At 53.8% G+C, this 67230-nt stretch overlaps 4 protein-coding genes across 15 annotated transcripts; 2 read left to right on the forward strand and 2 right to left on the reverse strand.

Moving 5' to 3' along the window:
• Window positions 1-5063: 5063 nt before the first annotated feature.
• KCNN4 (potassium calcium-activated channel subfamily N member 4) lies at window positions 5064-24186 on the forward strand. 6 transcript variants are annotated; one of them, XR_006605839.1, is made up of 10 exons: window positions 5088-7572; window positions 10622-10717; window positions 11944-12377; window positions 14233-14368; window positions 16612-16722; window positions 16846-16964; window positions 17312-17381; window positions 18435-18602; window positions 20013-20376; window positions 23988-24186. XR_006605839.1 is itself a non-coding variant. In XM_045077202.1 (9 exons), exons 1-8 carry the CDS (start codon window positions 7123-7125, stop codon window positions 18597-18599), a joined length of 1581 nt encoding a protein of 526 aa, XP_044933137.1. In that variant the 5' UTR covers window positions 5088-7122; the 3' UTR covers window positions 18600-18602; window positions 20013-20465. The 6 variants fall into 6 exon arrangements, 5 of the variants coding, with proteins under 5 accessions (XP_004767749.1, XP_044933138.1, XP_044933137.1 ...); XM_045077202.1 differs by lacking the exon at window positions 23988-24186 and having other exon boundaries at window positions 20013-20465; XM_004767691.3 differs by lacking the exons at window positions 20013-20376; window positions 23988-24186 and adding an exon at window positions 19020-19576 and having other exon boundaries at window positions 5090-7572.
• Window positions 24187-29478: 5292 nt separating this feature from the next.
• On the forward strand, window positions 29479-49053 carry SMG9 (SMG9 nonsense mediated mRNA decay factor). 4 transcript variants are annotated; one of them, XM_013063993.2, is made up of 14 exons: window positions 29479-29779; window positions 32292-32447; window positions 34757-34831; window positions 34921-35185; window positions 35276-35373; window positions 37107-37219; window positions 40527-40638; window positions 42400-42495; window positions 42917-43002; window positions 45744-45850; window positions 46569-46676; window positions 46845-46973; window positions 47284-47428; window positions 47887-48510. In XM_013063993.2, exons 2-14 carry the CDS (start codon window positions 32298-32300, stop codon window positions 48026-48028), a joined length of 1626 nt encoding a protein of 541 aa, XP_012919447.1. In that variant the 5' UTR covers window positions 29479-29779; window positions 32292-32297; the 3' UTR covers window positions 48029-48510. The 4 variants fall into 4 exon arrangements, with proteins under 4 accessions (XP_012919447.1, XP_044933139.1, XP_004767742.1 ...); XM_004767685.3 differs by lacking the exon at window positions 47887-48510 and adding an exon at window positions 48523-49053 and having other exon boundaries at window positions 29483-29779; XM_013063994.2 differs by lacking the exon at window positions 29479-29779 and adding an exon at window positions 29996-30629 and having other exon boundaries at window positions 47887-48511.
• An 11-nt stretch (window positions 49054-49064) lies between these two features.
• Window positions 49065-54999, reverse strand: LOC101688809 (interferon-inducible GTPase 5-like). Of its 3 annotated transcripts, none has more exons than XM_004767683.3 (4): window positions 54944-54999; window positions 53394-53523; window positions 51708-52353; window positions 49065-51117 (listed from the first exon to the last, which is right to left on the reverse strand). In XM_004767683.3, the coding sequence occupies exons 3-4, from the start codon at window positions 52309-52311 to the stop codon at window positions 50474-50476; spliced, it is 1248 nt and encodes a 415-aa protein (XP_004767740.1). In that variant the 5' UTR covers window positions 52312-52353; window positions 53394-53523; window positions 54944-54999; the 3' UTR covers window positions 49065-50473. The 3 variants fall into 3 exon arrangements, with proteins under 3 accessions (XP_004767740.1, XP_012919450.1, XP_004767741.1); XM_013063996.2 differs by having other exon boundaries at window positions 54934-54987; XM_004767684.3 differs by lacking the exon at window positions 54944-54999 and adding an exon at window positions 54766-54926.
• Window positions 55000-55402: 403 nt separating this feature from the next.
• LOC101691187 (interferon-inducible GTPase 5) lies at window positions 55403-58476 on the reverse strand. 2 transcript variants are annotated; one of them, XM_004767693.1, is made up of 2 exons: window positions 58400-58476; window positions 55403-56924 (listed from the first exon to the last, which is right to left on the reverse strand). In XM_004767693.1, exon 2 carries the CDS (start codon window positions 56857-56859, stop codon window positions 55465-55467), a length of 1395 nt encoding a protein of 464 aa, XP_004767750.1. In that variant the 5' UTR covers window positions 56860-56924; window positions 58400-58476; the 3' UTR covers window positions 55403-55464. The 2 variants fall into 2 exon arrangements, with proteins under 2 accessions (XP_004767750.1, XP_012919281.1); XM_013063827.2 differs by having other exon boundaries at window positions 55403-56962; window positions 58400-58474.
• Between the last annotated feature and the right edge of the window lie 8754 nt (window positions 58477-67230).

A 67230-nucleotide genomic window follows, 5' to 3' on the forward strand; every position in this document is an offset into this window, starting at 1 on the left:
ATGGAGAAATGACATCCTTCCCATCTCCAGGACAGTGTGGAACAGGGTAAGAAGGTAGAGTCAAAGGATGGCCAATTGGTACCATTGAATAAGAGCATTCCTTCACAAATATCCACTGGGCATCTCTTGCTGCCAGCGCTGTTCTGAACACTGGGAACAACAAGATCCCTGTCCCAATTAGACAAATAAGAAAATAGGATTATTGGGGTGCCTGGGTGGCTCAGTGGGCTAAAGCCTCTGCCTTCGGCTTAGGTCATGATCCCAGGATCCTGGGATCGAGCCCCGCATCGGGCTCTCTGCTCCTTGGCAGGGAACATGCCTCCCCCACCTCTCTCTGCCTGCCTCTCTGCCTATTTGTGATCTCTCTATCTGTCAAATAAATAAATAAAATCTTAAAAAAAAAAAGAAAATAGGATTATTTAGAGAATCCTAAATTCCATGAGGACAAAGCAATTAAACAGAATACAGGATTCTTTATGGAGACGGAGGGGACCATTTTTAAAGAGGTGGCCATGAAAGAAACTATATTTGAGCAAAGAACTGATTGAGGTGAGAGAATGATTTATGAGGAAATTGGAGGGCCAAGTACTCAGGCAGAGGGACAAGCAAGCGCCAAGATCCTGAGGCAGGAAGGGGCTTGGCAGGTTTGAGGATCAGCAGGAAGCCCAATGTAGTAGAGCAAAGTAAATGGAGGGGAGATTCGCAGGAAAAGTTTTGGCAAGATAGGAATAGACATAGAGGAGAAAGAGAGGATAGTATGAAAGATAGAGATTGAAAGAGTCAAGAAAGGGGCACCTCAGTGGCTCAGTCAGTTAGGCGCCTGCCTTCAGCTCAGGTTGTTATCCTGGGGTTGCTAGATGGAGTCCCACATCAGGCTCCCTGATCAACGAAGAGCCTGTTTCTCCCTCTGCCCCTCACCCCGCTTGTTCTCTCTCTCTCAACCCGATAAATAAAATCTTAAAAAAAAAAAAGAAAGAGTCAAGAAAGATCCAGAAGTTAAAAAGAAAAGGCAAAATGATACTATCTGCAATTTATAAAGTACAATTTCCATTATATTTACACAGTTGATCCTTGAACAATATGGGTTTGGCTTGTGCAGATTCACTAATCACAGATTCCTTTTTTGATAAATACAGTACTATAGATGCATTTTCTCTTCCTTATGATTTTCTTTCCTCTACTGACTTTATTGTAAGAATACAGTATATAATACATATAACCTACAAAACATGCATTAATCAATGGTTTATGTTATCAATAAGGCTTCCAGTCAACTATTAGTTCCAGGCTACTAGTAGTTAAGTTTGAAGGGAGTCAAAAGTGGTATGTGGATTTTTCAACTGTGTGGGGGGATCTGTACCTCTAACCTCCCATTCCTCAAGGATCAACTATATAATATTCATATGTATACATATATTTTTATTATGAAAACTTCAAACACAAAAGTGAACAAAAAGCTATGATATTTATTATCATTGTGTAACAAATCACTACAAAATCTAGTGTCTTTTTTTTAAGATTTTATTTATTTATTTGACAGAGATCACAAACAGGCAGAGAGGCAGGCAGAGAGAGAGGAAGGGAAGCAGGCTCCCTGCCAAGCAGAGAGCCCGATGCAGGGCTCGATCCCAGGACCCTGGGATCATGACCTGAGCCGAAGGCAGAGAGAGGCCCTAACCCACTGAGCCACCCAGGCACCTCTAGTGTCCTTTTAAAAAAAGATTTAATTTATTCATTTGCGAGAAAGGGAGAGCATGAGGCAGGAAGGGGCAGAGGGAGAAGCTGACTCCCTGCTGAGTAGGGAGTCTGATGCAGGACCCAAGACCCTGAGATCACGACCTGAGCCAAAGGCAGACCCCTAACTGACTGAGTCACCCAGATGTCCCAAAATCTAGTGTCTTAAAACAAAAAGTATATTATTTCCCGAGATTCTGAGGGTTGACCGGACATTTCTTCTCACCTCTCCAGGGGTTACTCATGCCACGGCCTTCAGCTGGGACTTGACTCTCCTTTGCAAGGCCTCTCCATGGGCTTGCTCACAGCGTGGTCATCTTAGAGTTCTGAGAGAACAAAAGTGGAAGCTTCTAGTTCTCTGAACAACTGGATTTCGAGCTGGCCCAGCATCATTTCTGCAACAAAGATGTCACAAACCAGACAGACCAAAGCCACATATCAGCACAGACAGGAGACACTGGTAGCCAGTTTTAGAGACAATGTACCCCAAGTGCTTATCATATACCAGCTCCGGGGGGGGGGCCTGGGTGGCTTGGTCAGTTAAGCGTCCAAATCTTGATTTCAGCTCAGGTCATGATCTCATCGGGGTCCTGAGATGAAGCCCCCTCCACCCTAGGCATGGCATTTGCTTAAGATTCTCTCTCTCCCTCTGCCCCTCCTCCCTCTAAAAACAACAACAACAAAACATATACCAGGTCCTGTCTTGAGAACTGTGGATATTCATCTAATTCTAAAGCATCCCTGTGACATGGGTATCATCCCCATTTTGCAGGACACACAGCTAAGATTGCAGAGCTAGACGTGAACACAGGTCCATCCCTAACCCAGGGTGTATGTGTGCTATAGTCAGTGGCCATGGCAATATTTGAACCAAGGTCTTTGGAGTCCCAAATTGTGAGATGTAATTATTTAGTTACATACTATTTATAGTTTAACTTTATATATGTCTTAAAATAATATATAAAATTTTTAATGATGTAATAATGTTAACTAATTGAACTTAATATACCTCATTTTTAATTGGTGGTGAATAGAGATATGTAAAGGGTAAAGTAAACAGAAACAGAGAGAAACAAAAAGGAGAAAAGAAAAACGCATGCACTTGAAAGACAAAGACCAGGATATAGACCAGTGAGATACAGAGAGAGAAGCAAAGACTCAGACAGAGTGAAAGAGATTGACGGAACCACAAAACTTTATTTAGCATGGAAGTTCCATGAGGGCAGGGATTTTGTCTGTTTTGTTTTTATTACACCCTCAATACTTACAGCAGGACATGGCACTCAGTCGGCACTCAATATATGCAGACAGGAAACTAGCCTGGACAAGCAGGTGCCTGCAATTCCCAACGCCACCGTTAGGTGGCAGTATCCCGTGCCCTGAAACCTCCAAATGCCTAAATCAGAAAGACCAGCCGTGGTGGATTTGCCTCCACAAGTCCCTGACTTTCATGAAGGATGTCTTCCTCCTGGCGCAGCCCCGCCTTTCCCTGCACAAGCCCGGGGCGACGAGTGACCTTTCCGCCTGAGACACCCTCTTCTCTCCCCTCCACCACCCTGCCCAGTTAAACAACCCTTTGTCCTTAGCCCCTTCCGGCTGGGCCCCAAGGCACCTGGGTCCTTTCCAGGCCCGGAGATGGGGCTGGGATGAAGGTGGGGCAGCTGGGACGAGGCCAAGGAAAAGTCCCAGGGACTTTGGGATCGGTACTTCTAGCCTTCCTCGACCAGCACTAAGTGATCCAGCCCCTCCCCCTCAAATCCCCCCATCCCCTCCTCCCTCCGACCCAGAGTCCTGCCCCCTACTCCCTCCCTCTCAGACCCAGGAGTCCAGGCCCCCAGTCCCTCCTCCCTCAGACCCAGGAGTCCAGGCCCCCAGTCCCTCCTCCCTCAGACCCAGGAGTCCAGGCCCCCAGTCCCTCCTCCCTCAGACCCAGGAGTCCAGGCCCCCAGTCCCTCCTCCCTCAGACCCAGGGGTCCACACCCCCTCCCCCTCCTACCTCAGACCCAGGAGTCCACACCCCCTCCCCTTCCTACCTCAGACCCAGGAGTCCAGGCCCAGCCCCTCCTCCCTCAGACCCAGGAGTCCATACCCCCTCCCCCTCCTACCTCAGACCCCTAGATCCAGTTCTCCAGCCCCTCCTCCCTCGGACCCAGGAGTCCAGGCCCACAGCCTTCCTCCCTCAGACCCAGTAGTCCAGGCCTCCAGCCCCTCCTCCCTCAGACCCAGGGGTCCACACCCGCAGTCCCCTCCTCCCCTCAAAGTCTCCTGCAGCAGCCCACCCCCTCCTCTGAGAGGGGCAACCTAGGCAGAGAGGTCCTCTGGTGTTTCTCCTCCCTCTCTTTTACAGAGACCCCTCTCCCTCTCCACTCCCCCCTTCAGGGTTGGGACCAAGGGCTGAGTCACAGGAAGCTCTGGGGCCCTGAGTCACCCCCACCCCCTGGCTCAGCCCCTCCCTGGGCTGGAGGGAGCTGGTTCTGGAGCGGTGTGTCCTACCGACTGACCCCCACATCCCAGAACTTCCGTTTGGAGGCAAGTGCCTTTCCCACTGTGACCCCATTGCTGCCCACCCTGGCCTCTCCCATGGCCAGCCTTCGCTCCGTTTTTCTCTCTTAGTTGTGGTCTCTTTAGAGACGAAACTTCTGTCTGCTCTGACTTCCCTGTCCTCATCCCGGCGCCTGCTTTCCCTTCACCTCTTTTCTCCACCTCTTTGATTTTTCAAATTCTCTCCTCCTCTTCCTTCTCCCCGCCTGGCTGCACCCCTCAGGGTCTCTCTGATTGTCCCCCCCCCCCATCAGTTTTCACTAGGGTCCGCACTGAGGCATGGCGGCACAGGGGGTGTTACTGGAAGTCTCCGTTTCGAGGCCTCTGACTCCGGCGGCGGCAGCCTGTGTCTCTGGCCTAATGCCCCTGAGTGGGGCTGGTGGAACCAGAAAGGGCACGGCTGCCCCCGGCTGTGCTGGTGGATGGAAGAGAGCAGCTGAGGCGGAGACAAGCATGGAGAGGTCCAGAGAGAGAGGCAGAACCAGAGAGAGAGAGAGAGGTCCAAAGGGAGTCTGGGGGCAGGGATACAGAGACAGAGAAACTGAGTCACAGGCAGAGATAGAGAGACCTAGAGTCAGCAAAAGGCAGGGACACAGAGAGCACAGTCAGAGATGGAGACAGAGAGACAGTGACAAGGAGAGAGGATGAAATAGAAAATAGGGACACAAAGATGGAGACAGAGATAGAGATGCTAAGAGAGACACAGAGACACAAAGAGGCTGAGAGACACAGAGCGAGAGGAGATACTGAGTAAGTCAGAGATACGGAGAGACAGAGCCAGAAGAGACAGAGGTCAAGAAATGGGGGAGAGAACAAGAGACAGGGAAAGGCAGAGACAGAAATAAAGACAGCACAGACCCAGCGGCTTCTAGAGCAGGAGAGACTGAGGGAGGATTCCTAGGTAAGGCCCAAGGACCTGAGAGGTGCAGAGAGACCGGTGCCAGGCCACAGGGGTGGCGGGTAGCTGGGGGGCATCCCGGCTGCAGCCTCCAGGGTGCCCGGCAGCAGCGTTTTCTCCTGGCGGGCACGCGCATGGTGTCTGGGTGTGTCTGGGTGTGCCCGGGTGTGTCTCCATCACTCTCCCGCGTGTCTCTACGCAGATTGGGAATCACATGGGTGCCACGGACCGGGCGGGGCACCAGCACGGGTTGTGTTTCTGTCACCGGGCGTGTCTGTGTGTGTGCGGTTTGGTGTCTCCGGGTGTGTCTGCGTGGGCTGTGTTGGTGCATTGCCAGACATGTCTGTGTGTGAGTGTCTCGTTTCCCTGTGGCTGGCAGGTCCGTGTTCCTGCCTGACATCCGACACAGGAGGGAGAGGGGTCGTGTCTGTGAGCTCCCTCTGGTGCCTGCCTGGCCACCGGCTATGTCTCAGAGGTCAGTGTGTGCGAGGTGTTTAGTGTAACCCGGCCAGCATCTCCCCAGAGTTTGGGTCTGTGTCCCCACGTACGGTACACCGACCCATGTGCTTTTCTGGCACAGCTGCACGCGGTGACATTCCAGCACACCACATGTCCCTCCGGGAGTCACCCTGTACTGCATTTGCTGTTCTGTCCGTCACCGTGTGTTGTGTCTCTGTTACATGCCTTTTTTGTGCGAAGGTGAGCTATCAGTCAGAGATGTGACCCCATGGGACATGCCTGGGACTGTGTCCATGTGGGGCAGGCTCTCCTTTCCCTGCCGAGAACACAGTGTGGGTGCCCACACTCAGAGTGTGCTGTGTTTGTGTGGCTGTGTAGTGCGCCACAGCGGAGGGGAGCCCCTGGTGTGGTGTGTGGTGTTGTTACAGGCTTAGGTGTCAGCTGTGTCGGTGGGTCACACCTGATGTTTTACGTGATCCAGGGTGTTCACAAAAGGTAGTGTTGGGAAATACTGTGGCAGCATGTTTTGTGTCACTCGGTGTTTGTGTGGCCACGTGTGTTGGAGTATATGGTGTGCCATTTGTGGCTTGTCAGTCAGAGGCAATGCTGCATTTCCACGGTAGGGGCCCCACCCCCCACCCTCACCCCCAGGGCTACTATTCTAGGTCATGTCCCTGTGAGGCACCAAAACCTATCCTGGGCTGTTTGGGTTTCTGTGTGTGTCACTGTGCACTGTGGGTCTCTACACATGTCCGTTCCCACTGTTCTGACCACACGCTTGAATGGCTCTGGGCACAGGGCGTGTTGTGTGTCCTGGTGAGTCTGTGTGCGCTGTGGATCATTGTGCAAGTGTATATACTTGACGTGTCACGTGCCATCCGCGTGCGTTTCACTGTGTGCTGGGGGCCTGAGAACTGCTGAGGTGTGTCCCCAAATGTTTTGTGTCCGCACGTGTTGGGCGCCAGTGCACAGGTGGATCACGTCTGGGGTGCTGTTAGCGCACGGTTCACACAGGGATGTTGAGTGCGGCACGTGGGTGTGACTCAGTAACCTGATGTGTGTCCGTGGAACCGTTAGTGTGTGTCATGCTAATGGAGCAAGAGAGCCCGGGGGTGACTGTCTGGGCAAGAGGATGTTGTCCCAGTTTCGATTGCAGTTTTCTGTGCCTGTGTGTGAACGGTCTGGGTGGTCACGGGAGCCACAGGGCACTGCCTGCCGTGCTGAATGCTGGCGTGTGTCACACCATCTGTGTGGTGTCGGGTGTGGCTGTGGGCTGCAGAGCTCATCGGGGAGTTGTGAGTCACTCACTGTAGGTTGTGGTGTGTGCCCCATGTGTGTTCGGTCCTGTCTCCGGCCGCGGTGTGTGAGGGTTTGTCACCGGGTGACTTGTGGTGTCTGGGTGTGGCTGAATATAGGTGTGTGTTACAGAGGGCAGACCGTTGTGTGTGACACAATCTATTGTGTGCCAGTATGTGTCTTCATCCACGTGGATGCACGCCTCTTCCTTGCTCTGCCCCAAGACACACCCTAGTCACTCCTCAGGCTGCGAAGGGTGGTTGGGGAGCCTTCCCTCTGCCCAAGGGCCACGCCAGCCCCTCCCTGCCCTGCCCAGCCGTCACCACCCCCAGAGGGCACAGACTCCTCTGTGCCTCAAAGCAAGAGCCCCAGAGCGAGGAGCAGAGCAGGCCGAGGACCTGCAAGCCACAGTGGCTGCCCTTTGTGTGCTGCGAGGTGGGGGACCCTGGGCAGGAAGCTGGCTGAGCCCCAAGACCGCAGGGGCCATGGGCGGGGAGCTGGTGCCAGGCCTGGGGGCCCTACAGCGGCGAAAGCGGCTGCTGGAGCAGGAGAAGTGGCTGGCCGGCTGGGCGCTAGCGCTGGCGGGAATTGGCATTGGACTCATGGTGCTGCACGCGGAGATGCTGTGGTTCGGAGGGTGCCCGGTGAGTGGAGCTCTTATCCTGGGCCACGGGAGGCTGGGGGCTGAGACTCCTGGGTGTGAGGGAGGAGGGACTGGTGGTCGGGACCCAAGTGTGAGGGAGGAGGGGCTGGAGTCCTAAGTCTGAGAGGGGAGGACCTGGGGACCTGAACCCCTAACTCTGAGGGAGGAGGAGCTAGGGGTCGGGATTCCTGGGTCTGCAGGAGGAGGGGGCTGAGGGTCTGGACTCCTGCGGCCCAAGGGAGGTAAATGTTCAGGGCTCCCTCTGCAAAAAGAAGGGAACATGGGTCTCAGTGTCTCAGTCTTTGAAGGTTTGTCTGGGACAGCTGGAAGCCCGGGACCCCGTGAGGTCAGGGGGTGGCTGACCAGATCCTGTAGTCTCCCAAGAAGAGATCAGGGGAGGGGTAGCCTCAGGTTCAGTGAAGGAAGGGTGGGGAGAAAGGCTAACTTCTTCCAACTAGGCGGCGGCTTCTTGGTCCTTATCTAAACGCAGGTTTACCCAGTGCCTCAGCAGCGGAGGGCAGAGACCAAAAAAACTGGCTGGGGTGGGGATGGGAAATGGAAAACAGCCCCTGCCCCTCCCATGTGCATCAGGCCTAGCCTCCCCAGGGTCTGCACGCTATTCTGGGGCATAATGCAGAAGTAGGTGTACAGTGTCTTGGGCTCCTAGGTCCCAGGGGAGGGGGCAGGGAGCCCAGGCTCCTGGGTCTGAAGGAGGCTTAGAGTGTCTTTGGGGGAAGGGGGGCCTGACCGAGGATAGAGTCGGTGGGGAGGAAAAGGACAGGTGGGGCCAGGACAGGCCTGAGCAGGCTCTCGGCACATTCCAGCCCCAGTCTGGGCAGAGATGGGGCAGACAGAGGACAGGGGTCAGAATCAGTGGTTTAAGGACAGAACAGAGTTGCTTAACCGGAAAGGAGGGGTTGGAGAACTGTCTAGGGTAAGGGATGTGGAGTTGGGCTGGCTGGGGACGCTGACATGAGGACTGGGTTGGGGGCCACTCCTGGAGGAGGGAGGTTCAGGCTTGGATTTGGGGGTGGTGGCAGAGGAGCGCAGTTCCAAAGTGACCAGGAGCCACATGGAGGGTCAGGGCAGGCCAGCTTCCTCTGGCCGGGGAGCCGAGGCCAGGGCAGCGGGCACAGGGGGGTGGGGCTACCGGAGCCCATGCCAACAGGAAGCATGGCCAGGGCCTACCCGCCGCTCCCACGCTTCAGAACCCCACCCAGCAGGGGAGGTGGGGCCTGAGCTCCCTGCAGAGGGGAAGGGACAGGGGGTCTTTCCTTCCTTACTCCCTCTCTCCCCCTTCTCACCTCTCATTTCTTCCTGCCCTCTGCCATTTGCCAGTCTGCTGTCTCCAGCAGCTGGACTCTAGGAAAGCGGCTGCAGCTTTCTGGGCCTCAGTTTCCCCATCTGTAAACTGGGGGTAAGGGTTGAGATATGTGGCCCTAAGGGTCCTCCTCAGCCCCCTTTCTACTTGTGCCTTGACAACATCCATGCCTCCTCCCCACCGCCATCTCAGTCTTAGGAACCCATTTTGCAGGGACCCAGACACCTGCTCCCCAGGGGGAGGGGTTGAAGGAGAGGCAGGTGCCCAGCTGTGGAAGTGCAGGGGAACAAGCTGTTGAAATCAGCAGGAGGAGGGGCGAAGAGAGACTGAGACTGAGAGACAGAGACACTGAGAGACAAAGACGGTGTGAGAAAGAGACAATGATGCAGTAAGAGACAGTGAAAGACAGAGCTCCCCAAGTTGAGATACACACAGAAAGATGGAAAATCTGACAGAAACGGAGACCCTCAGACATAAACAGAGATCGAAACAGAAGCATCCCCGGAGACAGGGAAATTTCAGAGACTGAGTCAGGAGTTTGGGGGAAGAGGAACCAGCAAAGTAGAAGTGGGGTGCCATGTGGGCAGGGGGTGTGTCTAGCGGAGTGGAGTTTGTGACAAACTAAAGAAAGGGGCAGGGAACCAGGGAGCCTTAGGAGGATAAGGGGGTAGGGGAGGGCTAAGAACAACAGCACCATTGTTTGGGGAGGGTTGGGGGGGCAGGTCCCCTGGGGCAGGAAATTGGCCCTCTTCCCCTGCATAGAGGTGGGGCCCTGGCCCGCTGGGGGAGCTGGCAGACATCTTTGGAGAAACAGGTGCTGAGCTCAGCAGGGGAGCCCAGGTGGATCCTCCTCCCCAACAACATTTGTCAGGCAGGGACCCCTCCCCACTCCTCCTAGGGGATCCAGCAGTCCCAGTCCCCCCTAAACCTCTTCTTCCAGAATTCTAGATCTCTCCAAGGTATTGCCACACAAAGAGAGAGGGAAAAAAAAAAAGTCTCTCCGTGGTTTCTGGAGGCCATGTGCTTCCGGCTAGATCTGCCCTGGGCTTAGAGCCAGGAGAGAGGGCAGGGGGAAGGAGATGCAGGGGCCAGGACCCAGGGGCATTCCACAGAGCTGGGACTGGGGTCTCGGGGACCCAGTGTCCTGGATGGGGTGGGGGTGTGGGAGGGTGTCATTCACTTCTTGAGTATTGGGTGATCATTTCTAGGCTTCTTGGGTAATTGGGGAGGTGGTAGGGTCTTCTAGGGCAGGTTGCTTTCTAGGGTTGGACCAGCTGTGTGGTCAGGGAAGGTCGGGGGAACTTTCTCGAGGCCAGATGTCTGTTTCTAGACCTCCCCCACCCCCTAACTGAGGAACTATTTTTGGTGGTGGAGGGATGCGGGAATTAAAAAGGGCTGTGAGTTGTAAGGTCTCCCCTCAGGTGTGGATCCTATGAGAAAGGCTGAAGAGGAGGGTACACACCGGCCTCTGAGCCGGGGTTGTCAGGCTGGGAAGGAAGGGACCACTTTCCTTGGGGACCAGATGGTTTTGAGAATTCCCCAAAACTGAGACACTGGGTGGAACCAGGTTTTGTGGGGATGGGGGTGGGGGGAGGACAGGCAAGGAGGAATGGGTGGCGGAGGCCAGGAAATAGGGAATTGAGAAGAGATGGCATTATGGGAGGAAGGTGGAGGGGACTGACCAGTTGGGAACCTAGGATCTTACCCCTTTTTCTGTCCCTTCCAACAGTGGGCGCTCTACCTGTTCCTGGTTAAATGCACCATCAGCATTTCCACCTTCTTGCTCCTTTGTCTTATTGTGGCATTTCACGCCAAAGAGGTCCAGGTAGGGCAGGCCCCACCCCTGGGCCCCTTCCTTGCCCCCACCCCAGCCCCCACGGCTCCCTGTCAGTTCACACTTTCCACCCTCCTCCTCCTGGTCTGAGTAATGAGGTTTCTCCACCCTGAGATTTGTCCACACCCTCACCCACCGAGATGAGAAGAACCACAGATAGACAGACCGAGCCTCCTGGAGCAACCCAGTCCCATGCTCCCCTGCAGCCCTGTCTCCCCTCGCATGCTCATGGATGCTGAGGGCTCCCACCCCCAGGCAGCCTCACTCCAGGCCCAGCCCCCCAGATCTCTGTCACCCCTGCCTGGGGCGCCACCTACTCCAGTTCCAAGTAACCTGAAATCCAGGCTATGTGCCTGAGGGTCCTTCCCTACTCCTGAGCTCCCCACGTCTGTGCCAATTACCCCCTAGACTCCGGGGGTGGGGGGGGGGGCGTTCCACCCATCACCCCCCTCCCATGTCCTGTCTCATCCTGACACTCAACTCTCTACCAGCGCCCTCCCCTCATCCCATCCCCCACACCCCTAGATCCTGTTGCCTCTACCCCTTCCCCCAGAACCTCTGTATACAAAATGGGGGTTATCCATCATGTGTAGTCATTCCCCGCTGTGGCACCTGCTCAGTAGAAAGTACACATTATCATCACTAGTCAAACAGTTAAGTGGCCTGGATTTGTAGCTCAGCTGTGCCGCCACAGCTGAAAGACCAGGGCCCGAGTTTCTGCACCTGTAAAATGGGGTAAAATGCTTTCAATTTCACTGTGTTGGGAGCATTCCCTGAGTCATAACATGTAAAGCAGATAGAGCAGTGTCTGGCCCATTCAAAGTGCCCTGTAAATGTTGGCTATCTGCACTGCCAGTGGGGCGCGGTTTTCAGTTAGTTACTCCCCTGGCCCCAGAAACAGGAGGAGATGGCTTCGTGCGTCAGGACTGTAGGCTCCCAGGAGGCAGGGCTTTCTGCTCTGTGCACGGGTACCTTCAATATATAGAACAATGTGGGGGTACACAGGAAATTCTGAAAGCGGGCCGAAACCGAGGGGGAGGGCGTTAGGAAGAAAGTGGAGAGAGGTCCTCTTCAAGGTCCAGCCCCACTCCTTCCCCACTCTCCCCAACCCCACCCACCCTGACCCTGGTGGACGGCCCCCTTATCTCCTGGTTCTGGCAGGCGGCGGCCACCTGACCTTCTTGTGACCCCCTCCCCCGTCTGTCCCCTCCCCGCAGTTGTTCATGACCGACAACGGGCTCCGGGACTGGCGCGTGGCGCTGACCGGGCGGCAGGCAGCGCAGATCGTGCTGGAGCTGGCTGTGTGCGCGCTGCATCCCGCGCCGGTGCAGGGTCCGCCGTGCGCCCAGGGTTTGGGGTCCGGGCCCACGGCCGCGGCAACGCAGTCCTGGCCGGGCTTCCTGGATGAGGGCGAGGCGCTGCTGTCGCTGGCCATGCTGCTGCGCCTCTACCTGGTGCCCCGCGCCGTCCTCCTGCGCAGCGGCGTCTTGCTCAACGCGTCCTACCGCAGCATCGGTGCCCTCAACCAGGTCCGCTTCCGCCACTGGTTCGTGGCCAAGCTGTACATGAACACGCATCCCGGTCGCCTGCTGCTCTGCCTCACGCTTGGCCTCTGGCTCACCACCGCCTGGGTGCTGTCGGTGGCTGAGAGGTGAGGGTGCTGCGGTGAGGGGTGGGGGAGCATTTGGAGAAGCCGCTCACAGCCGCAGCTGCCCCCCGGGGTCCACACTCATCCACTGGGCAGGGAGGAACCAACGGGCCAGCTCCCGCCCTTCCTCCGCTTGCAGCCTCCAGTCTCCCCAGACACACACAGACCCTAGCAAGCCCTTCCTTCCCCCGCTTCCACACCTGTCCTGTCTTAGGTCTCGGGACACCTGTTCAGTCTCTAAACCCAGGTACTGGGGCCTGGCCAAAGGTTGCAACTGCCTCCTTGGAGGATATGGACACCTTTTCTGAATTAGCACAGATGAACTGGGGTGCCCCCCCCCCCATCCTGGGACGGTGGTGATTTGGGGCTGCCCTGGAAGGGAATTTCCTACACGGAATGGATGCAGGATTCTAGGCTGCCTACTGGACAGACTGCAAGCTGGGCCTCAGGTCCTCTCTCTTACAGATAAAGAAAGTGACATTAATCTTAGCCAGTTGGTCTTAAGGTGTGGTTCCAGAACCGGCAGCATCACCTGGGAACCTGCTGCAAATCCAAATTCTCAGGCCCTACTTACACCTAACAAATCCCAAACTCTGGCAGGTGGGGGCCAAGCAGTCTGTTTTAACAAGGCATTCTGACCCCAGCTCAAGTTTGGGACATCTGGTTTAGTACATCTAGCAAAGGATTCTTTTTTTTTTTCTAAGATTTTATTTATTTATTTGATAGACAGAGATCATAAGCAGGCAGAGAGACAGGCACAGAGAGAGGGGCAAGCAGGCTCCCCGCAGAGCAGAGCAGAGAGCCTGATGCGGGGGCTAGATCCCAGGACCCTGCGATCATGACCTGAGCCGAAGGCAGATGCTTTAACCCACTGGGCCACCCAGGTACCCCTCTTTCAGGATTTTTAACTGATACATCTTGTAGGCTCTGTTTTCCTGCCACCATGTTTCTCGTCTGAAAAATGGGAGGGTGGGAAAGGGGGGGTCACATTTCTCAACCCCAAGGCAGAAGTCCTCAAACTTGAATGTACTTCCAGATGAGGGGAGTAGGGCTTAACAGTGCAAATTCAGTCCCCACATCCAAACACAAGTGTAGTGGATCTGACATGTCTGGGGCCTCACAAATGAAGCGTTCCTTGCTGACTCTTATACAAGGGGTCTGTGGACTCAAGTTTAGACAAATCAGGATTTTCAGTCCCTTCCATGGCTCAAATTAAATGTCCCCTTCTCTGAAGTGGGGGGAAGGGAGGGCAGGATCCTGCCTTTTTAGTCTTGACAGGACCACTTGTAGGCCATAAAGCATCTTTATGAACATTAGAAAAAGGCACCTCTGGGGTGCCTGGCTGGCTCAGTCGGCGGAGTATATGAATCCCGATCTTGGGGTTGTGAGTTAGAACCCCATGTTGGGTGTAGAGGTTAATTTAAAAAAATAATAAAATCTGAAAAAAATAAAATAAAATCTGAAAGAGAGAGAGAAGAGAAGAGAAAAAAATCACCCCTTCCTCTGTGTGTACACAGATCCCTGCCAGGGTGTGACAAGAGGACTCTGGGCTGGGTTTTTGTCCCCTCTCAACCTCTCAACCTGCTCAGAAAGCAGCAGTCCTGGAAACCTAACGAAAACCAAACAAGCCTTGGAACTGGCTGAATCCAGGTTCAAATACCACAGCCCGGAGAGGCTGAGCACATTTTGCCCAGCTCGCACAGCAGAGAGGAAGCCAGGCAGGCTCTCCAAAGCCCAGAATTTACAGACTTTTTCTCTGAATGCTTCTGGGGACTGTGGGTGTGTGAGGAAGGAGAATATCAGACATCAAGGGAAGCCCTGGGGTAGGGTTTTAGAACTAACCCATCCTTCCCCACAGGCAGGCCGTTAATGCCACCGGACACCTTTCAGACACACTATGGCTGATCCCCATCACATTCCTGACCATTGGCTATGGAGATGTGGTGCCAGGCACCATGTGGGGCAAGATTGTTTGTCTCTGCACTGGAGTCATGGTGAGTACAGCCCCCTACAGGACCCTACCCCTTCCCCCAACTGCTTATTTCTTGGGCCCAAAGAAATCATGGAGCCAACAAAGGGGCTCAAGGACACCACCCCCCAAGGAACTTGGGTATCTGGACACCCACAGCCCCATTTCCTTTCAAAATCCAGGAACCCATCCCCTAAATCCTTGTTCTCCTTGGAACTTAGGACCCTAGACCTCACCATCCTGGAAAACACAGGCCCCTGACTTCCCAACCCCATTTCCTTCCAGAATCCAGGAATCCACCCTGATTCTCATGAAGACACCCTCCTCCTCACGCCCTTACCCTCTCAGTCTAGGACACAGGCCCTTGGTTTCATAGCTTCTCCAGGACACGGGAACCTAGTCTCCAGCCCCCATAGGGCTTCATCCAAAGCCTGCCTGCGGGGTCAGGCCGCCTGTCTTCAGATCCTGCTTCTGCCACTTCCAAGCTGGGATTAAGCCTATAATAAAATGGGGATGCTGGTACTAATGTATTCCTCCTGGGGTTCCTGAGATGAGTTAAACCACACACAGGGTCTCAGCACCCAGCACATAGGAAATTCTTGGTAAATGGGTCAAGGGGTGGGGGTGGGAAGGCTGTTATTTGTAACTAGCCGCAAGCATCCAGCTGCCCCCCCTAGCTCATGTCAAGGATGTGGCAGAGGCTCCCCAGAGTTGGTCTCCTCCTGAAACCAGACATCTACCACCTTCCCTTCATAGACCCAGGAATCCAGCTCCCCCTTCCTAGCCCCTATCCTCGTCCAGGACCCAGCACCCAAAACCTTGGCTTCACCTCCCCTTGCAGTTTGGCTCCCCCTACTCAGGGCTGCGGCCCCCAGTCCTGACGCTGTTCCAAAAAAGATATGCTACATTTCCACTGGTCATGGATGGGGTGATGGGCAAGTGTGATCCCCTCCCCACAGGAGTGAGTCTTTGGGACCAAGAAAGAGGAGCAGAGATTCAGCCAGGGAAACACTCCCAAAGGGTCAGGGATCCTCAGGGATGCCTGGGACCTCCTCCCGCATTTGACACAAGGAGAAACAGACCTAGAGAGATCAGGCGATTCGCACTTGGGCTCACAGCTCAGTTCCTGGCAGGGAGGTTCCCTGACACAATGGGATAATCATAAGTAACTTTATCAAGTACAGACTCTGTGCCAGCCTCTGCGCTGAACCCTTTCCAGGTGTTCACTTAAGGAACCCACAGAGTAATTCTGTGAGGGCATGCCCATTTAATAGGGAAGAAAGTGAGCCCCCGAGACATTAAGTAACATGCTCAGAGCTGGCCTTGGAACACAAGTGTTCCTAGAAATGGTGTTTATAACCAGTAAATTGTTCAGAGTGTTCTTGAGCTGAGACACATTCTGGGGAAGGGGAAGACTTCAGAAGAAAATTCATTGTAACTCAGGGAAGAACAGCAGGTACCACCTCCTTCTGTGCGCATCACCTCCCTTCCATATGGTGTGTGGCAACGAATGTGCGTGTGCGGCCAGGCTGGGACACTGGCGTGCAGGCCCGCTGAACAGATGTCCACCTAGACCTCACAGTGACTCTGTGATGGCTTGTCCTGTGCGTCTGTGTCTGTGGGTCCGCGCCAATCTGTTGATGGCGCCAAGCAGCTGATGGTTCAGAAGTCTTGGGAGAAGTGGGGAGTGTTCAGTCCAAGACGCTCGGGAAGCTATGGCAGACTGAGGTCAGGCTGAGTTGTCTGAAGGCTCTGAAAGTGAGGGTAAAAAGTTTGGGGCAGTAGGGTAAGGGGGCAGGGTCATAATGTTAGATCTCCTTCGGGTCTGGGTCAGGAGATGGTCCAGGAGGGAAAGGATGGGGCCAGAACTGGCCAGGAGCCACAGGGGCAGAAGGAGGGGGAGGGACACCTTTGGTGACCTGATGGCCAACAGGCTGTGAGCAGTGGGGAGGAAGGGCTCTCGCAGGAGCCCAAGCTCTACCTCTCACCCAAGATCAGCCCTTCTCCTCTTCTCCAATCATACCTTTAACAAGAGCTTTCTGGTGGTATAAACACTACATCCACAAGTGGGACTCAGACACATGACCTCTGATCCTGGCTCCACCCCCTCGGGGGTGTGTGGGACCCCCATTCCCCTCTCTGGGCCTGCTCATCTGTCCACCGGGGCGGTCTGGCCTGCCTTCTGTGGCTGTTGGGAGGGTTCTAGGAGGGAGTCTGGTGGCCCCAGAGCCCCACCGCCCTCCATCATAGTGTCTGCTGTGCCCACAGGGGGTCTGCTGCACAGCCCTGCTGGTGGCCGTGGTGGCCCGGAAGCTGGAGTTTAATAAGGCAGAGAAGCACGTGCACAACTTTATGATGGACATCCAGTACGCCAAAGAGGTGAGGATGGGCACATGGCACCCAAGGCACCTGCCTCCCTCAGACCCAGGAGTCCAGATGCCACCCCCTCCTCCTCCCAGAGCCCTAGGGGTCTGCCTCCACTGACACTGTGCCCACCCCCAGATGAAGGAATCAGCTGCTCGAGTGCTGCAAGAGGCCTGGATGTTTTACAAACACACACGCAGGAAGGAGCGCGGGGCTGCCCGCAGGCACCAGCGCAGGCTGCTGGCCGCCATCAACAGGTGAGGGCCTCCTTCTGTGCGCATCACCTCCCTTCCATATGGTGTGTGGCAACGAATGTGCGTGTGCGGCCAGGCTGGGACACTGGCGTGCAGGCCCGCTGAACAGATGTCCACCTAGACCTCACAGTGACTCTGTGATGGCTTGTCCTGTGCGTCTGTGTCTGTGGGTCCGCGCCAATCTGTATGGGGGTGCAGTCAGGATACCTGGGGCTCTACCTAAGAGATGGGCTTAGGGGGGTTTCAGCTCTGGCAACCCTTCCTCACCGGACCACATCTATGTGAGTCTCTCCTCCGCTTAGCCCATCCCCGAGCTGGGATCACTTCTGACCTCTGGCTTCTTCCCACAGGTTCCGCCAGGTACGACTGAAACACAGAAAGCTCCGGGAACAAGTGAACTCCATGGTGGACATCTCCAAGGTACCAGGACCCTGTGGGAGGAAGGGTCTGGAAGAAAAGGGAGGCCAGGGCAGCTGGCAGGGACATCCGGCCCCAGCATAATGAACACTGGCAGGGCTCTGGCAAACACACATGTGTTCAACAAAGGTTTGTGGTTGAATGAATGATAGGACAGTTTCTTAAACTCATGGAGGGGACCGATCCCTTTTAACCTTAGAAAAAGAAATCACACAAAGAACTTTAGTGTTTGGTTTTATATTATTTTTATTGTCGAGTTAATGTGGACGGATACAAAATTCCTTCCAACTATGACTCTTAGACAGCAATAAAACCAAAGCAAATATACAAACCAAGTTCAAACACAAATGGCAAGACCAATAAAACACAAATTAACAACTCTGACACAGACAGGGTACATTGTTTCAGTAAAAGGCAATCTCTGCTGCTATTGCGAAGAGGGGCCCAGGGCCACGGGGCTGACTCAGCTTGTCATTCTCCGGCTGGGACCACCGGACTCCCCGGCGCTTGGGGACGGTAACGTCACACCCCTTGGCTTGGCTCACAGCACCTTTTGCTTATTAAGCCGCCTTTGCTTTTTCTTATTAGCCCAAGACAATTCAAACAGTGGCCCTTGGCACCAAGGCCATGGCAAGCAGTCACAGATGCAGGGCCCCTAAACTGCATGGCAGGTCTCAGGGAGGAGGTGGGGGCCTAGATCTGCCAGAACTGGCAGATCATAATTTCTGAAGATTATCCAGCCAAAAACTGAGAGTTCGAGAATTCTCATAAAGCTGTGGCTCCTAGTCCGAGAAGCCGATGAAAGGGCTATGTGGATCCTGAAGTCGTTCATCAGTTCCACAAACGCTAGGCCTCACCGGAGGAGCCGCCTTGGGCATGTCATTTAACTGTTCCAGGCCCATTTCCGTAGTTGTGAAAAACGGGAATGGAATCCTCACTCCCCAGGCTTTTAAGAGGATTTACACCATGTGTGAAAAGCACTGAGCCAGGCAGCAGGGGTGAGGAGGAAGTCGAGCGCAGCCTGCTGCTACCTCCCACCCCCTCTTCTCTGCCCAGATGCACATGATCCTGTGTGACTTGCAGCTGGGTCTGAGCAGCTCACATCAGGCCCTGGAGAAGCGGATGGACGCCCTGGCAGGGAAGCTGGACACGCTGACTGAGCTGCTTAGCACTGCCCTGGGGTCGAGGCAGCTTCCAGAACCAAGCCAGGAGGCCACGTAGCTGGTGAGGCAGCTGGGACTCCGGCAGGAAAACATCCTGGAGAAACGGTGCCTGTAGATAGCTCCGCTCGTGGCCAAAGGACTAGGGGATGGCCTTGGAGATGATGCTACTCCTTCTCTTCTGCTCTGCCTATCTGGAGGAGAGGACTCAAGTTTGGGGCTGGACTGGCAGTCCTGGGAGGAAGGAGACATTCTTTCTCCCCTTGGCTGACCCTCAATACCCTCTCCCTTCCATGCCTGTTTCTGGGCATGTTCCTAGTTTCTGTCCAGATGCCTGGTCTCTTGGTGGCAGATACACCCAACCTCTTTCTTCCCCCTTAGTCCACTGGTGTCTGTCTGTCTCCACCTCAGTGTCCCTGCTCTTGCTCTCCCTCCCTCTGGTTTCCGGCCTATCTATCCATCTCTCTGCTTGTCTCCCCAGGACCCATGGAGGAAGAACCAAGCTACTTTCCCCAGGACTGAGGTGGAGGACACTGTCCCTGCTACTCCTGGCCCAGCCCTATGAATAAAGCACCTCAAGTGCAAGGACCAAAGGGGCCCCACCTTAGGGTGGTCTCACTCCCTGACTGACTGAGGAGACACTGGCTCAAGGAGAAAGGCTGTGGCCACATACACCCAAACCCCTGCCCCAAAAGGGAAAATGGTCTCACTACTATCCCACATACCCTGGACAGAAACATCCTTACTATGCTGCTATGGATGGCCTCCAGCTTTCAGTTAGAAGTGGAGGTGCCTGGGGGCTGAGACTCCTGGGTCCCAGAGTCCAAGATCCTGGGATGCCTTAGTGACCACGGAATTGCCAAGCTAATGGAACCAGGCCTGAGGTTGAGGTGGCGGGAGGCAGCGCCCCCTGGCGGGAGGTCCGGGAGGACACAGTTTGCCAGAGCTGCAGAGAGTATCTGGTGCAGAGAAGGGGGGTGGGGGGTACAGCTCACCAGTCTCTGCTCTTAACTTTGTAATAAATGTTCAACAAAGCCAGAAGGAGCTGCTATTTCTTTCTAAACATATGTACATTCCCGACAGGCAGGTCATCTAGCGTAAGGCCTTTGCCCTGTCCATCTCCCAATCTATAAAGCAGACACCTACTCCAAGTCTCCTCCCAGCTCCATAGGCCACAACTAGGCCATGAAGCCCTCAACAGCCCCCACCCTACAGATATGAGGCTAAGAGCAAGGGCTTCAAACCCAGGCTTTGGTTCAGGGTCCAAAGCCTAACTCTGCCATCCACTGGCTGTGTGACTCTGGGCAAGTGGCTTCACCTCTCTGAACAATTTACCTCACCTCTGAGATGGGTCCACCTTCCCATGGAACTGCTGTGAAGACGGCAACAGAGTGGTATAGAGGATCGGGTATTTAGCAAGAACCAAACACTCAAGAGACAGTTGATCATTTTTATTATTGCTATTGATTTTCAGACACAACACGCAGCTGCTGTTTCTTCTGCTGCCTTCTCCCCCCAACTCATCTCACCAGAACCTAGATGACTTCTCACCCATCAGGAGACTAACAAGAACCCCAAACCACCCCACATACTCATTTCATTATCTGCTACGACTCAAACAGGAAAAGGGAAGGGGCTGGCACTTCTGAAGGTCCTACTGTGTGCCTCCCTTCTGTAATTCACCACGATGACTTCCCGCCCTGCCCCACCCCATTGTAAAGATGCAGAAACTGAGCTTTCAAGAGGAGCCCGGTCTAGAGCCGGGGAATCTGGCTGCAGGCCCCTGATTCACAGCCCGCCTGCCCTGGCGCTAAGCCCTCCTTCTGCCCCTGTCTGAGGTGAGTCAGAGACAGAGTGGCCTTGGACTGAGGCCTTCCAACTGAGGTTTCACTTCCCACAGCCACTTCATTATACTTTGAGAAGCTGATTCACCCTTGCTTCCTTCGATTTGCGGGGAAGCCCGGGCTTCGAGTCATCCTTTTCTGCTGAGCTATCTTTAGATTTCCCTCCAAATCCACAGCAAGTCTCATGCACCGCCCTGAGAGCTAAACTGGGGCTTGTACCACCCACTGCCATAGACTGCCCTTTTCCTCTGGACGCCAGCCCACCTGGGAGCAGAGGAGACAGGAACTAGATGGGATCTCTGATGACATTTCCAACACCCCTCCCCCTGCAGGAAGGCCTCCTCGCAGTGTTGCCAATCTCCTACCAAACTTATTCCCCCTGGTCACACCCCACTGCTGCCCGCACACTCCTTTAGGCCTCAGCTTGGATATCCCCTTCTCTAGCGAGCCCTTTCTGAAGTTCTCACAGTCCCATGAATCTTGTCTCCATCACCGTATTTCTTTTTAAAGATTTTATGTATTTGACAGAGAGAGAGAGCATAAGCGGGGTGGGGGGGGGGAGACAGCAAAGGGAGAGGGAGAAGCAGGCCCCCTGCTGAGTAGGGAGCCCACCGTGGGGCTCGATCCCAGGACCCTGGGAACAGGGCCTGAGCTGAAGGCAGACACTGAACTGAACCACCCAGGTGCCCCTTTATCACAATATTTTTCGAGCCCACCATCACACTCAGCCCTTTATATATAAATGACCTCATAAAATCTCTAAAAGAAGGCGAAGTAGGTATTGTGGCCTCGTTTTATGTATGAGGTAACTGAGGCAGAGAGAGATTTAAGAAACCGGCCCAGTCACCGTACAGACTGGGGCGGGGAGGGCTGGGATCTGACCCAGGCAGCTTGGCTCCAGAGCCCCAGCACGTGGCCAGCAGGCCCATTCATTAGCTCAGAGATCACGGCACCACATTTTCATTTTTGTTCTCTACTGTGTCTTCAATGTCAAGGGCTGGCACATGCCGGGCCTCAGTGAAGATCACTGAATGAAAACACTGAAGACCTGGGGTGGCCCAAACTCCTCACCTTCTACCACGGTAGTTTCTGCTGAGACGAGGTAGGAACTGGTTAGAACGGGCTCTTCACTAAGAAACTAAGAGAACGGGGCACCTGGGTGGCTCAGTTATTAAGCATCTGCCTTCGGCTCAGATCAAGATCCCAGAGTCCTGGGATCGAGCCCCATATCGGGCTCCCTGGTGGGCAGGAAGCCTGCTTCTCCCTCTCCCACAACCTGCCCCCGGCCCACTTGTTTCCCTCTCTCGCTATGTCTCTGTCAAATAAATAAATAAAATCTTTAAAAAAAAAAAAAAAAAGAGAGAGAGAGCGAGCGAGAAAGAAACTTAGAGAACACATGGGAGATTTGCTCTGAAGCACCTTGCATCTGCCCCCGCCTACCTGCTCCGGCTCCCCAAAGCGGGGCATCGGTCCTGAGGCCCCCCTCCCAGCAGTTTCTGCACTGCACCTCATAAAATCGGCACTTCCTGAAGGCCCTGCACCAGGGGCTGGGACTGTAGGCATGAATCAGAGAGCTCTGTCAAGGGGCTCAGTCTCACTGTGCTCTGGGCTTCTTCCCTCCCCTGCTTGTTTTGCCTCCATGCCCATGAGATGACTGGATGGGGAAAAGAGGCCCAGAAAGGGGTGGGGTGGGGGCTTACCAGGGCTAAAAAGCCAGTCAGGAGCTGAGGCTGAGGCAGACCCTGGCCCCTCTCATGCACCCCCTCACCAGACCCCGAGGACTCTCCCAACATTCAGATATGACCCGGTCTGGCCCTGGCCCAAAACTCTTCCGGGGCTCCCACCCGCTCTCTGTCAAAGTCTGGCTCCTTGGCTCAGCTTATTTTTTTTCTTTTATTGAGACCCATTTTACTTAAAGCACACACATTTTAAATGCAGCCTCAATGAATTTTTACAAATTTATTCACCTGAGCAGCCACCACACAGATCAAGCTAGAAGTTTCCGGCCCCCTAAAAGCTGTCCCGTCCCTCCCTACCCTCCTCCCTCCCCAGTAACCACCATCCTGACCTCTTGTGCCCAACTCTGAACCCTGCTCTACATGCTGGTGTGTACTGGCTTCCTGGGCTCCGCACAGTGGCCATGAGCTCCATCCAGTCCAGTTACTTTTTCACTGCTGAATAGTATCACATCGTGTTATACCCACAGGTCTCACCTGGGGGGCTGTTTAGGGTCCGGCCCCACCCTTCTTCCAGTCTCCCCCAACCCCATCCTGGCTGCTAATGATTCTGCACCCAATTCCAGTGTGTGGGCTCCCCCCGCACACACCCCAAGCAATTCTCAGCCATCCGCTGGGTGTCCTGCACTTCAGCTCATCTACACTGTCTACATGGAGACAGAGTTCAAGTCCACAGGTGAAGAGCTCAGTCCTAGAGGACTGCACCCCTTTGAATCTTCAGACGCCAGTGGCAAGTCCAGGTTGACACCTGTGCTTCTGACCAACCAGCTATAGATCGCAGGTTCCAACAAATGCCCCCTTGGGCTGAATTAATTTGCTAGAGCAGCTCTCAGAACTCAGAGAAACATTTTATTAACCGGATATAAGCCAGGATAAAACTTGGGAAGAGCCAGAGGGAAGAGACACGCAGGCAAGGTATGGGGAAGGGTGGGAGCTACCATGCCCTCTCCAGGGGCCCCACTCTCCCCACATCTCCACATGTGCACCAACCTGCAAACTCTTGCAACCCTGTCCTTTTCGGTTTTGGAGGGGGTTTTTGTCCTCTGATGGAGGCTTCATTACATAGTCATCATTAATAAAATCACTGGCCACTGGCAACTGATTCAACACCCCTCTCCCTGCCCCCGAAGGCCAAGGGTCAGACCGGATATTCTAATCTTTATTCACAAGGTTGGGTCCCTGGCAGTCAGCCCCCAGCCCTCGGTACTTTACCTGGGTACTTTCCCAAAGCCGCCTCATTAACATCACAAAAGACACAGCTACCTGCTCTCACCACAGAAAATTCCAATGGTTTTAGGTACTAGGAGCCAGAAATGGGATGCATACCAAATACATGATACAAATCACAGTATCCGGACGCCTGCGTGGCTCAGTCAGTTAAGTGCCTTCGGCTCAGGTCACGATCCCAGGGTCCTGGGATCAAGTCCCACATCGGGCTCATTGCTCAACAGGGAGCCTGCTTCTACCTCTGCCTGCTCTGCCTGTTCTGCCTGTAGCTCTCCGTGCTTCTGCTCTCTCTCTGACCAATAAATAACTAGAATCTTAAAATAAAATAAAATCTTAAAAAAAAAAAAATCCCCTGCTCCTGCCAGGGACTCCTCTTCCCCAACATTCCTTGCTGTAGCTGCCCACCACTGTCCTCTCCCTCTTGCCCCATCCACTTAGAACAAATGTCACCAGCGTTTACCCACTTCTTCATTATGGTTCACAAAGGAATCCCTACAATTTACATCAACACCAGACTGTAGACCCATCTTGAGCTTTTATGCTGACTGGAATAGCTGCCAACAAAGAATGCAAGAGAGTGGTTTTTACAATCTGGAAGGGATGTCAGATGGCACGGCTTTCCTTTCTTTTTTCTTTTACCAGGATGAACAGGCCCCTCTTCACTTCAAGTCTAATTCCTCTCTCCGCCTGTCCTCTGTCAGCAAACCCTCTACCTCCTTAAGGACCGTTCCAAAGCATACAAACATGGTGAAACGTCTACCACCTTAAAAACACCCCCCTAGGGGTGCCTGTGTGGCTCAGTGGGTTAAAGCCTCTGCCTTCGGCTCAGGTTGTGATCCCAGGGTCCTGGGATTGAGCCCTGCTCTCTGCTCCACAGAGAGTCTGGTTCCTCCCCTCTCTCTGCCTGCCTCCCTACCTACCTGTAATCTCTGTCTGTCAAATAAATAAATAAAATCTTAAAAAACAAAAAAACACAACATCCCACTAGAACTTTTAGCACCTTAGATCCGGTGTTATGTTTAAAGTTCACTATGAACTCACTGAACTACAAAACATCTGGGATTCAAGTTCAGATTTTAGATATTGTAAAACAATCAGGAGGTAGAAGTCCTTTAAAGTAAGTTCTTACAGAACCAATTGCCGTTTCATACAACATGGGAGATTTTCACCAACAAAAAAAGCAAAGGAAACCAGACACACAGGAGACCTGCTGTAAGATTTCATTTATATGAAGTTCAAGGGCAGCCAGAACTTGTCTAGGACCAGAATCAGATCAATGTGGGGCAGGGGAATGGACAGGAAAACGCACCAAACAAATTTCTGGGGTGCTGCAAATGACCTCTACCCTGACCTAGTTAGTAGTTAGATCAGTATACAGATTTGTAAAAATTCACTGACCTGTACCCTTAAGGTCTGTGCCTTTTATGCACTTGACCATACTTAAGCTCCAGCTCATCAAAAAAAAGCTGAGGAAAAGTATTCATGGGCGCCTGGGTGGCTCAGTCAGTTAAGCATCTGCCTTCGGCACAGGTCCTGGGATAGAGCCGCATGGCATTGGGCTCTCTGCTCAGCAGGGAGCCTGCTTCCTCCTCTCTGCCTACTTGTGATCTCTCTGTTAAATAAATAAATAAAATCTTTAAATTAAAAAAAAAAAAAGAAAAGTACTCATAAACTTTTCTTCACACAATGTGTATTACAATATTGAGAAGTTTCCATTAACAGTTAGACTTGGGAACAAAAAAGAAAGCATGCTTTTTCTTTTTTTATTATATATTTATTTATTTACTATTTGAGAGAGACAGAGTGAGAAAGAGAGAGCACAAATGGTGGGGAGGAGAGGGAGAGGGAGAATCGGGAGAGGGAGAACCCCTCAGGGAGCTGGGAGCCAGGGCCCTGGGATCATGACCTGAGCTGAGGGCAGAGCTTAACTAACTGAGCCACCCAGGTGCCCCAAAAGCCATGTCTTCTTCATGATGGACCCCACACCTACCCCTAACAACTTCTCCAGACCTCTGGTCCCCAGCTGATCACCGTCTCTTTGGAACCCTTTGTTCCCTTGGCTCCAGGTCATCCCTTCTACTGACGTTCCTACTCCCTGTCAGCCCCTTTCTGGGGTGCTGGTCCTCCCCCTGATTCCTAGATGCGAGAGGCCCAGGACCTAATCTCTGCTCTGTCTACTCACTCGACCTGGATGGTTTCGGCCAACTCCAGGGCTTTAAGTACCATCTACACACTAAAAGCTCCAAATGGAGCACACTTGTAGACCTGCTAATAAAATGACAGGACAGGGCGCCAGGGTGGATCATGGGGTTAAGCCTCTGCCTTCAGCTCAGGTCATGATCTCAGGGTCCTGGAATCAAGTCCAGAATCGGGCTCCCTGCTGAGCAGAGAGCCCGCTCCCCCCCCCCACTCTCTGTCTGCCTCTCTGCCTACTTGTGATCTCTCTCTCTGTGTCAAATAAATAATTTTAAAAAAATTTTTTTTTTAATTTGACAGACAGAGATCACAAGTAGGCAGAGAGGCAGGCAGAGAGAGAGGAGGAAGCAGGCTCCCTGTGGAGCAGAAAGTCCAATGCGGGGCTCGATCCCAGGACCCTGAGATCATGACCTGAGCCGAAGGCAGAGGCTTTAACCCACTGGGCCACCCAGGCACCCCAAATAAATAAAATCTTAAAAGTAAATAAATAAATAAAAATAAAATTACAGGACATCTGAGACTTGCTTTAAAAAAGTAAGGAAACTCCAAGTAAAAACTGTGCTTATGTGTGGGAGGGGGGAAAATAGAACAACAGAAATGGAACATAAATGACTATCGATATTGAGTGACGGGTATGTGAGAATTCTTTACACCACAATACTTTTGTGTTTGCTTTTAAATTTTCATAGAGCAAAAAAAATTTTTAACAGAATACAATTTCATCAAGTCAGTAAACACTGTGTATCTACAAATCCTAGCTTCTCCCCCAAACTGTCACTCCTTACTTGATACCTAGGGAGTATCTCAGGGTAACTTCAAAGCTTGCCAGTTTCCCATCAAGATGACTCTTAACCCATCCTCATAAAAGAGCATCACTCTTCATCCAGTTGCTCAAACCAGAAACCTTTAGGATAACTTTTAAGTCATCCCTGATTCATGCTTCCTCTCACACAATCCTGATCCTGAGTCACCATCATCTCCCGTCCAGGCAGGGACATGGGTTTCCTCATGGCCTTTGTCCACGCCTGCCCAGCTGCAGGCCATCCTCCCCACAGCAACCAGCACTGCTTTAACCATTTTGTGCATAAACAGTCACATGGCTCATAAATGCAGAAGTCTTAAGCAGTCGCCCTCACAACTCTGATCCACGGGTCTATGACCCTCCTCCCCACAAGCAACCACTGTCATTAATTCGGTGTGTTCACTAGAGAAATTTTCATACAACAAACATTCCAACATGCTGGTCCTTGCTCGCGGCCCTCTAATGGCTTCCTGTCACTTGGAAAGTAACTTCTAAAGCCCTTACCATGGCCTACAAGACCCGGTGTAACCTGGCCCCTCTCCATAGCTCCATTCCTAAACAACCCTTCCTCTCTTCCCCCGGCTCCGCTCTAGTCACCTGGTCACCTTGACAATCTCTCAACAGCTGGCTCCACTCCTGCTTCCTCCAGTGGTCTTTCCACTGACTGTTTTTCAGCATCTGCACATGGCTCATTTCCTTACCTTTTTTCAGGCCTCTGCTCAAATTCATCTCTTCAGAGAGCCCTCTCTGACCACCTGTCACTCTCTGACCCCTGTCACTCGAAATTTCCTTACCCTGACTTTTCCTTCCAAGTCTCTTCTACCTGACATCATCTGCTTTACTAGAATATCTGTTAGAGGGCAGGTGCTCTCTCCTATTCACTGTAGGATCTCTGGCCTACAGCCATGCTTGGCAGCTGACTAGACTTCCATAATTCATTCAGTAGATGGATGAATAAAATGAACAGAGAAGTGAATGAAGAAACACATAGATCCTTTGGCAATGGCTCTCAACATTCCCAAGCTTGTAGCCCAGACCCAGCAATTCCACTTTCAAACAAGAGATCACTGATAATACTACCATATGCATACCATCAGAGGTACAACAATATTAACTGCAGCAAATGTGAGAGCCAAAGTTCAGAAATGGCCTAAATGTTTATCAATAGGGAAATGGTTAAAGCATGGTACATCCACACAACCATGTCACTAATATAAAAAAAAGGCAGGTCTCTGGGTGCTTGTTTGCACCACTGACTCACCACTAGGCAGGCTGCCGGTTGTCAGGGGGAAAAATGTGAGCTTTCTCTGTGGTGAGACAGGCTTGCATTTGAATCCAGGCCCTGCTGCTTCCTGGCTAGTGGACTTCTGTAAGGATCTTCTCTTTCGGACTCATTTTCTGCATCTGTTAAATGGGGAAGGCAAAGGTTGTAGTGATGTATATAAAACACAGCCTGGTACACAGTAGGCCCAATGTCAGTGCCATTCTTTTTCCTTTTTAAGTCATTTCCACCTGAGGGCTGCTCAGCTGTGAAACCGGCATGGAGGGTGTTCTGGTATTGAGAAATTTAGTTAAGAAAGACTGGTAATCACCAGGGGTGCCTGGGTGGCTCAGTGGGTTAAAGCCTCCGCCTTCTGCTCAGGTCATGATCCCAGAGTCCTGAGATGAAGTCTGGCGTTGGGCTCTCTGCTCAGCAGAGAGCCTGCTTCCCTTCCTCTCTCTCTGCCTACTTGTGATCTCTATCAAATAAATAAATAAAATCTTAAAAAAAAAAAAAAAAGAAAGAAAAACTGGTACTCATCTAACTGAGGTGAAGATGCTAAAGAGGGACACTGACTGACAGAATGCAGACGGCCTGATTGTCATGTGTGTCTCTGGGAAACAGTCTTTGGAGAATCATTATACAGGGCTCTCGCCTTAAGTGACTGGTGTTTTCAACCAGCCTGTGGCAGCCTGGAGACAGTTCCACCTGGCACAGGTGCTGAGAAAATAGCCGCAGGGATGAGGCCTGGAGGGGAGAGGGCAGTTCAGAATCCGTCACTATCATTCCCATCGTAAACCACAAAACATGACGCACAGAGCTACTATGCACGAGGCACTGTTCTGGGAACTTTCATCCATGTAACTCTGATGCCAGCTTCATTTTAGACACGGGCAGACAGGGTTAAGGTCGGCTGCCATATATGTGAACACCCATTTATGGGAACTCAAGCTCTTAACGCCAATGCTTTAACAGGAGTTCCAGAAGGATACCGGGAGCCGGTGCTTTAGTACCGTTATATGGGATCCAGAGTAGGAGACTTATTTTTATTATGTACCCCATTGGCTGCTTGAAACCCGTCAGCATGTACTTGTATTCCCTATTCAAACAGAAATAAGGAAAACGCTTTGAGATTTCAAATGAAAAGTGGTAAATATCCCCCAGTCGCCGACATACTCTCCTCTGGAGCGAACTTTCCTCCCCGGTAACCTCCCGCCCGCGCTGAGACGCTGCGCATGCGCTCTCCGCGGGCCGCGCGCAGGGGCTTCTGCCACGGGCTAGTCTTGAATTTTCGATCTTTAGTCCTGGGCTCCTGCTCTGCTGCGGCCGCCACAAGGTTCCCCACAGTCCTCATCTCCCAACAGACCCTGCCCCGAAATCCCTTCAGAATCTGAGCTGCCCATCGGTGCTACCTCACTTCCACCCCGGGGGATCTCTGAATGCGAGACCGTCTAAACCTTTCCCTGTGCTTGGGGTGCTCTTGGCCGTGCTTCAAGGTCCAGCCGGACCTGGGTCCTTTCCATGTGTGATTTAATCTGCCCCATCACAAAGCGGGAAGCCTCCAGCGCTCACGCCAGTTTCGATTCATTCCTGTGTTCTCATTTATCGGCCCAGGACCTTGAAATTCCTACCCTCCGCCCCACCTCCACTGAACCCCTAGGCCACTGAAGAGGCGGGACTCGAACCTGCTTATCCCAGTAACCGCCCTCTCTCCCTCGGTGTTAGACACCCACAGAGGGGCCGCCCCACAAATGCGCACGCGCACTAAGGCGGAACCGCGGTGTTCTCCCTCCTTCCCTTCCTTCATCCGCATGCGCGCTGAGGCCAGCCACGTCCATCGACGCATGCTCAGCCCAGGGTTGACGCTCAGTTCTCCCGCGCCTAGCCCTCAGCGCATGCGCCAAGCCGACACCCCGCGGGTCCTGCTTTAAGCTCCGTCCCGCGCTACTTCCTCCTCTTCCTCTTTCGGCCCCGCGTTCCCCAGGGGGCCGCTTCCGGGGTTCCTAGACCGGTTCCGGAGTGACCGGTACCTGCTCTCTCGGTCTACCCCACGCTCCTTGTCCCCCAGACGCCATTTACAAGCCCGTGGCTTGTGGTGGAACCTCCCCCCACCAGCCCCGTCACGGAAAGCGCGCGTAGCGCTGCGCCCCAAGAGCCAATCAGCAGCCGCCTTAGGTAAGGGTCCTTCCAGCCCGCGCGAGGCTCGTGCGCCGGCAGGGGGCGGGGCGCGGGGCGCATTTCGGGGCCCCGCCCCCCTTCCGACCGTTAAACAGTCGCTGGGACGGCTGGCGGGTTCGCGTAACTTGAGTAGGGAGGGGGGAGCGGCCGTTAAAATACCGGGCTTGCGGGCTTGGGGTGGAGACCGATAAGTAATCTGTAAATAGGAGCTTGGGTTCTGGGAGGGTCTAAGTATTGCAAAGGTCCCAACGAGAACGTGTAAAGAGAAACTTAAGTTTTGGGAAAACGCTCGCCAGAGGGTCTGCAAACAGACCCTATATGCCCAGGAGGTCCTCCAAATACTGTGTAAAAAGAAACTTAAGTTGTAGGGTTCCCCATAAGAGGCTTGCAAGCAGGTGCCTAATTAAGGGGGATGCCCTCTGAGTAATCGATAGACTCATAAGTTCTTGGGGGGGGGTACCCCGTATACAAACTTGTAAATATACGTGTTTGAGTGTCAGAGAGCCCTCAGAAAAATAGTGTGAATCGGCCCTTAGGTTCGGGGGGTGGGCGGGCATAAATATGGGGTTAGGAATTAGGAGTTTGCCAATAGTCACTTGGGTTCTGGGAGAGTCCCGGAAAGGGTCATGTGGAGAAATGCACTAGTGCTGACGAAGCTGCCCGGAGAATGCCTAGTTAGATTCCTGGCATCTGCGAGGTGTCCGTCAGAGTCCTGTGAACACAGACTGGCTTCAGGCATTTTGGGAGAATCCTCAAAGGAGCCTGGAAATATTGGGGGTCCCCACATTGCATGTAGGTGGACTCAAATTCTGGGGAGCTCCCCCAAAGAGCTGTCAAGCAGACGCAGGTACCATGGAAGTTCCCAGAATAACGTGGGAGAGGACACTTAGTCTGGGAAGAGGGTCCTCTGGTTGGTTAAACGGACGCTGGAGCACTGGGATAGAATCCCCATTGAGGAAAGAAGAGAGACACTTAAGCACTGGGTGGGGGAGTGGTGCTGTCTCCGGAATAATGTGTAAACCAACACTTAATTGCAAGGAAGGCAGGAGTTCCGATTTCTGAGGGAATCTCCCTCAGTCATTGAAGTGCTGAGTGGATCGTTTTCCATAAGCGTGTGTAAACAGGCCTTGCCCTCCTGTCTCCCAAGGCTGTCTAGAGCTGTTTGTGGCAGGCAGAGAAGGCACTTGGAGAAAGGCGCTAGATAAGCCCCACCTGGCTAGCAAAATTGCTCCCACATCCTGTAAACATTGCAGTTCTGGAGAAAGAATCCGGCACTGGGCCCAGTTAGTCACTGTTTGCTTGGGTGGGAGGGGGGATTCGCAGAATGATTTCACAGGCACTTAAGCACTAAGCAAGGGTCAGCAAACCATAAAGGGCCAGAGATGCTGCAGGCCATAGTGTCTCTGTCTCAGTTACTCAGCTCTACCATTCTATCAAGAAGGCAACTATAAACAGTTTATAGATTGATGGGCGTGGCTGTGTTCCAGTAAAACATATTTACAAAAGCAGAAGGCAGCCCTGATTTGGTCCATAGGCTACAGTTTGCCAGCTTGATCGGTGAGCTCAATTGTAGATGGTCTTACAGTCTTGCAAACAGACTGTTAAGTCTGGTAAACAGCTGGGGAAACTCCCTAGAGGAACCTATAAAGTTCGTTAAATGGTAGGGTGGATCATATGGGTAGCAGTACATTTTATTATAACACCTTAGATTAACCACTGGTGAGACCTTGGAGTGTGAGGGATAGCTGACCATCAGAAATGGAAGGTAAACAGACTGATGCCAGATGAGACACCAGATGAAATTAGGCCCTTGAGTGCCCCGTGTATGCCAGTATTTCATAATCAAAACAGTAGTTGTCAGAGTGAGGATCATGTTACTGATGTGTAAGGAAATGTTTTGCTGCAGTTTGGGAAAGAACATGTCCCATTTTTACGTGACCCTTCCCCTGTGAGTTGTGCTTATGTTGGGGCAAAGTGATTAATAGTTGGGAATAGTTTTGGCTACAGGTAAGAGAAGTATATTTGTTTCTCACTGCATCCAGAAGTAGACAATATAAGGTTAATAGGGGATCTCTGAATCTTTTTCTACCACGCCTTCTCTCCTTCCTTCCAGCCCAAGGTAGCTGCTTGAGCTCCAGCCTGCACATCACATTTTCAGCTAGAAGGAGGGCAAAAGGCATGTGCCGTTGTCTGTGAAGGAAAGTTTCTGAAAGCTGCCAAAACACACTTCTGGTGTCATACCAGTGCCAGAAAGAACTTGGTCACATGACCACCGACCTGGAAATTACGCTGAGAAGTGTGTTCTGGACAGCCAAGTGCCCTCCTCAGAACTGAGAGTTTTATATTTTTTGGAAGAAGTGAGAAAAGAGTAGATCCTGAGAGGCAGCTGGCAGTCACTGCCACAGCCACAGAGGTCTCTGAAAACAAAGTGCCTTCTTACAGTCCAGAGTGAGCCAGACAGATGGCAGATCGTCTCTTTACCCTGAAATCAACCTCTTTCTTTCTTTAGGCAACCATGTCTGAGTCTGGCCACAGTCAGCCTGGGCTCTATGGGATAGAGAGGCGGCGACGGTGGAAGGAGCCTGGCCCTGGTGGCCCCCAGAACCTCTCTGGGCCTGGTGGTCGGGAGAGGGACTACATTGCCCCATGGGAGAGAGAGAGACGGGTGAGTGAGTGGGCCCAAGGGCAACATCATGTATCCACTCGTTGCACAAATGTTTTTTAAGCACCTGCCATGTGCCAGGCACTAATCTAGATGCTGAGGCTCTGTGAACAAAACTTGGAGTAATGGCAGAGAGAGACAGAGGTGGCTGTCGTAGATGAAGTGGACAGCGAGGGCCTCCCTGAAGAGGTGAGGAAATACATCATAACGAAATCTGAAGAGCAAATGTGAAGGCCCTGAGCCTTAAGTGTGGTGTATTCCGGGAGCAGCCAGGAAGCCAGTGTGGCTGCAGTGGGTGAAGAATGAAAGGTGATAGGAGATCACCTGAGAGATCTGGGAAAGGACTTTGGATTTTGCCAAATGAAACTGACATTGGAGAGTTTGAGCTGAGAGGTGCCATAAGCTCATGTTTTAAAGAGTTGTATAGCAGCAGCAGCTGTTTGGGGTTTTTGGTTTGTTTTTTTAAGATATTTATTTTTTTGAGAGAGCACAGGTGCAGGTTGTTGGAGGGAGAAGAGAGACAAACAGACTCTGCGCTGAGCATAGAGCCTGATGCAGGGCTTTATCCCATGACCCCGAGATCATGACCTGAGGCAAAATCTAGAGGTGGATGCTTGACCAACAGAGCCACCCAGGCGCCCCCTAACAATAGCAGCTGTCACTGTGTTGGGCAGCATGTGGTATGCTGGTGCTGCGCAAAGTGCTTTAACATCCTTTGGGGTCTCCCTGAACCCTTAGAGCTACCCGCATGAAATAGAACCTAGGTTTGATTTTCACTAATGAAGAAAATGAGTCTCAGAGGAGAAGAGACCTAACCCAAAGTCACAGCCAGTAAGCTTTGGGGCCAGAACTCAAGGCCAGATCTAGCTGAGCCCAAGCCCAGCCTGTTCTCTCTGCTCGAGTGTCCTGGGCTGGGAATACGGAGCCTTGGCACAGGTGCAAGTCCTGCCTTGCTCCCCTCGTGTGCTTAGGTGAGTCACTGCCAGAAGCTGCTCCCCACTGAGGTTCTTTCTCCACCTTTGAGAGGTTTGGGTTGGGTGGGGAGGGGAGGGAAGAAAGGGGCAATTGGGACCAGTTTCTGAACCATAAAACTGCAAACATGAAGAATAATTTCTTCACAGTAAGCTCAGCTCTTGCTTGTTCCTTCCCTTGAATTGCAGCACAGGAGAGAACAGAGCGTCTCTCTTCCACACATATCCTGGGGAACGTTACCATCTTCCTAGGGGGATAAGCAACTCCAGAGTCTCTGGTCTGTCTCTGACTTTGGCATTGACTGGTCAGTGGACTCCTCACATCCTCTGTGTCCCCTGCTGATCTCAGCAGCTCCCTCCCATTTCTCCTTCTCCCAGTATCCGTGACAGCCCATCGGGCCTCATCCTGGCTGGACACCCCCTCCCCAAGCCAGTCCGACACCCTGGCTGGACATTGTGCCTCCTGAGTACATCTCCTGTCCACCATCTTCTTGCTGCCCTCACAGCCTCGGCCCCACATATCCTCCCCTCCTCCCTGGCCTTCTGAAGGCCCACGGCCTCTCCTGTAGTTCTGTCATAACTGTTCTTTCTAGAACACTTTTGTGCCCTTTTGTTTGTTCCTCACCATAGGCCAGTATCCCCAGTATATGGTGAAGAAACAGACCGGTGAAGGTTCATGGCTCTCCTGAGGTTCATCAGGGAGCCAGAAAAGAACAAGACTCAAACTCGGATCTCTCCCCTTTCCATTTAGGCCGGTCGGGGGTGGGTCGAAAGAAGCACGAGAAGGGCAAGGTGTGGGAATCAGCGGAGGAGCGGGCAGGATCGCAGCCGGCAGGCACTGAGCTCCTGCCACGCGGACTGTTTGCAAGTTCATCTACTTTCAATCTTGTGGGAGTCCCATGAAGAAATTCCTATCCCTGTTCGCGAAATGAGGAAGCAGTCTGGAGTGAGGGTTGTTCCTTATCCAAGTTCACACAGCCAGCAAATGGCAGGGCCAAGTTTGAACCCACATCGAGCTCTTGGGCCCTGGCTCCTTCTGCCTGGGCTTGTTGTCTGGCAGAGGCCACGGAGTGCAGCTCTGGAGCTAGGCTGCCAGGGTTTAAATCCTGACTCCATTGTTTATTGGCTGTGTGACCTTGGGCAAGGCAGTAACCTCTCTGGACCTCAGTTTCTTCATTTGTAAAATGGGGATAATCGTATCTATCTCCCGGGGTCGTTGGTGGAATTGAGAAGTTGATATGTGAAGGCATTTAGAATTGTACCTGGCACGTGACGGCCTTTGGGAGTGTCCCAGGGGAGCCAGGGGAGCCGTTCCTGAGTAACTGCCCTCCCTCACCACAGGATGGCAGCGAAGAGACCAGCTCATCGGTCATGCAGAAAACCCCCATCATCCTCTCAAAACCTCCAGCAGAGCGGGTGAGCGGGGAAGAATCTTCTGAAGGGGAGGCTGGGAGCAGTTAGGGCAAGGATCCCTCCCTCTGACTGGAAACTTCTCTCTCCCATAGTCAAAGCAGCCACCACCTCCAGCAGCCCCTGCTGCCCCACCTGCCCCAGCCCCTCTGGAGAAGCCCATCGTCCTCATGAAGCCGCGGGAAGAGGGGAAAGGGCCTGCGGCTGCAACAAATGCCTCCACCCCCGAGGGCACTGCCCCCGCGCCCCCTGCAGCCCCTGCACCACCCAAGGGAGAAAAGGAGGGGCAGAGGCCTACACAGCCTGTGTACCAGATCCAGAACCGAGGCATGGGCACTGCCGCACCAGCAGCCATGGACCGTGAGTTGGGGCCGGGCAGGATCTGGTTGGGGGCCGGAATGCCCTCACGGAGCCTCACCACATCCTGTCTCCTGCTTTCCCCGTCTCCAGCGGTCGTGGGCCAGGCCAAACTACTGCCCCCAGAACGCATGAAGCACAGCATCAAGCTGGTGGACGACCAGATGAATTGGTGTGACAGCGCCATTGAGGTACTGAGGGGGCCGTCGTGTCTCCGCGCTTTGAGCGTCCCTAGGTGCTACATCTCACCACATCCACCCCACTCCCCACCGCCACCCTCTTGGCAGGCAGTACGAGCCTGGCCAGCTTTCCGGCAGTTGCAACAATGAGACAGAAGGAATCAGAGTCCTCAGCCAGGGCTGGATGGCAGCAGCTTCCACTAGATCGGCTGTGCTGGTTGTTAAAATACTGAAATGGTTTGCCACTGGTTACTGGTTGGCAAGGAGGGACTCCCACTATCACCCAGATGCCATCCCACAGTAGGGCAGCCTCCTGGACCCTGCTCCAGTTCCATTTCTGAGTGAAACCCATGTTGTACCAGTGCTAACTGGTTTGAATCTCACTCCCCAGAGGTTCCCTGGTGGCCCCCGCTCTAGCTCAGACCTCACATTCCTGGACTGCCCTGCCTCCGGTCTCCCAGGCTTCACTTCTCTTCTGCTGCTTTTCCCATCCCATCCCTGCCCAGATTCCCCCAGATGTGTCCCTTTTCCTTCTCTGGCAGCTTGGAGTTACTAAAACAACATGCCAGGCCCATCTCTTACCTGGCTTGCTGCCTTTCTGTGTCCACTGTCTTACGGATACCAACTGGGGAGCTTTAAAACAAAACAGAACAAAAGCCAGTGTCCAGGCCTGCTCTTCAGGTAGGACACTATGCAGTGTTGAGAGTGTATCTGCACCATCTCGTGTGGTAGCCACTCTTCTTAGGTGTGGCTCGTGGGCACTTACAAGTCCACATACCCCACATGTGGCCAGTATAGCTTTGTTTAATCTTAAGTTTAAATGGCCATGTGTGGACAGCGTCTGCCTTACTGAACTGGGCTAGGCCTAGGTTTTCTGCTCTAATGTGTCTAGGGTGAGGCCCGAGATTAGCTGCCTTTTTTTTTTTCCCTTTAAAAAACTCCAGGTGATTCCCAGGAGCCAGTTGAGGACGTCCCTGTTTTTCTTGAGGAGTGCCTCTCACGCCCCCTGGTGGTGGAAGGCATCAGCACTGGTGGGCCAGGGGTGAAGGCCTCAGGATTTTCCGAGACCCTTAAATCCCACAGACGGGAGCCAGGACAGACTGAGCAACCCTTCCTGTACTCTCTCCCCTTTTTCATGCTTCCATATGTTTTCCCGGCCTTCCCTAAGCCAAAAGCCCTGCAGGAGTCTGCTCCAGTAGCCCTCAGTAACAAGACCTGTCTTCCTCCACCCGTCCTTCATTCCTGTACCCTTCTCCTTCTCTTCAGCAAAGTCAGGTTCCCCTTTTAGCCAGTGTGTTCCAGCCACACTGATCTCCTGTCAGCTTCTCTCTTTTTTTTAAAGATTTTATTTATTTGACAGAGATTACAAGTAGGCAGAGAGGGGAAGCAGGCTCCCCGCTGAGCACGGAGCCCAATGTGGGGCTTGATCCCAGGACCCTGGGATCATGACCTGAGCCAAAGGCAGAGGCTTAACCCACTGAGCCACCCAGGCACCCCTCCTGTCAGCTTCTTGACCATGCCAGGCTCTTTACTACTTGGGATCTCTGACAAGAGTTATCCTTTGTGCCGCCACATACATGTACAGGCTCTTTGCCCAGCTCAGGATTCAAGCCATGGAAGTTTTTCTTCATCAGGCCAGCCTTGTCTGGAAGTCTCTGCCCACCCCACCCCACCCCACCCCAGTTTCACTCCCACTCCAGCAACTGACACATTTATGAGGGTCACAGTCCTTCATCTTCCCACAGTACCTGTTGGATCAGACTGACGTGTTGGTGGTTGGTGTCCTGGGCCTCCAGGGGACAGGCAAGTCCATGGTCATGTCACTATTGTCGGCCAATACTCCTGAGGAGGACCAGAGGTAAGGGATGTGGAAGGCCAGGAGGGAGGTGGGCACCCACCTGGGATGGGGAAGGGTGGGCCTAGGTATAGCAAGTGGTGTTGCCAAAAGGACTTAGAGATAATGTTTTACCTCCCATGGCCTCCATGCCTTTGTCAGATGGGGGTGATTAGGGGCTGGACTAAATCTTTGTGTAGCTCCAGGGAAACCAATCTTGTTTCTCCCTCCCTCCCTCCCTGCCTTGCTCCAGGAATGGTACAGAACCCAGCTTTAGATTTAGGCTGACCTCAGTCTCTCAGCCCTGCCACTCACCAACTGTTTGCCCTTGTCCAGGTTACTTCACCTCCCAAGATCTCACTTTGTCACCTGTAAAGTGGGCTTTTGAAGGATGAGATCAGGAAGGCAAACATTAGTAAGAACCTGACACAGAGCAAATGCTTGTGGGATATTGGTTGATAAGGCATGGTAAATAGAAAGGGGAAAGAGACCCAGATGTCGGGCGTGGGTTCTAAACCAACTTCAGTTCTGCATTCTTGAAGAAGGATGGCATGATTGTAAAGTAAAGTATGAAATCACAGGAGAGGATGTAGGGGAAGAGGGAGCTTAAGAACTAGGGACCAAAACTGAGGGCAGGGGAGGAAAGGGGGAAAGGCAGGGACTAGGAAGGAGGGACCATACATAGTCTGATTAAAGAAGACTCAAACTGGGAAGGTAAAAGGGTAGTAGCCACTTGGGATTGTCTAAAAAATACAGGGGTTTGGTTTTTTAATGAAACAGGCGATACTACTTTGCATTCCATGGATTGGCATCAGGGGTTCCACGAACCTCCTAACAGTAAAATGCAGAATTTTACGTGTATGGGCAGTCAGGCTTTTCTTCTTAAGGAAAGGGTCTGCAGTTTCCACTGGATCTTAGAGGGGTCTGAGGGAGACCCAGAACAAGTTAAGAACCACTGTTGTGAGCATATACATCCACTAGAACCAGAGCTGTGGGGTTGCCCTTCCTCCCAGTCCACGCCATCTCCTCTCTTATAACTTGTAACTTACTCAGTTGTAACTTCGGCTCACCTTGGCTCCGCTGGGGAGCAGCCCCAGCTCTCAGATAGCATTCTTTCCATCTCCGCTTCCCCCAGCCAGCGAAATTTCCCCCCAGCTCTGAGTTCAGATTCCTGAGCTAGAGAGAATTCTACAGGCCTAGCTGGTCTTTTTTGAGCCACGTCCGCCTGTGGCATGGTGGATTTTGATTTCAGCTCTTGCCATCGGGTCTGTGGATTATGTTAAGAACTCATCTGCTTCTTCCCTTCTTCATTCCTGTCTCCTGACCCTCCCCTGGAGGATGCCAAGAGCCCCCTAACTGGTCTCTCTGCTTTAGTTCAGTTGAGCTAGTGTTTATCGTGTGCTAATGATGTGCCAGGTGCTGTTCTGGATGCTGGGCATACAGCAGCAAACAAAATTGGCAAAAACCTCTGTCCGTAGCAAACAGATAAGTTCTTGGAGATGTTAGAAGATGATAATCACAGGGGAAGGGGTTCTAAGGAAGTAGTATGGGGGATAGATGACAGTCCTAACTCGAGTGGTCAGGGGATGCCTCCCAAGCAGGACATAGAGAAAAAGCAGAGTTGGAGGAGGGAGAGCGTTCTAACCAGGGAGTGGTACAAGCTGGCCTCGGGGGCTAGAGCTTGCCTGGTGTGCGTGCAGCACAGCGTGGAGGCCGTGGGGCTGGAGCAGAGTGAACAGGATGGGAAGTCACAGGCAGCCTGGTCAGAGAGGTTAAGGGAGGGGCTCTGGTGCTGCCTTTGACTCGGGTCGTGATCTTAGGGTCCTGGGGTGGAGACCCGTGTCTGGTTCCCAGGCCCACGGGGAGTCTGCATCTCCCTCTCCCCCTCCTCCTGCTTGTGTGCACATGTGCTCTCTCTCTCTCCCTGTCAAATAAAAAAATCTTTTAAAAAAGGGGGGGAGTGGTAAGAGAGGCCTAGGGTGTCGGGCCTGTAAGTTGTCATCTACTCTTTCCACACTACGGTCCTCAGCGTACGGCACAAGGGGGAGCTTTTTAAAACCTACATCCAGTCCTTTGACTTCTCCACTTAAACGTCTTCAGGGCTTCTCCAGGCTCATTAGCCAAAGCCGCAGCTCCTTACTGTGTCTCACAGGCCTGCATACCCCCTTCTGGCTCCCAGCCCCCTTGTTCTCTGCTCTCACCGTACTCGGCTTTGATGCCTCATACACACCACCTGTCCTCTGCCTGGGACCGTCTTCGCTTCCATCCTCCATCCCCCCTGTACCTTCCCTTTTACTTAATTCAAGTTGCATAATTAACTCTCTTCTCTCTGACTCTCAGTGTGGTCATTCACGTCTTTATGGCATCCCTTCCCAGCTCTACCAGCCGAGTTACCCCCACTCAGAAGGCCTCACACCTCTTCTTCCTGCCGCTCGAAGTTACTGATTTCTCTTGGTTTGAGAGGTAGACCAGGAGCTCCACGGGAGCAGAGATGTCCGCGCTGCTGCGCGCATGCGAGGCCTTCAGGGCGGTGTTCGTGAGGCGGGAGGCCCTTGCATACTAAGCGTCTCAGGGAGGCGGGGAGTACCTTTGGCGAGCTAGGTACCATTACCCTGATTTTACAGATGGAAAGAGGAAATCTCTTTGTCCGAGCCACAGAATATGACCAAGTTAGTTTAGTTGGTTTAGGGCAAGGCTCAGCTCTGCCTGCTTTGCTTGGTCTCTTCTCACCGTCCAGCGCAGGTGGAACTGAGGGAGACTTCCTCACAAGGGAGGAACTGGGAACCGAGTTCTGTAGCCAAATGGCCTCTCGTCCTGGGGGTGGGGAGGGCTCAGTGCTGTGTCTGCAGCCTCTGGCCTGTGGCAGGTGCAGTTGGTAGTTAATGGCTCCCAGATACGCATCACTGTGCATCAGGCACGTTCCTAGGGGCTTCCCGTACATTAGCCTCATCATAACGCCAAGAGTTTTGAGACTGTTGTTATCCCCGTTCATAGGTGAGGAAACAGAGGAGAAAGAGATGAAGGACTTGCCCAAAGCCACCTAGCCAGGAAGAGGCAGAGCTGGCACTGGAAATCCCAGCAGTCGAGCAAAGTCCCTGCTCTTAAATACCTCAGGCTACTGACTTCATTCAGTGGTGGACAGATCTTAACAGTGAGGGTAAAGTCATGCGGAATAAAATGTAAGCCCCCAGACGGCAGGGGCCACAGATGGAAGGCTTTGTGGAAAGGCAGGGCACCATCACTCACACGTTCCTTTCGCAGCGTCGTGCTCCAGAGGCGTCGAAGGCTAAGAACCAGACCTCTAACACACCCCGCCTGCCCCTCTCCACAGGGCATATGTTTTCCGGGCCCAGAGTGCTGAAATGAAGGAACGTGGGGGCAACCAGACCAGTGGCATCGACTTCTTTATTACCCAAGAGCGGATCGTTTTCCTGGACACACAGGTGCCAACCTCCAACCTCCGCATTCAGCTTTATCCCAGAATGATTCATGTCTTTTCTTGGGCTTTAGTCTCTTTTCATGTTTCCCTCCCCACCCTCCCATCCATCCTGTACACAGTAGCCTAAAGAATCTTCTAGCAGAGTGGTTAAATGTGTGGGCCCTGAAGTCGGTCTGTGTATGTCCAGATTTGGCCTTTAATTCTTACGGGCTGGGTGACTTGAACCATGTGTCTACCCACTTAGACCTCAGTTGCTTTGTCTATAAAAGGGGATGATAGTTTGTTCTCAGCCTCCTAGGTCATTGCAGGAATTTAGTAGGACAGTCCAGCGGAGTGCTTGGCATTGGACCTGTCCCATAGTGTTCAGGCCCGTCACTGTCATTCGAGCTGACCTGTCATGTGTGTGACTGGTGGTTTTCCTCATCTTCTCCCTTGACCTCAGGCAGAGTCCCCGTCCCTAGCATGGTGTTCAAGGCTTGTGGAGCCTCCTCTCTCGGACTCTAGCCTGCCCTCTCTGCTGCGTGTCTAGCTCCACCACACACACCACAAGGTCATGATCTCTCTCTCCTTCTGGGGTGTCCCCAGCCTGTTCCCTTTATCTGAAACTGCCTGTTCCCCAGTTTTCTTAAGTGGGAAGAATACTATTGCCTACCGGGTAGGGTTATGTAAGGCTTCAGTGAGCGAAGACGAGTAAAGTCCTAATGACAGTGCCGGACATGAAGTACATACTTCCTCCTCTTAGCTGGTGGTATCATGATCATGAGAAGTTCTCTCTCCCCTGCCTTTTTGCCTGGCTAGTGCCTTCTCCTCCCAGAGGACTTCCCCTCCTCCGAGCACCCGCCAGTGCCGCATGCACCTTCCATCACAGCACTGCTCTGTCGCAGCCCCCTGCATGTGGAGGGCTCCCCCTCCCCACCTGCCGGGTGCTCTTCAGGGAGCAGCTTGCTGGTCAGGGCCTGGCCCATGCTTGGTGCTCACTGAGTGTTGATGGAACAGAGTTCAAGTCCTCATAGGCATTGATGACGCAAAGAGTGGAAAACCTACAAATGCGGCATGAGATCTGAGCCAGGCCCTGTGCAGGGGCTCGTCTCTGTGCTAGAGACCAACTGTCTCTGCGCTGTAAGCTGGGTCCGGGACCCATGTGGAACGGACAGGAGTTAAGGCAGAATAGAGCACGCAGCATTGGGAGTCCAAGAAAGCGAGCAGTGGGAGAGCCTCTTACCTAAAGAATTCCACTCATGGCTGTAAGAAGTCAAGAAGACTTCTCAAAACCCTTTGAGATGGAGTGTTCCTTAGAGACAAGGTGATGAACTCATTCACTACTGACTGTTTTACACCCACGGATGTAATTTTTAAATCCTCGCCAACTTTCACACTAATCGTTGTTTCTGGACCAAAGTAATTATCTTAGTGAAGTTTTAAAAGCCTCTGAGACAACTAAGGGAAGAAAAAGACACTCGAAAGGACATTTGTCATTCAAGTCAACATTACGGTTAGCAGCACTAGGAGAGTTCTCGAGCGTGAGGCACTTGAGAGCAGTGGCGACTTGTGAAAGGGCTGGGGGAAGTGTGTTTGCTTTGAAACATTCTGCTCTCCCCTCCTCTGCTCACTCGCACTGACTCATTAGAAACTGCCCGTGTTCCTGAGCTCATTTTGTCCTGAGAGAGGCGAGGTATTTGCCTTCAACGTGTGGAACTTGGGTGGCTGCGACCCTCAGAGTCCCAGCCACCAGCCCTTTCCTGACACCTTCTCTCCCTTGCTGCAGCCCATCCTGAGTCCCTCCATCTTGGACCACCTTATCAACAATGACCGCAAGCTGCCGCCGGAGTACAACCTGCCCCACACCTACGTTGAGATGCAGGTGAGGGGGCCAAGTCCATCCTAGAGGAGAGGTCGCATCCTTCCCCTCAACTTGTGATGGGGAGCTGGATGTGGGTTTACCCAGTTTATGCTTCATAAAGAGCCTTGGGGGCCCCAAGAGCTGTAGGAAAGAATAGCGTTGAGAGTCCTGTCTGGCTCACCTCCTGGCCCTGCTCTTCAGAAAAGTCATTTCCTGCCCCCTCCCCCTTCAGGCCTTGTTACCTGCCTTTGTGAGGTGGGGGTGGTCACTCTACGGATGGTCGTAAAGGAAGAGCCAGTACAGCCTGGGCATGCAGGAGGTGCTTCAAGGCTCAGGCTCAGGCTCTTGCCCTGCTGCCCACTTAGTGTAGTCCTGGGAACAGGGACCCCGGCCTGGGCAGAGGGGACCTTCAACTCTGTCGTCTCTTCCTGCCCACTCTCAGTCACTCCAGATTGCTGCTTTCCTCTTCACGGTCTGCCATGTGGTGATCGTCGTCCAGGACTGGTTCACAGACCTCAGCCTGTACAGGTGAGGAGCGGGTGGGTGGGGAGGGGGAGCCAGGCAAGAGATGGGGACCCCTTTAGAATGTGAGCCGGAGTGGGTCACCACCATCCAGCATATATACACATGCTGACAACTCTCCACTGACTTTTTCCATCACTCAGAATAAAATCCAAAGTCTTTCCCAAGTATGACCTACAGGGTCCTCCGTGGTACAGTCCCGGTCACCTCACTGACCTTTACTCTCACTGCTTTCCCTCGCTCCTTCCGTTAAAGCCCTAGTGACTCCATGGCTATTCCTCCATCTCTCAGCCAGAAATACTCTTCTGAGAGCCTCAGTCTCTCTCATGTCGTTTGAAGTCTCCACTTCTTAGCCCACTGTGTTTTCCTTCATTTGCCTTCATCGCTCCCTGACAGGACATTGTGGGTCTCTTTATGGTCCGCCTCCCCCATTAGAATGTATGCCCCAGGAGCCCCAGTGCCTCCCACAGTGCCTGGCCCAAGCTAGATAATTAATGCACGTTCGTTGAGTGGAGAACATCGTCGGGATCCAGCTTGGCCATCTTGCCCATCCCCTGCAGGCATGCGTACCATTCTGTCGCTGCCCTGGCAGGCAAGAAGAGGGGGAAGGAGTTGGGATCTGGCAGGAGGCCTACCTGAAGCAGCTGGAGGTTCTAGAAATCCACCCCCCAAGACAGAACTGGCTTAGAACCTGAGGCACGAGGGTTCCTCTTGGCTTCAGGCCCCAGAGCATAGTGGTGTGGAGGCCAGCCGCCTTGGGCACAGGGCCCAGACAGAAGGAAGGAGCGGGAGCTCCTGAGGAGGGGAGAGCGGAGCCAAGGGAAGCAGGTGTCTCCAAAGTGAGGCAGCCCTGGGTTTGAACCCCAGCTTTTACTAGGGGAGTGGCTTCTTTTTCCTTGGCTACTCATAAGCAGATTGTTCTATTCAGACTAAGTGAGTGGAAGACTCGAAAGTGTTCAGTGATCGCGTCGTATCTGGACACCGTGAGCAGCTGATGACTGCAAGCTGAGCGTCTACAGATGACCCTGGGCGTGGGGGTGAAGTGTGGGTCTGGCCAGCAGTAAAAATGACTTTCTGGGACATCCAGCTGTTGTGACCAGATAAAAGTGTCTTATTTCTGAAACTGTACCCCCCCACACACCACTGTGTATTTGAATTCATTCACATGACAAAGATATTGAACATTTATGGATGCCATTCCTTGTTCTGGGCACTGAGGACACAGGTGTGAATGAAACACTGCCCTGTGTGGTTCACGTTCTGACGGGGGCGTAGATGCAGGACGGCACGGGGCAGAGCCTCGCGGTGCGCTTCTTGGCAGGTGAACCCTTTGAAACTGAATGACATACTTGGGTATGTGTCTGTGTGAGGAGAATATCCATAGCTTTTTTTTTTTTTTTTTTTTTTTTTTTTTTTTTTTTTTTTTTTTTTTTTTTTTTTTTTTTTTAAATATTTTATTTATTTATTTGACAGAGAGAAATCACAAGTAGACAGAGAGGCAGGCAGAGAGAGAGAGGGAAGCAGGCTCCCTGCTGAGCAGAGAGCCCGACGTGGGACTCGATCCCAGGACCCTGAGATCATGACCTGAGCCGAAGGCAATGGCTTAACCCACTGAGCCACCCAGGCACCCTATCCATAGCTTTTTATTGGGTCTCATTATCCCTTACCTCTGATAGCAGTTGTATTTTGTTTATGTATTTGGAAAAGTTATTTTAAAATAGCATAAATTGAAATTTAGGCCCACATAGAAACCTGCATATGGATGTTTATAAAGCAGCTGTATTCACAGGGCTCCTGTTTGGCTCAGTCGGTTAAGTGTCCGACTCTTGATTCTGGCTCAGGTCATGGTTTCAGGGTCTTGGGATTGAGCCCTACATTGGGCCCCATGCTGAGCGTGGAGTCTGCTTACGATTCTCTCTCTTCCCCTCTCCCCACTCTTGCACGCTCATGCACCTGTTCTCTCTCTCAAATCTGCTTTATTCATAATTGCCGAAACTAGGAAGCCATCAGTGTGTCTTTCAGTAGGTAAATTAATAAACTGGTACATCCAGACAATGGAATATTAGTTACATGAAAAGACATGGAGAAAGTATATATCCTTAAGTGCATACCACGAAGTAAAAGAAGCCAGTTTGAAAGGGCTACTGTATGATTCCAATTATATGACATTCTGGAAAAGGCCAAACTGTGGAGACAAGTGAAAAAAGATCAAGGGTTGGGAGGGGAGGGAGGGGTGGGTAGGGCAGAGCACAGAGTGCTGTAATACTGGGTGGTGGACACATGACCAAGAGGTTGTATACAACACTAAGAGGAAACCCTAGTGTAAACCACGGACACTGGGTGATGATAATGGGTCATAGGTCCGTGGGAATGTTGATAGTAGAGGGATGTTGTGCATGTGTGGGGGCTGGGTGTCTGTGAAAATCCCTGTATTTAATTCAGTTTTGCTGTGATCGTACAAATGCTTTAAAAAATGGAAGTATTTTTTTTTGTTTTGTTTTGTTTTTGTGTAAGTATTTTTTAACAGCATAAGCTCATTAAAAAATGTGTACATCTAGCATGGGTCCACGGATTGGTGTGTGAGAGAGTTGTCTATGAATTCCCTAAAATTGCTTGCAAAAGAGGGTGTGTATGCATTTATCTGAGTGTGGCTGTAGTTTTACCAGATCCACAGAGAGAGCCCTGTCCCTAGGCTGTGGGATGGGGGTGCCGGTGCCAGAGCACCAACCTCTCACCCCAAACCCCAGGTTCCTCCAGACAGCCGAGATGGTGAAGCCGTCCACCCCGTCCCCCAGCCATGAGTCCAGCAGCTCCTCAGGCTCCGATGAAGGCACTGAGTACTACCCCCACCTGGGTGAGAGGTTTTCTGGGGCTGGAGGGGTGGGCAGAGGAGGAATGAGGGGCAAAAACCAGGAGCACTGGGTAAGTGGGGAGCTGGGAGGAAGAAAGAGCAGAGTAGCTGCTCCTTCCTCGAGGGTCCCACCTGGCCACCAAGAGCACAAAGCCTAAGTCTGGGTCTGGCTCCGGCTCCAGCTCCTTGATCAGAATGATCGCTTTTTGCAGAAAGGACCCACATCCGCCCATTTCTCTGACCGTGACATCTCCAGCATAGACTCGGAATGAGTTGCCATTAACCTGAGTGGCCCCGGGCACCCTGCTCACCCTCCCTCTGCCTACACTGCCTGCTCCGTCCTCGCTCTGCTGTGCTCTGCCCACGCACTGCTCTTCCACAAAGATCTAGTTCATTTATGCTGCCCTAGGCCGAGACTTCCTACTTCCTCTTGTCTCACCAAGCCCCTGGTGCCTTCCCGTCTCACTCCTGATCCCGTGCCTATCTTCCTCTTCTGTCTTTTCCATCAGACTGGGGGCTCCTTGGGGGCAGAAACCACATCTGACTCGTATCTGGGTCCCCAGGGCCTGGTGCAGAGCCTGGAAGCAAAGTAACATGTCACGTAAATATTTACGAGTACTCCGAACCCAGGGTAACCGCAGATCTTTGGCATGAGGGGGGAAGTCCACACAGCCAAGCCCCAGCGGCCTCACAGGACTGCGTCTCTCCTCCCGCCCCTCAGTCTTCCTGCAGAACAAAGCTCGTCGAGAAGACTTCTGTCCTCGAAAGCTGCGACAGATGCACCTGATGATTGACCAGCTCATGGCTCACTCGCACTTACGTTACAAGGGTGAGGGTCCCTGAACCACGCCAACGCTGGCCAGCGGCCTCTTGACTCCTGGTCTGGTCCCATGGCCCGGCGTCCAGACTGGCCTCCTGCCCCTAGCTTGAAGATCATCCGTGTACCTCCCCTGCCCCTGGGCATCATACTTGCAGGCTGATGGCTTCTCTCCCACAGGTACCCTGTCCATGCTACAGTGCAATGTCTTCCCTGGGCTCCCACCTGACTTCCTGGACTCTGAGGTCAACTTGTTCCTGGTGCCCTTCATGGACAGCGAAGCAGAGAGTGAAAACCCACCAAGGGCAGGTACGGTTCCTCCTTGAGGGAATCTGGTCCAAGGGCTGCCAGTTCTTCCTTGGTCTGGAGGGAGACACAGGATGCCCTGGTCTGGGGTGGTAGGGACCCACACTGGTCTGAGGGGAGACTCTGGCTTGTCCCTAAGGTGCTTGGAGCCTTTCTTAGGAGCATGTGTCCAAGTTGTGGAAGTACAGGAAGGACTGGTCTGAACGGGGCCGTACTCCTGGTGTCCCAGGCCAGGAAGCTGGGTGGCCAGGAGAGAGGCAAGGCCCTCTCTTGGCAGGCTGGCGCCCTTATCCTCCCTACGTCATCGTTCTAGGACCCGGCTCCAGCCCGCTCTTCTCCCTGCTCCCTGGGTACCGGGGCCACCCCAGTTTCCAGTCCTTGGTGAGCAAGCTCCGGAGCCAAGTGATGTCCATGGCCCGGCCACAGCTGTCACACACAATCCTCACTGAGAAGAACTGGTAAGAGCTCTTGGCAGAGGGGTCAGTGTGAGGGCCCCACCCTGGTGCAGGCAAGAGGAAGGTCTCTGTGATCCCTCCACAGCTCGGTTTCCTTCTCGGAAACATCGCTGATGGCTTCCATGCCCGGCAGGATGCTGTTCCATGGGATCTTGAGTCCTCCCAAGTAGCCAGCAGGTTGAAGTCTTGTCACCAGTTTTACTAGTGGGGAAATCTAGGCTTGGAGACAGGAGATGTCACATAGCTCTGTCACAGCAGCTGTGGCCAGGTATCATTTGACAGTGAGGAGTGGGAGCAGGGATCCCAGTCAGGCTCGAGGAGTGTTTGTTCTGAGGCCCTGAGGGCAGAAAGTGTGGCCTCCCAGAAGACACTGGAAAGTCCCCAGAGCAGCTGCATTTTCCAGCTCTCGCTGGACGGCACATTCCCACTGTCCGCCTCCACCTTCACTCCTTCTCTGCCAGCTGGCTTTCCTACCTGCTCTCACAGAGCCCCGAGCCTCCCCAGCCCCAACTCTATGTGACTGTGTCCGGAGCCCACAGCAGGTCTGCATCTCAGGTCGGCATCATCTCGTTTCCAGGAGCCACACATTTGAGAGGGAACTAGCTTGGCCTTGGTGCAGCCTCTAGCGTGGCTCCCCTGGGTCTGTGGTCAGCTGGGGCCAGAAGGGGTTCTGGGGAGCACACACAGCAGCACAGCCATTCAGGGGTGGGGACAGGGAGCTCTGTTCCTCTCACTGTCAGTGGCAGAGCCCAGGGAGGCAAGGGTCACGTAGCTGTTAACAACTAACTGTTGTAAGACTCTGGAGGGAGTTCACAGAGGCCAACACTGTGTGGGGTGGGGCGACTCGGAGTTGGACTCGGAATTGGGGCTTGAGGCCTGGGTTCCAGACCAGGCACCCTCAGTGTGGCTCACCCGGGGTGAGGTCTGAGAGCCTGGCCAGTCCCATCAGCATTGCTGTCTTCCATGTGTCCGGGCCGCGGAGGTTCTGGTCTCAGGGTGTGCAGGTCGTATGCAGTGCCTGCTTTCCCACCCGGCAAGGTCAGTGCGAGGCTGACAGGCCGCAGCCGGGGCAGCTGACTGCTGACCTCCTCCCACAGGTTCCACTATGCTGCCCGGATCTGGGACGGCGTGAAAAAGTCCTCTGCCCTGGCAGAGTACAGCCGCCTGCTGGCCTGAGGCCGAGGGAAGGAGCGTCATGTGGAGAACCCCCTTCTGGGTCCCCATGGTTGGTGAGGGACCACACGTGTCCTGCCTCCTGCCCCACCGTGGGTGGAGAGTGGCAGCAGGCCTGATGGATGAAGGACCGCGACATTCTCGCCCAGAGACATGAGGTGTCCAGGGCTAGGCCCCCCACCCTAAATGGAGTATTGTTCAGGGGGGCAACTTTGAGATCCCACCCCCAATCTGGGACAGGGCAGCCCATCCTCGGTTCCCTGCAGGGACAGGCAGTGGGAGTAGTCTGAATGGTCCCCAAGCATCCCAGGTTCCATCTTGACCTCCCTCTGCAGGGACAGGAGCAGCAGGTCCCTCTTCCCTGACCCTGAGCCCTTTCCTGTGAGGTGCAGCAGGGTCTTGGGGAGCTCTTCGTTGGGGCAGACCTGGTGGTTTGAATAAAAACAATCACACAAGCCTGTTCTGGTGCTTCTCTCTTTACCTCCTCGGTGAGCTGTCATGGGAGCAACAAAGTGGGGTCCCAGCCTTTGGGGGCACATTACCTATAGCCACCATTAGAGCCTGAGTGACCTTCCCACGGGGACACATCCACTGTAGGTCATAGAGTTGTCAGGAGCAGATGGAAACCAGTCTTTGCTGAGGAGGAAGCCCCTAGGAATGGCTGTTCTGTTTCCTGGGGTGACATCAAGCCTCCCATCTCCGTGTTACTGATAGGAAAATCCCATGCCCTCCTTTGGCTAAATGCAGTTGCACCCTCATGTCCTCTGCGTTCAGTTGAAGACAGTGCCTGCCTTTGGTGAAATGCCTAGTTAAATGCAGGACCTAATTCAGTACGTGGTTAAAAAGTAGGACATGTTCTAGTTCAACATAGTATTTACCCTGAGTTGAAACAGCTTCTACCCTTATGCAAACAGGACCTTACCCTTACACACGATGCCTCCTGTTGGTTAAATATGGAGGCCTCCTTTCCCCATAGACCTTACCTACTCTTGTTTAAAAGTAGTCTCTACCTTTAAATCCAGAATGGACCCTCGGTCAGATACACCATGTCCTTCAGTATAGGCCCTGCCCTCATCTGCTCGGTTTCAATCTGTTACGTCTTAGCTTGCTGTTTCTCAAAGTTTGTCTCCAAATCGGTCTGGCCCTCCCACCCATCCCCAGTTAGTCGTGACCCTCCAGTCCTGCTGCTCCACTCTCTTCACGGATGCCGCTGGTTTCAGTCACCAGCTGAGTCTGTCCGCCAGCTGCCCCGTACCCCGTTGGTCTCCCTGCCTTCTCCTGCCCTTGGGCATACCCACACAGTCCTGGTGTCCTGGTCGTTGGAATCCTGGGCATGGGGAAGAAAACACGGGCCAGGGGTAGCCCAAGAGGGAGGGGCTGAGGTTTGGGCAGGAGACCCACAGCAGGCTCCAGCCCTGCCACTTGCTGACCGAGACCTTAGGCAAGAACCTCAATCATTCTCACTGGCCGTTTCCGAGCTGTGACATTCACTGTCCTCTTAGGGAAATGCTTCTGAACCCTTTGCCCCACTGCCCTGACCTATGCCAACACCTTCCAAAGTGCCCTCTCTAGCTAGACAATGGTGTTCCTCCCCACCTTGTCAAAGGTTACCTGTCCCGTGTCCTGCCTGTTCCTTCTCCATCCCAGGGGACTGCTGGTTGACGCGGGGGTTCAGAGCAGGGAAGGTGGGGGCAGTGGCCAAAGAGGGCGTGAAACCCAGAGCTCAAAACCACAAACACGGCACACAGGCTCAGTCCAGGAGAGCTAGAGCTTGAGTTTCTTTCCCTCCCCCAGCACCACCCTGCCTGGGGACAGAACCCGTATCCTCCCAGTCCATGGCTGCCACCTCCAGCTGGCCTAGGCTCAGGGCTGGGATCACGGATTGGATCTGTCTGGGAACTCGTGTTCGGAGTCGTCGAGGAAGGCCTGAAGCAGCAGTCTCTGGGCATCCTTGACCGCCTCATCCAGAGACGTGCGGAGCATCTGGTAGATGGTGGCAAAGGAGATGCCACAGTTGGCCAGGGTGCCAAGGATGGGCACGTTGAGGAGCTCCTGGGTGAAAGCAGAGGCATCCCGGGAGGCCTGGCCCAGTCGTTCCACCACCAGTGCCTCGGTGACCTGGGTCTCTGGGCCCCGTGCTGCCTCCAGGATCTTGTGCAGGGCTTGACCCGTCTGCCCCGCCAACGTGACAAGGGAGTCCTTGTCCAGCCCAAAGCTGCAGCGGTAGCTTTGCAGGGAGTCGATGAGCATGTGTAGGTCACATGCCACATCCCGTACACCTGGCACGGGGCTCGGGTTGATGCCAGAGGCCACCGCGGCCACCAGCCAGATGTGCTGCCGCAGCGAGGCTGCCTTCTTCTCCAGGATGGGCTTCGAGACGTTGGGCAGGGCCTGCAGAAACGCATGCTGCTTGTGGCTCTCGAGCTCCTTCACCATCATCTCCTCCAGCAGGTGGAAGTCATACTTACCCAACTCAAACATGGAGAGCAGGAAGACCTTGGGGTCCTGCAGGCCCCCCACTGCAGAATACAAGAGCACCATGCCGTTTTGGCACCAGAGCAGGCCCCGAGGTCCCTACAGCTGCCCAGGAGGCCGAGCACTTCCCAGGAGCGTGTAGTGCCCTGCTGGAGAGTGTGGGCTCCGCCCCGGATCCCAGCCTTGCTCCCTGCCGCCCCACACCCCCCCACCCCAAATGGCCTCGGGCAAGTTACCAAACCACACAAGGGGGAAACCGGTTGGTGAAGTGAGTGCATGGAAGCAGTGCCTGTGGTAATCCTTTAAACACTAGCTGTGCTCAGCCACAGGTGCCCATGCCCCGCAGGCACGTAGCATTTGCACGGCTCTAACTTGGCAAATACGCGAGCCAGCCCGCCTCCCGTTTCCTTAATGCAGGTGATTGGTCTCTGTCACCTGTGCCTGAAGAGCGCCAACTCTCAGTAAATGAATGGCAGCTGTGAGCCTCACCCCACCGCGGGGCCCAGCTCGGTCACACAGTGTGACATTGGACGACCTCTCTCCTCTCAGCGGGCCTTGGCTGGCAGAGGCAGGGGAAGGGGCAGGGGACCCCTCCAGAACCCACCCGCCCTGGCCCCTAGCGCATGCCCCTCACCCTCCAGCTGCCGGCAGCAGTCATCCCGGATCTGGCTGAGCACCCTCTCCTCTGAGAAGGTGCTGGGGCGCCGGCTGCGGGAGGCGGCGATGTCCACGTCCACCTTGGAGCGGATGAGGTAGAAGCGTTTGCCGCACTGCCGGAGCTCACGGGCCAGCTGGGCGTGGTGGGCAGCAAAGCTCTCCGAGCTGATGATGATGAAGAAGTCGTAACGGGCTGGCAGCACCCGCTGGAGGTATTTTTCAGCCTGGAAGGTGGGTGCGCCGATGCCCGGCAGGTCCCAGATGACAACGTTGGGGTACTTCGGGTGTGCGTACGGCGTGGGCCCCACCGTCATTTCCACCACGCCCGTGTAGGCCGATTTGGGGTCCTCGTCTCCCAGCCCCCTGATGGCATTGACAAAGGTCGACTTGCCTGAGCCCATGTCCCCCGTGATGCCTACATCCAGCCTGGCATTCTCCAGCGAGTAAAGGGTGGCCTGGAGCTTGGTGGCTACTGATGACATGTCCCCTGCCTCAAAGACTCCCTTCAGAGTGCTGCTGTCCCCCCATAGCTTCAGTATCTTGGACTGGCTGAGGCTTGACGGGAAGACTCTGCTCGCCATGGGCCCCCCGACATCCAGGCGTCCGTCTTCAGGATCGACGACCTTCAACAGGACAGGTGAGGGAGCGTTTGCCCTCGTTTCTCTCACCCCTCAGCACGCCCCAGTCCTTGAGGCATCGCCGGCAGTCGTACTGAGAGAGCAACCATATGCCAGGCCCTGGTGCTAAATGCTTGAGTTCAGTTCACTCTGATTCATCACCGCCAGGTTCTCCTCCTTGGAGTATCTCCGAAAACCCCAACAGCCGGTAAAGGAGATTCCCTGACTATCTGCATTTGGCAGTGAGAGGAGGAATCAGATGCCCAAGGCCCCCAGCTCGTGCATGAAGTGTTGGGAATGGGAAGTGGGTCTTACGATGGTAGAATTCAAATTTTTTTTTTTTTTTTTAAGATTTTAGTTTTAAGTAATCTCTCTGCCCAACATGGGGCTTGAACTCACAACCCTGAGATCAAGCAAGAGGCCAAACACCGTGATCAGCAATATAGGGCAGTGATGAAGGGCCAGACCTGTCATCATTGCTGACAGCAGCTAATGTTTGCTCACTGTGTACCCAGGACCAGCCACTGTTCTAACCACAAGCATCATTTGATGAAGTCCCTACTATGCAGGGTAGGAAACCAAGGCTCAGGGAGGTAAAAGCCACTCACCAAATGTCTTCCAGCCTGCCCTGGAGCCAGGATATGGACCGGCCCCCTCTGATCCTTTTGCCATACAGCCTCCCCACCCCATCCTTGCGCAGCCGGTCACCCACTGTGGGCCAGGCAGGACCTCTTTGGGCACTGCAGCTCCAACACCAAGAAGAGAGACTCGACAGGACGGGCCTGGAGCATGTGTGAAGATGCCGCCCCCACTGTCACTGGCTTCCCAGTACCCCCATCTGCCCGGGAACCGCAGTGCGCGCCTCCACGCACCCCGCCCAGCCTCTGAGCCTCCGAGTCCTCTTTGGTGTGACGGCCTGGGTAACCAGTGCTGACACTGAACGCAGGACAGCGACTAGTCCCAGCCATGCTAGGGACTTGGGTTACACTGGGTGGCTTCTGTCTCCTTCTGCAGCCTTTATTTCCCCCATCCGTTCCGTTCCTCACCTGTGAAATGGGTCGATGACTCCCCAGGGCCCTCCAGCTCTGTTTTAGGAAGACTCAGGGTCTACTGTCGACGAGGTTCGGAGGCCAGCTTGGGAAGAGCTCGGAGAATCAGGCTGCACTTGGTCTTTCTCTGTGGGTAGCCATGGGTTTTCAACAGGTAAGGGAGAGGTGCGTGGTGGACATTGAAAGCGCCCCCAGTGGCCTTTGCGGGATGAGGCAGAGGCAGAGATGGTGGCAGGAAGGACAGGACAGGGTGACCCATGGGTCTTAACCTTGGGATCTGTGTGGGGAGCAACACTACTCACGCCTGACCTTTCCATCCCAGCCACTCGGGCCCAGGGGTCCTGTGTTTAGGATGATGTCTGAGGGTGCACAGGTATAGGGATGTGGGCTGTGTTTTTGAGAACAGATTTGGAGTGGACCATCCCGACCTCATATCTGGGAGTCTGGGATTTCTACTATTATAATTTCCATCATCCCCACATCCTCTTGAGTGCAGAAAGGTCTAGGTGAACCCAAACAGAGTCCTGACAGAGCCAATAGGAAGGCCTTCCAGGAAAGGAAGAATCCTGTTGCAAAACCCAGAGCTCTGCAGCAGAGGGGACTGGCACCCTCTTTAATCCCCCAGGGGAAAGTGGCCCCTCCTTGTCTGGACCTGTTTCCTAGGTTCAAGGTCATTTGAGGCCCCCAAGGAAGGCAAGAACCCTCCCCAGATCTAGGAATATCCATAGGCAGTATTCGTGAGTACCTAGGGATGAGGCCACCTCCCCTGCCCTCCAGTCCCTGCTCCGCCACCGGTCTTGCACACAGCTGCCTTGTAAATTCCTGGAAACTCATCTTTCTCTGCACCTAAATCCAGCCCTTCCCCGACCCTTGTCCAAGACCACAGAAGGCCTAGGGGCAGCCCGTCCTGTCCAGAGCCCCTAATCGGGTAGTTTTAAATTTTCTAAATATGTGACCCTTGACTTGGCATGTGAGGTCGGGCTTGAGCGTGTAGAAGGGGTCAGGTTCACTTTTGCATTCCCACCGAAGAGCCAAGGGCAGAGTGAGCGCACGCCCCGGGTTTGGTTTTGCAGACACGGATCCCCTTGCCTCATGTTGCCCACACACAGGGACGCCTGCAGCCATGTGCCTCTCAGGAGTCTCCCCATCCACCCCCCGCTGTCACCCTGGCTTGGGCCCCTTGGCCTTCAGCACAACCCCAGCCTTCGTGCACCCACACAGCCAGGCAGACACGACAGGTCCAACTCCAGTCAGCGGGCTGCCCACCACCTCAGACCCACAGCATTGGAATCCTGGACGCTCACCCAGGCCCCTCACATTCACACACACACCAGAAAGCTTATCACCACACAGGTTCCCACACACACACCTGCACGCTCTCCAACGCGACCCATTCTAGGTGGCAGGATTCACCCTCAGCCCCTTCTCTCCTCCGATGGGCAGAGAAAGGACCACCAGCTTCCCGCTGCCCCAGGCTCCCCACGGAGGCCAGCACAAAGCCGTCGGGCCTCCCACCTCCCCGGCCCCCCACACCCACCATCACTCACTGGCAGCAGGACTGACCCAGGATGTCCTGCATGTCCCCCACCCTGTTTGACCGGTTGCCAGGCACCATTGTGCCCATCCTGGGCACCGATTGGCTGCCCCTCCCCCTCCAGAGGAGGCCTGTGGGATGCGGGGCTTCCCGGAAAGGGACCGAAGATGGCAGCAAAAATAAGTACCACTGCCAGCCCCAGTCTCCACTAAGTTGATGCCTGTCTTGGATCCAGGCCTGGCTGTCCCATTGCCCCACAAATCTCCCTTGGCTACCAGGGGACCAGGGAGAGAGACCCCACCAAGGCGCCCTTGGCCTGCCATCCACACCCTGAAGCTCTCCCCGCCCCGAGCAAGTCCCATCCGGGTTCAGTGTGTCCCACAGGCCTCCTGGGGCCCCTCTGCGCCGCCTCCCGCCCCCCCCCCCAGTGACAAGCTCAGGCCCTCGGCGTACACATTTCCAGCACACAGGCTTTGTTAAGCTGGTTTTGTTAAGGCTTGGTCTGTGGGTGAGGCAGGGGGTGGGTCTGCACGTTCACTTCTCTTCCGACAAGTCCCGCTTCTTCCAGCTGTCCAGAATATACTTGAGGAGGAGGCCAAGCTTCCGGCGGGTCGAGAGCGGGGCTTCCTCACAGCCCCCCTCCCCGGAACCCCGCTTCTCCACGCCATTGTCGCCGGCAGCCTCCAGGCTGACCTCAGACGGCGGCTCGTCCTCCTCCAGGGCCTTGATGCGGACCCGCTGGGCGTCCTCAGCCATCTCGTTGAGGCAGCCCTGGAGCATGGTGTAGACGGTGCCGAAGCTGATGCCACCGGCCACCAGGGTGCCGAACACGGGGATGCCCCTCTCGAAGGCGCGGGCCACCCGCATGGCACCGTCGGACGACTGCGAGTAGAGCCGCAGGACTGTTTCTGGCGACACCTCATTGGCCAGCGGGGAGCGGATGACGGAGCGCAGGTCCCCCGCCTGCTTGCCCACCTGCTCGGCCAGCTTGGCCAGCGAGTCTTCGTCCAGGCCGAAGCTGCGGTGGTAGCCGCGCAGCGAGCGGATGAGCAGGGCGTCGTCGTAGGCGGCCGCCAGCCCGGGCACGGGCAGGGCCTGGATGACGCCCGACACCAGGGCCGTCTTGAGCACTTGCTCCTGGAGCATGTCCTTCTTCTTCTGCAGGGCCTCCAGCGAGATGTCGGGCAGAGAGAGCAGGCCGGCGTGGCGCCGGTGGGCTGGCAGGTCGTGCTCCCAGGTGGACATGAGCAGCGGGAAGTCGTAGCGGGCCGGCGACAGGTTGGACACGAGGAAGATGCGGGGGTCGCTCACGCCGGCCGCCCGCAGCCGCTCTGCGCAGTGGTCCCGGATCTCCTGCAGGGTGGCTGCCTCGCTGAAGCCCGACGGCCGCTGGGTGCGTGTGGCCGCCAGGTCCTCGTCCACCTTGGTGCGCACAAAGTAGAACTTCTTGCCCTGGCGCAGGATCTCCGAGGCCAGGCGGGTCTCCACGGCCCCGCAGCGGCGGGGGGACACCAGCAGGAAGAAGTCATAGCGGCCGAAGTCCACCTGCTTCAGGTACTTGTCAGCCGGGCAGCCCGGAGAGCCGGCCCCCGGCAGGTCCCACAGGGTCACGTCGGGAAACTGGGGGTGTGGGTAGGGCGAGGGCTGCATTGTGGTCTCCACGACGCCTGTGAGGGCCGCACCGGGGTCCTCGGCGCCCAGGCCGCGGAGGGCGTTGATGAGGGAGGACTTGCCAGCGCCGGACTCGCCCGTGACTCCCACCTCCAGGCGGATGCTCTCCGAGGAGGCCAGCAGCTCCCGGAGGCGAGAGGCCGCCTGCGGGAGGTCGCCCGACTCGAAGGCCGTGCGCAGGGCCTCCAGCTCTTCCTTGGCCATGAGGATGGTGGTCTCCTCCTCCCTGGGCACTGCTGGCAACTTCGAAGTAGCCATGGTGACCAGCGGTTCGGAGGGCACGGGAGCTGGGGGAGAGTCACAGGACGCGTGGTCCTCAGCGTCTGCGGGGGTAGAAGGGAGCCGTTCACTTCTCCTAGGCCTTGGTGCCGGGTAGGGAGAGAGAGACACCAAGGACATAAGGGCAGTCCCTCTGGCCCACCCCTTCTCAAAAAACCCGGGTACAGATCTGGCACGAGGTGGGGGGCTTTGAGGTCTCACAGACCTAGGCTCACATCCCATCCCTGCTTCTGACTTGCTGTGTGACCTGGGGCAGAGCGAGGCACCTCTCTGAGCCTGTTCCTCTGCGTAAAAGGCATAGCGAGTGCCTCCTGCGGTGCGCAGTCGTCTTCAGGGAAAGGGCCTGATGGCTGCTTGTGACCCAGGCGGTCACACAGAGCCCCAGGCTTGGAAGGCTCAGCTCTCAGCTTAACGCTCTGCTGATGCTGACTGAAATTCTTACAGATACTTGAGCCAGGGGCCTGTGTTTTCATTGGGCACCAGGCTGCACGAATGTGGTAGCCTGGCCTCCGAAGGAAAGGGTGGAAGCTCAGCCCCTGGGCCGAGGCTGAGCACACTCGGCTCCTGCCCCTACTGCCGTGGGGGGCAGCGGGAAGGGGTGCTGAGGGGGACCCCGACCCTGGAGCCAGACCCAGGCTCAAATCCTGGCTCCCTTACGTACGGGCTGAGTGACTTGAAACACTCCGTCTCCTTCCCCTCATCTGTAAGATGAAGCCAGTCACTGTGGTTAATAGCAAACCCCTACTCAGGTCTTTGAGAATTAAGTGAGTTGATACATAGAAAGTGTTTTGAAACAGTGCGTGGCTCACAGCAGGCAGTAAGCGTTCTCAGCCTGGTTAGCATTCCTAGCTGGGTGACTTCAAGCTGTGAGACTTCGAGTGCCCCGAGGAAGACACGCGGAAGACACCCTTGCTATCTCATGGGGCTAAGGCGGCCTGTGAGGGTCGTGAGCTCACCCGTCTGGCCCTAGGCAACGTCCTGGGGTTCAGCTGGTGGACGGAGCCTGGCATGAGGAGATGCCCAGACACTGGGAGTCCCTCTCCTTAAACACCCAGCCCTGCCCCGGTGGCCAAGGTAAGCTCACACTAGAGATCACTGTCCCCATCAGACAGAGGGACCGAGGCGCTCAGACCACCCAAGTGAGGTCCCTGCACGGAGGCCCAGCCAGGATTCAAGCTTATTTCCCTGGGCTCCCTCATCCCTCCGGAGCTCTCCGTTCGGCTACGTGTCTTTGCCTCCCTCTTTGCCTCCTGGCTGTCCCTGTGTACGCCCCACAGAAACCTTCCTTATTCCATTATTCCCGCCAGCTCTGCACCCCCATCCCGGATAGGGACATTTCTCCCGTGCTATGCCCACTCTCCCTGCACCCTGTCCCCCTGGGCCATGGAAGGATATGGCCCAAGGAGAGGAAAGCAGGTGCGGGGGCAAGTCCCAGCAGCCAGGGCCAGGCAGCCAGGGAGCTCGGGTTGGTCCTGGCAGCCCCCGTCTCCCTTCATCCACAGGGCCCAGCCAGACTCACCCGCCCTGCAGGCTCTCCCTCTCCCCTCTCCTCTCCTGTTAGCCCAAGGTCAGACCCGTTGCTAGGACCCATTATAAGAGCAAGCAGCAGCTTATTGGTCAGCCAACCCTAGCGCAATAATGTGACAGTGATGTCAGGGGGCGGGGTCCCACTCTGGGGCAGGGACCCCCTCCCCCAGCTGCTCCTGCGGCCCCCCTCTTGGTCACATTGGGCCCTCAGTCCCCCCTCAACAAGGGGAGGACCACCCATCTGTGCTCTCCGTCACCCATAGGACCCAGTCCCAGCTCTGCCACCTCATATCCAAGGGCCTGACCCTGCTCACCACCCACCCTCTATTTCTTCTCCTTTCAGGGGACTATTGCCCAAAAAGCCATTCACGCTCTCTTCTCCACACCATCTACTCACCTACTGTCCCACGGTGTGCGTACTCTGAGGCTGCTGGCTTAGCTTCGCCAGTGCTGGCTGCGGGGACAGGCCAGGTCTGCAACACCCACAAGGTCACTGCCAGCACGGCTCTGCTGGGTCCTGGCCAGGACTAACGCAGTGCCACAGCTCTGTGCACTATCCAGTGTCCAGGCCTCTCCTTGCCCCGCACGTTAACGTCCTCCGTCCTCTCCTGCCCAGCCCAGCCCGTCCAAACCCCAGCTCTCTGCCCAATCGAGTGTGACATCCTGGTCCCCTCGGTCCCTCTGCCTCCTCTGCTTCCTCTCGATCACTGAAGGTGGCAGCACTGTGACAAATGGTGAGGTGGAAGTAGGGAGCAACATGAATGAGAAGCGAGGCTGAGGCAACGGCCCCGGGACAAGGCAGAGTTGGGGTTGGGGAAAGAGACGCCCCTAGAAAAAGTAGAGGGAGAGGCCAGCAGGAAGACAGAATGGACCAGTCTCCACCTCAGAGAGAGCCGGGGGAGGACCTGTCAGAGGAACCGGTTACGGAGGGGACGAGAAGGTATAGAGCCACGGGATGGGACGGAAGCGCAGAGAAGGAGCTGGAGGTCAAGAGATTAAAAAATATTTGCGGACGTTCCCAGACACCAAGCACGCAGACCTGGATTCTTCCCTAAATTTACAGACACGCGCACCAGCCCAAGAGGGAGAGCAGAGACCCAGACCCCCCAATATAGTTGTTACAGGACAGCGGCAGTCAGGCGACGTGCAGCCATACACGTTCAGGCACACACAGCCCTGCGGCCACGAGAGACTCCAGTACACGTGGACGACACACACGGGCCGTGGCCCTGGGAGCCCACCTCCCGCTTCACGGGCCTTATTCGTTCAGCCCCCGCTCCGGATCCCCAGGCCCCAGCCAGCCACGAGCCAGCGCCCCGGAAGTGCTCAGCCCCAGGCTCTGCCCTCAGGGGCTCCAGGTCAGAGGGAAGGAAGATTGCCCACGGCCCCGGGTGACCGAGGGCCAAGACAAAGCCGGACACCTGCCGAAATGCCTCTGATGCAGGCTCGCATGCTGCCAGGGGCGCCGCTACCCATTCCTGAGGGTGCCCGCCAGGGAGAGGCTGCAGCCTGTCTGCCAAGCCTTCTCATTCCTGCTCATTCATCACACTAGCCTGGGCAGCAGTGACCAAGATCGCCCTGGGCTCTCTCCCATGTGGGAGTCTCATCCATCCGCAGACAGTGATGACCCAGCACTGCAACGGAGGTCTCCAGAGGGCTGTGGGAACGCCAAGGGGATACCTGACCCCGCCTGGGGGTCAGGGAGGGCTTCCTGGAAGAGAGGGCAGCTGAGCTGAGATCTGTGAGCCCGACGGCCTGATAGGGAGTTGCTTCCCAGGCCAAGGGACCAGCTGGTGCAAAGACCCTGATACGACAGAGAGTTCCCATTTACCCTGTAATTCACACGGTTATTCGGTCATTCCACGAACATCTGCTGAAACCGAATAGCCAAGTCCCTGTACTGGTCCGGACGTGAGACTCAAACTCATCCCTGCCCTTATAGGCCCCACAGGCTGCTGTGGGCGGCTGACACAGCCACACACGAGGCAGAGCGCCCACGGACTGGGTGTTTCCAAAGTGCCAGGCGCCGTGGGAAGCCCGTCAGACGAGGTAGCTCATTTAACTGGGACTAGAATTCTGTTCTCCCACCTGTCATCCCCAGACAGACATAAAACCCAGGAGCTGAGACTGGGATCGAGAGGAAGACGGAGACAAATGAGATGAACGCATTTATTCATTCCTTCTTTCCACGGGTTCCCTGTATAATCAGATCGAAGGTGTCACTGGGTGTCAGTCGCACCATTTTCCATTCCCCTAACAAGGGGACAATTGCTGCCAATACAAGTCTGACACGACGTTTCCTTGTCACTTAAAATTTTTATTTTACACTTACTCTTTGTAGACTAACGTAGAAAGTACCGATTTTTTTTTTTTTATTGTGCATCACTTTGTGGGTGTATCTTACTAGGAAGATACAAGGGAAATAAATTGGCTAAGCTGTTGCTAACCACAGAGTCTGACACTGTTGGATCACTCCTGCCTCTGAGCAGTGGACTCCCCTGCTTTCCCACACACCACACCCTCCCGTGCCATCAGGAGCAGGGACGATGCTATTAAAAGCAGCTCATTATCACCTCAGGCAGTGACGGCTACGTCACAATGGCTGCCTGGCCCACGGTGACTGTTAGGTGCCATGCCCGGTGACTCTTCCTGATTTCAGAATCCTCAAAATGTGGGGGCAGGGCAGGGGGAGTGCATCTTAGAATCAATGAAGGTGATTCCTGAGTGTCCACTCTGTGTCTGCCAGGCTGGGAACAGCAATGACAGCAATAGCCCTTTCCTACAGGGGGGCAGTTTCCACAGCATATGCTTGCTGAGCACCGAGGACCTGTTGGTTGATGTTCGGAACCCAGCATAGGACTCACAGGAGTCCGGTGAGGGAAATAGAACCCTCCCCTGACAGTGACAACCCACAGGGGTAAAGTAGGGTTGGAGTCCCGGGATGAGTGTGAGAACCAAGGGGATGCCTGAGCCAGCGCTGGAGAAGGTGGAGTCAGGGAGGGCTTCTTGGAGGAAGTTCATTCACAGAACACACACTTGCTGAACACCTGCTTTGTGCCAGGCCCTGCCTCCCTCACAGAACTCCCAGCCCTTTGCCTCCTCTTCTTCCTCCCATTTCTCCTGACTGCTCCCAATCCTTCTTCCCTCCCTGTCCTCCCCGTGTCTCTTCAAAAGCCTAAAGCAATTCCCTAGGAACGTCGACACATGTGGTCTTCACCTTGTCTCCAGTCACCATAGTCCTGAGGAAACCGGAAGTTGGTCCCCAAGGACTGACTGACTGACTGACTTCCTTCCTTCCTTCCTTCCAGTATGTACTTGCTAGACACAGTTGTAGGCACTGACATACAGACCGCCCCTACTCTCGTGGAGCTTATATTTTTTTGAAAGATAAAGATAATAAACCAAAATAAGGTAGTATCAATAGTGAGAAGAAAAAAGAACAAGAAAGCAAGGATCAAGTCGGTTGCCTGTAATGTTGGGTGGTGCATGCCACTATTCCACTAAGAGTGGGAGTCTCTGGCCTCTCCCCTTGAACCTCGGCTGGTCTTCTAACTTGCTCTGATCGATGACATATAGCTGAAGGGACTTGCTGAGACTTGCAAGCTTAGACTTAAGAGGTGGCGCCTTCTGCTTTCTCCTTCTCAGAAAGTGACCTACCAAGTAGAGGTTCTCCTACCCAGCTGGAGAGATCCCATGGAAAGACAGAAGCCACCCACCACATTCGGGTCCCCACTGACTTCCAAATGAATGCAGCCGCAAGAACCACCCCAGCTGCTACCACATGGAAACAGAAGAACCAGCTGAGCTTAGAATTTCCCACTTATGGGACAGACTTGTGGGAAATCAAGCATTATTTTAGGCCACCAAATAGCCAAGTGACTTGGGGGAGGAAGTGTTCTATTTTTGAAAGAGTGATGCAGGAAGGCCCGAGAAAGTGACATTCTGTTTGAGCCAAGGTCTGAATGAAGTAAGGAAACAAGCCATGTGGACATCAGGGGGAAGACATGCCCAGACAGAGGGCATGGATATGCAAAGGTCCTGAGGCATAACTGAGTCTTGTGTGTCTGGGGGAGAATCCCAGTGGCTGGTGTGGTTGGGGTAGAGTGACCCAAGGAGAGAGTGCTAGAAGATGAGGTCTGAGAGGCTATCAGGGCCCAGATCTCATGATAGACCACACTGAGGATGTATATAACTGCTACCTGTTGCTTTCATTGAAAGCATTGAAGGCCTTTTGAAGAGTGTCGTGAGAGGAGCACAGGGATGAGGCAGGGATCATTCTGCCCTCAGCGACACAATTTGGTTAGAACTAGGGCCAGGACTATGGCCAAACAAGTGAGACACTGGCCTTGGGTGCAAAATATGGGGGGGGGGGCAAAAAACTGTTATCGAGATAAATGATATTATAATGTAATATTTTTTAAAAAACAAAAATTAATGCAAAAATCCATGATATTTTATTTTATTTTTTTTTAAGATTTTATTTATTTATTTGACAGACAGATCACAAGTAGGCAGAGAGGCAGGCAAAGAGAGGAGGAAGAAGGCTCCCTGCTGAGAAAAGAGCCCTGATGCGGGGCTCAATCCCAGGATGCTGGGATCATGACCTGAGCTGAAGGCAGAGGCTTTAATCCACTGAGCCACCCAGGCACCCCAATCCATATTTTAATGAAGAGGATCCCAAAATTTTAAATAAAGGCCAGCAACATGCTGAGCCATGTTGGTGCCTGAAGCAGAAGGAAAACTGTCCACCCCTGTTTTTGCAGGAAGCCAACTCATCAATGATTTTTTTTTTTAATCTGCATCTTGGCTTATCACATTTTGTTTTAGAATTTTTTTTTGAGAGAGAGAGAGAGAGCATGTGCATGTGTGCATGCAAGCACAGAAGTGGTGGGAGAGAGCAGAGGCAGAGGGAGAGGAAGAGGGAAAGAACCCCAAGGAGACTGCACTGAGCACAGAGCCTGACACGGGGCTCCATCTCATGACCCTGAGATCACAACCGGATTTTAACTTCACTGACTTAACTGACTGAGCCACCTGGGTGCCCCTTATCACATTTTCGATCAAGAGAATTTTCATGCTTGACAGTTTCTTTTGGCCAAATGATGATGTTAACAAATTTTAACTGACTGAAATAAAATTATGTTAAATTCTTTTCTTGGTATAAATAAAATACTTTAAAAGTAATGTGAATTTTAATATGCCCCTCTTATTTTTTTCAGTATTTTTTCCCAACTACTTTAGTGTTCTGGAAAAAAAATTAAAACCACTAAAAAAGAAGCCAAAGTATGTATACAGGGCCTTTTTCATCAGGTTTCAATATGGCTCAGCATGGCACTGGTCAAAACCCCAAGATGGGGGCGCCTGGGTGGCTCAGTGGGTTAAGCCTCTGCCTTCGGCTCAGGTCATGATCTCAGGGTCCTGGGATGGAGCCCCACATCGGGTTCTCTGCTCAGCGGGGAGCCTGCTTCCCCCTCTCTCTCTGCCTGCCTCTGCCTATTGTGATCTCTGTCTGTCAAATAAATAAATAATAATAATAATAATCTTTTTAAAAAACCCCAAGATGTTGCTGAGAAGGGTCAGGGAGATAAGGCAGGTCTGGTTTCTTGAAGGTGGTAGGCAATGAGGGAGGACTGGAAGTCAAGGTCTGTTTGCAGAGAGATAATCAGGTGCCCCCATAGAAGGTCAGGCAGGCTAAAGAAGCAGCACAATCAAGACCAAGCTTGCATCACCTATTAGTGAAATAAAAGCACACGTTCCTTCCAACCTACATCCATCCTCCTGAAAATCTGTTCCATAGATGTTCAAAGGCTGAAGTAATTTAATTGACCACTTCCTGGAGTCTGAGGGGGGAAGGGATGTCCAGGGGCCTCACCTGGGGAAACGTGACACCGAGACACCAGGGAAGGCAGGGGAAGCTGCTCCTTGAACCATCCCTCACCCGCCCACCCCAATTCACCGTGTCTTTTCATTTTAAACTTTTGATTCCACTTCTTTTTTGTTTTGTTTTGTTTGTTTGTTTATTTGAGAGAGACAGCAAGAGAGCACAAGCAGGGTGAGGGACAGAGGGAGAGGGGGAAACAGGGTCCCCACTGAGCAGGGAGCCCGATGTAGGGCTCGATCCCAGGACCCTGAGATCATGACCTGAACCCAAGGCAGACGCTTTAACCAACTAAGCCCCCCAGGTGCCCCATTCCATTTCATTTACATTTTAGAAGTAACTTTCAATGCATTAAAGGCCTATGTCATCCAAACTTTTCAAATGCATCTGACATTTTCAAAAGACATACAGAAACATAAACACTGCTGTCAGCATGTTTACTGCTGGCTCCAATGGTGGGGAGGAGCAGGATGGGAACCATGAATTCCTTCAGTGGGACCCCGAATGAATAAATGTTGGTACATCCACTCCACAGGCCGGGAAGACCACGCCATCCAGTCACTGAAAGGGGGTGAATCAAAAGACTTGGAGAATTTCCATGAGGCGCTGTTGAGGGAGAAAAAGCAAGATGCAGAGAGCTGCAGTCAATACCCTATTAAAGACCCATAAAAACACCCCTATATACCAAAATACATGTGCCCGTGTATATGTATCTTCGCACATGCTGATATCAAGGCAGGCATATGAACGCATCTGTACGTGTTTACGCATCAAACGTCTGTACAGGATTGTTTGACTTCGGAGAATAACACAAGGAGCTCCGGGAAGCTGTTAACGTGAAATCCCAGGGAGGGGCACTCTCCCTGGGGACAGTCTATGGGGAGGAAAGAGGGGGAGGAGGGAAAGGAAAAGGGAAAAAATTCAAAGCATGTGCATTTGTCGCAAAATGACAGGTATGGTGTTCGGGGTAGCACTTATCTTGGGAGAGGAAGGAGGAAAAGGCAGTGGTCAGGGAAGGGGCCGACGGGGACTGAAGCTGTTTCAAGGCTTCCTGTCAGCTGAGTGCTGAGAAGTACAGCTTACGCTGTGTTTGTTTGTGTATGCTTTTTGTAATAAATGTGAAAAACTTGAATAATGTGCTCTCATCGGTGCCCTTACAGAAAAGTAGGAACGCACAATAAAATTAAACTCTCTGCCCAGGCTGGACTCCCTCCACCCTACCCCTCTACGACCCCCCACCCCCACGGACCAGGGTCACGGTCACCAGATGGCTATTTCTGCCTGCAAGCATTTCCTGAGCATCTCTGCGGGCTCCCATCTCAGCCGAGGTGGATCACATCCTGGCTGCCTCCCCCTGGGCCTCCAATCTCACAGAAACGTGTCTCTTTCCTTCCTCGCCACCCCAGGCTCCTCTGCACCCCACCTTAAGGCAGGCATCCAGCCAGGCAGACAGGAGGCCATACTAGGTGCAGAAAGAAAGGGGCTTTGGGAGTCAAACACATATCTGGGCCATGTGACCCAAAGGGCGCTCAGCCTCCCCAAGGTTACTCGTTAAAGGCTATTGTATACTTGTATTGAATTCTGATTTCTGTGCACATATCGTCCTCACCCAAGGTCACAAAACTAGTAACTGGCAAAGCTGGCGTTTGAGCCCAGACAGGCTGGTACCAGAGTCCACCCTCTTTTTTTTGTTTGTTTTTAGAGAGAGAAAGCAGGGAGGGGCAGAGCAAGAGGAAGAGAGAGAGAATCACAAGCAGGTTCCACAATCAGTGTGGAGCTCAACACAGGGCTCTATCTCATGATCCTGAGATAATGACCTGAGCCAAAATCAAGAGTTAGACGCTTAACCAACTGAGCCACCCAGGTGCCTCCAGAGTCCACACTCTTTTGTGTTTTTTTTTCTTAAAAATTTTATTTATTGGGCGCCTGGGTGGCTCAGTGGGTTGGGCTGCTGCCTTCGGCTCAGGTCATGATCTCAGGGTCCTGGGATCGAGTCCCGCATCGGGCTCTCTGCTCAGCAGGAAGCCTGCTTCCTCCTCTCTCTCTCTGCCTGCCTCTCTGCCTACTTGTGATCTCTCTCTGTCAAATAAATAAACAAAAATCTTAAAAAAAAAATTTATTTATTTAGGGGCACCTGAGTGGCTCAGTGAGTTAAAGCCTCTGCCTTCAGCTCAGGTCATGATCTCAGGGCCCTGGATCAAGCCCTGAATCAGGCTCTCTGCCCCCACAGGGGGCCTGCTTCTCTCTTTCACTCTCTGCCTGCCTCTCTGCCTACTTGTGATCTCTGTCTGTCAAATACATAAATAAAATCTTTTTAAAATTTTTTATTTATTTGAGAGAGAGAACGAGTGAGCACAACAGGAGCACAGGTTAGGGGCAGAGGGAGCGGAAGAAGCAGGCTCCCCACTGAGCAGAGAGCAAGTTGGGGGGCTGGATCCCAGGACCCTAAGATCAAGACCTAAGCCAAAGGCAGACACTTAACCGCCCAAGCTACCCAGGGACTCCCAGAGTGCACACTCTTAACCACTATCTCTCTCTTTGGTGCGACTTCCATCTGCATATCGAGATAGGCACTTCTGACATGAGAAGAATATCGCAGCCCCCGGGGGTAAGGGGAGATCTCCCCTGAAGGCCGGGACACTCCAGGGCCTTTTGCTAATGGACAGGGACAAGGGCAGGTCTGGGAAACTGTCAGCGGCTTTATTTCAGTCTGTTCTCCCTCCCAGGAAGGACACGTAATACAGAGGTTATGCGCGCAGGCTCTGATGCACAATGAGGTATTTCTGTGGAAAATACAACATCTGGGATTTGTTTTAAAACTTCTTGGCACAAAGCAGAAGAAAGGAAGGAGGGGTAGGAGCAGGGAGGGAGGAGGGAGGGGGAGCAGGAAGGAAGAGAAGACAGATGGCGGGAGGAAAGAGGAAGAGAGAAAGATTTGGAGGCGA

This window comes from Mustela putorius, unplaced genomic scaffold (assembly GCF_011764305.1).
Source record: "Mustela putorius furo isolate JIRA1106 unplaced genomic scaffold, ASM1176430v1.1 tig00000196_pilon_pilon_pilon, whole genome shotgun sequence".
Lineage (NCBI taxonomy): Eukaryota > Metazoa > Chordata > Mammalia > Carnivora > Mustelidae > Mustela > Mustela putorius.

Bases quoted from the DNA above. Each gene is read 5' to 3' on its own strand.
- KCNN4 (XM_045077202.1), top strand. From the start codon at position 7,123: ATGCACGCCTCTTCCTTGCTCTGCCCCAAGACACACCCTAGTCACTCC. The intron at 10,718-11,943 runs GTAGGGCAGGCC...CCCTCCCCGCAG, and splicing joins TTCACGCCAAAGAGGTCCAG to TTGTTCATGACCGACAACGG. The intron at 14,369-16,611 runs GTGAGTACAGCC...CTGTGCCCACAG, and splicing joins GTCTCTGCACTGGAGTCATG to GGGGTCTGCTGCACAGCCCT.
- SMG9 (XM_013063993.2), top strand. From the start codon at position 32,298: ATGTCTGAGTCTGGCCACAGTCAGCCTGGGCTCTATGGGATAGAGAGG. The intron at 40,639-42,399 runs GTGCCAACCTCC...CCCTTGCTGCAG, and splicing joins TCGTTTTCCTGGACACACAG to CCCATCCTGAGTCCCTCCAT. The intron at 47,429-47,886 runs GTAAGAGCTCTT...CTTCTCTGCCAG, and splicing joins ATCCTCACTGAGAAGAACTG to CTGGCTTTCCTACCTGCTCT.
- LOC101688809 (XM_004767683.3), bottom strand. From the start codon at position 52,311: ATGGCGAGCAGAGTCTTCCCGTCAAGCCTCAGCCAGTCCAAGATACTG. The intron at 51,118-51,707 runs GTGAGGGGCATG...TGTATTCTGCAG, and splicing joins CTGCTGCCGGCAGCTGGAGG to TGGGGGGCCTGCAGGACCCC.
- LOC101691187 (XM_004767693.1), bottom strand. From the start codon at position 56,859: ATGGCTACTTCGAAGTTGCCAGCAGTGCCCAGGGAGGAGGAGACCACC.